The sequence below is a fragment of the Lathamus discolor genome, chromosome 6 (assembly GCF_037157495.1).
Source record: "Lathamus discolor isolate bLatDis1 chromosome 6, bLatDis1.hap1, whole genome shotgun sequence".
NCBI lineage: Eukaryota > Metazoa > Chordata > Aves > Psittaciformes > Psittacidae > Lathamus > Lathamus discolor.
In genome coordinates, this window is record NC_088889.1 from 24340012 (window position 1) to 24410423 (window position 70412).

Below are 70412 nucleotides of genomic sequence, written 5' to 3' on the forward strand. Positions count from 1 at the left end.
ACTTCTCAAAATCCCCTGACATTAGGCGCTATCTCTGTTATTGTGGCTACAGAAGAGCTATTTTGTATTTCCAGGATATCAGTGTGGGTGGAGTGGCTGCATCCTCTTTTAAGTCATTCAGGAAGGCAGTAATTATTCTTACGGGTTTCAATCTACAGTATGGCAAGGCAAAGCACGATTTTGCCCATGTGACACCCAAGCTTATCGGCCTCTAGCCTGTTCCTGAAATATCCTCCCTCTCCAACACTCAGTGATGCTGACTCCTGCCCACTTGATCCCCAGCACCAGCTTTTGGCCCCAGATGTGCAAAGCAGAGGAACTGATGGGGCAGCACGCGAAACTGGACTGAGAGATGCAGGACCTACAGCCTGTGTGCCCCAATTACAGTAGGGGAGGGGGCTTTGCCATTCCTACTCACTGCAGGTGTACCTTCCCTTTGGGATTCTCCATGCATTGCTCTCATGGTCTTTTCCTACTGGGTTGGAGTTTCCAGGTTTTCTCCTATTAGAGTTCATAGAGCTGAACTAAACACAAGATTTGCAAATGGAGGTCGGCACGTTGCTCTCACACTCTTTGCACATACTCCTCCTGCTTTACATTACCTAGTAGATGAGGGGCTGTGACACCTGTCTCATGTGCATGTCACTGTGCTTGTCAGTGAAGCCAGGGCTATCCATTGTCATGGGTGTAATGGCCTCTCTCAACAGGATGTCCCTCCAGACTGCAGCTAGGTGTGGGCTGAATTTGGAAAGCCCTGATTGCCAAAGTGCTTTGGTCTAGTGTGCCTTTCTTACCATCAGCACATCAGTAAATCCTATGGCCTTTAGTCCAGTGCTGTCGTCTCTCAGGTGAGAAGATCTTGCCTCAAATAGGAGAAATTGCAGGCGTTCTGGTTTCTTAATGCTTCATTTCTGGGTCTGCAGACCCCAGAGCTTCTCAGCAGGCTCTATCAGAAGGTTTCTGCTGTTTAAAACCATGCTCACACCTCAGAGGAGCCCAGGAACTCTCTGGCTGCTTTTGGCTTTCCCTGCAGCAAGGGCAGAGGTTCCCCAGGTGTCTCTGGGGACTTGGTGTGCAGCAGATGGCTCCTTCAGGAGGTGAGCAGGCAAGTAATGCCTCAGTCCACCCTCTGGTACACTGTGCTCTGTGTCCCTGCATCTTTTGCACTGTAAACTGCGAGCGTTCTGCCAAGTGATGGAAGTGCCTGGTGGGATGGATGGGTATGGAGCCAGGAGTATGTGTGCATGCATGTGAGAGCTAGGTTTGTGTCCAGTGCAGCGGCTGTTGCAGGCTGATGTCCTGCTGGCACTGACGGCAGGCGAGAGTAAGAGCTGGAAATGCCACAGCAACTGTGGCTGGCTTGGTCAGTTGTTTCTGAAGCTGAATTTATGTTTTCATCTTGCCTACCTTCTCTGCCTCCAAGGAGAGGCAGACATCAGCATCAGCATAAGCAGAGGTAAAGAACATCCAGACACAGTGAGCTCAGGGAATTGGATATAGTAAGTTCATAGGAGCGCTATTCATCAGTCATAGTTTAACCACAGCTGGCAACTAAGTATCAGGCAGCTTCTTGCTCACTCTTCCCGTGCCATGGGATGGGGGAGAATCAGAAAAAAGTAAACCCCATGGTCTGAGATAAGAACCGTTTAATAATTGAAATAAAGTACAATATAATAATGACAACAATAACAATGGTAGGAAAAACAGAGAGAGAGATAAAACCCAATAAACACAAGTGGTGCACAATACAACTGCTCACCTTCCACTGGCTGATACCCAGCCTGACCCAAGCAGACCTGGCCAACCCCTCCAGTTTATATAGTGTGCATGATGTGCTGTGGTATGGAATACCCCTTTGGCTAGCTTGGGTCAGGCATCCTGTCTCTGCTTCCTCCCAGCTTCCCATGCCCCTCCTCACTGACAGAGCATGGGGAAAATGAGAAGTCCTTGACTTAGGGTAAGCACTACCTAGCAACAACCGGAATATCAGTGTCGTATCAGCGTTGTTCTCATCCTGAATCCAAAGCACAGCTCTGCACAAGAGACTAAGATTAACTCTACCCCTGCTGAAACCATGACACACTGTTATTAGAAGAGAGTTGTGCGAAATTTTGAAAGTACCTGTCTATGTGTAATATGTCAAATACAAATAAATGCCATTGTAAATGTCGAGTCATACAAGAAGCTAAATAAGTCAGTTTCCTGGGCTCGTTAGAGCTGAAAGCTGGGGGTTTATAGCAGGATGAAGAGAATTGCACAATGCAGTTCCATATGGCTTATGAAATTTGTATGAAAACCACTTTCTCCTACCCACCGTAATTATGATGTATAAATAGATACACTGTTTTCCTTAGAGCACTTACTTAGCTGGATTTGTTTTTTTATTTGAAGACCAGTGCAATCACTTGTATCATGCATTTCTGTAGGCCTTTAACAGATCAAAACACAATTATTTATAGCAATAAAATGACCTTTCACTAATTGGGAAAGAAAATGTTCCACAACAGGTGACAGTTTCATGAGTGCTCAGCACTGTCTGAATTCAGTTTGGCATTTGCCTTCAACTTGTAGCTGGGATAAGTGTTTAAATGGAGTACGTAAGTTTCTAAATTATGTGTATATCTGAGTTTTGTGTGAACGTAAGTGTGCTGATGGGGGGAGACAGTGTCTGTGGTACCCGTGGCCAGGCAGCAGGCTGAAAGCAAAGCACTGTTTTTTACCCAGGGTACAGTTTTGCCACATAACCTGTCAGCAGAGGACTCCTTCTCCTGCTGTGCACCACCAGCCACTGCCAGTGAGCAGCCTGGAGTGCTCAGCATCCACCTCACAGGGGTAGCAGCAATAACACAGGGTTATCAGCAGCTGCCAGGAGCATAAAAGCGGACCAGGAGGACCAGCTGGGGCCAAATTCTGTCAGGCTGCATCCCCTAAAGGCGTGTATGAATAGGATGAGACAACAGAGACGGAGGAAGGGGGATGCCAGCTCAGTAAGGATGCGATGCATGTCAAATACATTGCTTTTTATTATTTAACATTGAGACTGCGGTAGTGCTTAGAGGCTGATGTTTTGGACTTTGTTGTACCAGGTACCATAAGCACTATACACATGGCAGTTTTGCTCCAGGCAGTGGAGAAAGCCAGGCTGTGAGACCCAGCTCAGCACAGAGGGTGCCTCTGCTTTTCCAGCTTGTCTGCAGCCCAGCAAAACCCTCCTCACACCTGGAACCAGTGGGTGACATTCACCAGAGCAGGCTGGGAGTAGAGGGAGAATTGGTCCTCTGAAGGAGTACATAGGACTACATACAGCAGTGCAGGAAACAACAGCCAGAGACAGAATAAATGAGTCACTTTTCTAGCATATTTGAATACTGTTTAAATATAAATATTGCAAATGAGTATCTTTGAGAAAAAATAAAATTGGATGCAAAAATACACCAGTGGTACACTGCATACGCATATAAATAGATTACATGGCTTGCACAGTCATTATATGTCTTCCTTCCGGACCAAGTTTTCACAGAGTGCTTCAGAAGTTGAAATAGAGACAAACAGAAGGGAAAGGTCATTAACTAAGCACATTGCTGTTTTGGCAAGCGATTCGCCTCCCAGAAAACTGCACTGTAAAAACAAAACAGTTTCACAACAGACCCATTTGCGTTTTCACATCGTATCTACCTCACAGCACGATGGGAAAGAGCGAGCAGGGAAACAGTGATGCATACGGGGTGTTCACTATGTTTTAATGGCGTTTGAGACCAGTTCCTCCACCCATTCGAAGCCTATGATGTTCATGGGGTCTGGGAAAGTCCGCTCCATGATAAAGAGGGCTTATGTAGTAGTATTCCAAAGTGTTTTACTAAATGGTGGGGCTAAGCCCACATTATCCATGGCAATAGGCAGCTTGCTCCCAGTCCTCTGCTAGTAGGGAATCGCTCCAATACAGACGCAGTGGACGGGGTCACTACAGAGGGGCTGGTGGCTGCCAGGGGGTCAGGGACTCCCACCTCACAAAGGTGAAGCAAACACACTCCAGCTTGGAAACTCCAGTGCCCCTGGACAGTGGGGCAGAGTGTGCAGCCGGGGCCACTCCAAACCACAGGTCTGGAGGTCTGGGGTCCTACAGCACAATGGGACAGCAGGAGTCCTGCTGTAGCTAAGCAACAGCTCCTCCTGATCGGAAAGCTGGTGCCTGATGAGACATCACCCTAATGCAGCTGCCCCTGCCCAGCTCAGAGGAAGGCAGATGGGGTACAAGCATGCTCACATGGGACTTCTCCAACATCTCTAAATTTGGCTTCTGTTTCTGTTTCCCTCTGTTCCCTTCAAATACAAAAAAGCTGCGCAGGAGTTGCCTGCTCGGTCTGGGTTAGCTGAGGAGGCAGCAACATGGCCTTCACAGACACTGTGAGGTAGACAGAGGTCAGAGCACCAGAGCAGTGTCCAGACAGAGAACATGGTTGCACCAAGGAGTCCTTGGGGGAGTCCATGACTGGTGCAAGGGGCAGCCCTGGTCCTTGTGGGCACTGCTCCTCCTGCAGGAGCATCCTCTTCTGGGCCCTGCACGAGGACTGTGATTCCCATGCAAGCACTGAGCAGCAGATAAGGACATGGCACTTTCTGTAGGAAAAGGTGGCAGTGTGCCCTGTGCACCACTCCGGGGGACGGTCTCCATCCTTGGCTCAGCCGACAGTCCAGCACAAGGGGTGCCAAAGAGTGCCTTGGTCTAGGACACGTTTATGTCGGAGAAGAGAGGGCCCTTGGGCAGCAGGGATGCCGTGCTGTCTGCCAAGTAGCCCAGGATGCTTTTGAGTTCACTGCGAGACAAGTTGGCTTTGATGTACAGGAACGCTTCCAGGTGCCTTTTGCTGTGGAAAAGAAACAGGCGGGTGTTATCTCGTCCTGCAGATCTCTGCATGATGGGATCCTTGTACCAGGATGTGGCCCCCACCCCACCCCACCCCACCCCATGGTGGGTGCTAAAGTCCCTGATGGATGCCAGCTCAGCACCTGGCAGTCCTACATGGGACACAGCACTGTCCAGGGAAGTTTGGGGTAGGGTAGGGAATCTCCAAGGCAAAGCACAAAATCAGGCCAGAATTTGGAATATGTAATTTGGCTTTTTAAAATGGATTATTTTGTTGTCCGATGGCACTGGGATTGCCACAGCCTGACAGGCAGCCCCCACCCACTTTTATAGACTCAGGCTACATGAACCTCACCTAATCTCGTATTCCACAGCTTCCCAGCTCAACTAAAATTCCATCAGTGTGCTTGCAAATCTGCTCCAGTGTCTCTTACCGGATATCTGGGTACGTGGTGGCGAGTGTTGCAACTTCAATTTTAATGGCACCCAAATCCTGAAGTCGGATTATTTCAGCCAGTTTGGGGAGCACAGAATTCAGCCACGTGGCTTGAGACCCCTGCCAGAAGAGAAAGAGGTCAGTAGGGCACCACGGAGGTACAAACCTCCACCCAGCCCAGGAGCTGGCTTCTGAAGCTGTTTCCTGGGGTCTGTTCCAGCCCCTGCCAGACCTAAAAGCAGTAGAACGAGGAATATCAAGAGTGATGGGGAAGAGTCAAAACCCAGGCCCCATGCAAACTGTACTGAAACCAGAGATTAGCTAAATCATCTGACCCTATTATAATATCAGCCTTTGAAAGGAAACCACTGCCTACGGGACAAAGGAGAATGAAATCACGGCTCTTCATCTGGGGAGGGGCAGCCTGGTGGCAGGGGAGCCTTCCTGCCTGCAGGCACTTGGACACCTCTTTCTGCCTTCCAGGAAATGAAGCTGATTTGGAAAGGTTAACAAGAAGCCCCAGAAAATTTGTTTTCCTGTTTTTCAGTGTACCATGCTCCGTGCCATTGTGTTCGCAGTACACTCACGTACATTGCTGGTGCAGAAGGCTTCCAGGTCAGCAGCATTCTTGGAGATGTGTTGGGCCAAGTTTTGCTGTTGTGCTGCGCCTTTCAGGCTGACTTTCCTCTTCAGCAGCCTCACAATGTATGCTTTAACCAAGTGGGCATGGACCTTCTCGATGATAGCCTGTTGGGAAGGAGAAGGGGGATCATCCATTTACTTTTGCTTGTGGAAAAACAGTGTGGATGGAGGACAGAAATGTTTTGGGTGCTGTAAGACTTGCGCCACCAAAATGCCTGCTGCTAATCATGGAATCATGCTGGTTGCCAACCTCCCCATTACTGGTATGCAATATCCTAGATGCCGAGAATTTCTTTGTACTCAAACTAATGAAGTGTGGGAATTTCCAAATCTTGCTTCCTTCTGGGAAGCATTTAAAGCATAGATCTTCATGTGTTGGAGAAATAACAGTACACCAGAGAAACGGGAATTCATGCTGCTCCTCCTGTTCCTTTCACTAATACACAAAACATCGTATTTTTGTTTCAGCTACTAAAAAGACAAAGGCAGGAAATCAAGGAGTTTTTTCATATGGTGATGTTTCATATATACTGCAGCACCACTGAAGAGGTGGTTGTGAATCAGCTAGGTGGGATTTTTCCCAGTTGTATCCATCTTCTCCAGTCCTTCGGGCAATCAAAGGAGCCATGAGACAGAACCATGCAATTGCATCTGTCTTTCAACATGGATAACCAAACCCATACATAAATAAAGCTGTATTTTGGGTGGTCCCTGCAGCACTTTCTCTACAGCAGGGGTGGTTTTCTCTGCAAACACAACAGCAGAGCTATAGGAGTCTGCCTCTGTTGAAGAGTAAGATTTATATGGCTAATCTAGATAAACTTCGTGCTGATGGGAATCTTGCCTGAGAGGGCTCTCTGATGCCAGGCCAGTTCATCAGCTAATGTGGGTCAAGGCAACTCGAGCCCCAGAGGATCAGAGCTGAATATGCAGCCTCAGCATCCCAGAATCCCTCCAGTATTTCTCTTGGACTTACATGGTAGAAAGGGTCCTTCAGGGTCTTGAAGTCTGAAATATGTTTGCTGGTGGTTTTAATGATCTCGTTCGTAATTTCATTGCTGGAGTCCCACTTATTTTCTGTAAACTTCTTATAAATTGGCTGAAAAGAGGAAAATCTGCTTAGTTCCCTCAAAACAAATTCTACGCATGTGTACATCTAGCATTTCTCTGTGTACAATATCCTACACAGTGACAGTTCAGTGTGCAGCCCTGTGCAGGGATGTGTGTGACGATGACCTAGGGGGGCAGGGGAAGAGGGGGCTGTGTTGGGTTTCTGCCTCTTTCTTTGTTCCTCAGAATGAAAATGACTGAGAGCTTGAAGGGCTCCTATTGAAGATGCTTTGTTTTCCCCCCACATTTTCCATGTTTTGTGCACACTACCTTGCCTGGTTAGAGAATTATGGAACTGTCAGGGGAAAAAAAAAAAAAGAAAGAATCATTCTGAGGTGTTTTCAATCACAATTTTTCTGGGGCACAGTAAATAAATATGAAAATGATAAAAAAAGCACCACTGCTTTGTCATGCCTTCCAAAAGGCCCTACAGAAAAAGCAGGAGAGATTGTGGCTGAACATTCCTGACTCCTACGCCTTCCCCTCCACCACACTTGCTTAACTTACAAAGCTTGTGTTATATACAAAAAAAACAGAAAAGAAAAAAGAAAGATTTTTTTTTTTCCTTTAAAGAAAGAAACCAGAAGTGCCTTTCAGGCCACCTTGATGAAGAAGCCAAAAGCTGCATAATTGCAGTTCATGTCATTTGTGATTGCTTCCAACAGATTGGAATGTAAACACATGCAGGTTGAGACTCTCCCTCCTGCAGCACTTCTCTTAGATGTGATCAGCATGTTTTATGTTGGTCTGTACTGTCACCCCTACGTAGCTGTGCCTGTTTTGCCTGCAGGCTTGAGGACCAGCTCAAGAAGAAGTGAGTCTGAGTTTTCTGGCAGCAATGTGAGTTAGGACTGATGCTGAGAGGTGATCTGGCCCTGAGCCCTTCTGAAATTTTCTGCATTTGAATCAGAGATTTTGGGCATAGCAGAAGAACATGCCTAAAACCAGCACAGGCTGAGCCATGGGGCAGCAGGGTATGGGGCATGGATAAGGTACCTTCAGCTGGACAAACAGCTGCTGAAGCAGCACGTCAAAGCCACTGTTTTCAATGTCACTGAGCGTGCTGAGGATACTGGCTCTATTGTCATCCTTTTCTGACACGTTTTTCTCCGTGTAGTCTCTGCAAGGAAATATCAGCAAGGTCAAAATGATCTGTCCTCGAGAGAGAGAGAGGGAAATTCAGAGGTATCCAAACCTTCCTCTGCAGGCAGATGGATATTCCTCTGCCTGCCCTGGAGTACCTCCCCTCTATCACACTATCTGGTGGATAGGAGAATAAGGAGGAAGGAGCAAAGCCTTTTGTTTTGGATCCTTACCTAAAATTCCAGCAGTTGTTAACACTTGCAATCAGTATAGGCTTGTAGTATCTGTGCTTCTTGCTTTTCTCCTTAAAATCTTCAAAAGCATCCTTGTAGCTGGAGGGGAGATGGGAAGGGGAGAAGCAGATGAGTGCGTGCCCTGGGTGGCTCTGCCAGCCCTGTGGCCCTATGCTGCCTTACCGCACCTTTTCAGGAAGGCAGGCAGCTCCTTCCACAGGCGATGCGACAGCTCCTCTCCCACTGCCGTGCTGATCTCCTTGGCTCGCTTCTGGCCACTGTAGATACTCTAACAAAGAAAAGAGATCTATTTTGAATGCTGTTTGCTCCAAAAAGGCTAGGTTCACTGTTTAAAAAGGCATAGATCCTTAAGTGCGATAACTGCACCCAGCTCTCCTGCACCACCCTGCAACTGAGCCAAGGACCGTGCAGAGCAGCTATACTTCTATAATTATTTGGTTAGCTCAAGCCAATTTTGAACCCCATTTTCAGACTGGGAGAGAGGTGAAGAAGAAAGATGCACTAAAGAAAGTCTATAAAGTAGCTGAGAAAGTGGGGAAAGTGACACTTGGGGGTTTTGCCTTTGTTTTTCCAAATGCCATCTCTTTGCACTAAAAAAATCAATTTAATCACAACCACCTCGAAATATGAAATGTTTATTTAAAACAATAAACTCTACTAATCTTCTGCAGCCAGAGGAGAGTGCTGGGTGTGGGGAAAGGGCATGAGCATTCAGAGCAGCTCTGCCAGTGGCAGTCTCCCCAGGAGCAAGCAGGGCAACAGCATCGTGCTACTTCCTCGCTTGGCTAAACCTGGCTCTTTCTCTGCTGCTACATTACCTAGTGCCTAATGGCTTGGCATCGTCTGATGGTGCAGAAGAGACTGCACAGGAAGAAATGAAGGCAGATCTCCTGATCATTTTGCTTATACAGGAGTTTGTCTCCGGCATGTGGTGGACCAGGATCATGCCACACCATGGGCTTGGGCTGCCCTGTAGCACCCGCCTCTGCTACTGCCCTACACATGTGACTTGGCCTTTTGCTTTTTTGCATTGATCACGGCTGTTCTCAAATCCTAAAGACGTGCAGGATGAAACTGTTTATTTCTAATATATATCTGTATTACCTGGATAACAAATATTCCTAGTAGTTCACTCTGAAAATGCCCATTAAATTTCTCTGGTTCTTCTTCTTCTTTCCATCTTTGGATTTCTTTATCTAAACATCTGCTCAGCAAATTTTTTATAGTAGCCTTTAAGGAAGAAAGAACAACAGCATTTACCACAAAGTAGATGTAGCAGCTCCTCCCTTAGCAGGTTTTACTTGCCCACCCACTGTTTGTCTGGCTGAGCATACTTTTTTCTCTATCCTGGATGAGAAATAAAGGCTCCTTGTTGCAAGACGCCTTACTGACCATTTCACATCAGCAAAGACAACCCCCTCACAATACCCACCTACGCAACAGTGATTTGAGTATTTCAGGATAGAAATGCAGGTCAAGATGTACACCCCTGCCTGCCACATCAGTGGCGATCTGGAGGGCAGGGGAAGGGAGCTGTGCGTTGGAAGGTTGCAGGCAGATACGTATGCCAGAGCCCAAATTCCCCCAGCCACGCATTGCCTGTGTGTCACACACAGTGCTATCTGCAGACCTGGTTTTGCAATGCTTTTTCATGAGCAATTCTGACATCTTGTGAGTGCTGGAGAGTGAAACAAAATGTTCTCAGATTTTCTCCTCTCTGACCCCTCTTGTGTGCACGCAGCACAGCTTTGGAAAGATCTGTATGGTGGCTGGCATATATTCCTGATCTCCAAGTTTGTTCATGTGCTTTGCAGCCCTCACCCCCCCCCCCCCCATATGCAAACCGTCACTGGCTACAGCTAAACCTGGAACTTATCTCTTCATTTTCTGGGAGTTCCAGCCCAAAATAACAGAAGCACTAAGCTGTGGGAATACCGTGACAGTTGCTTGTTTCCATTAATGCAAGAGTGATCCAAAAAGCAAAGCAACTCTTATTTTCCGCAGACCAGGCCTCCCTCCATCAAACAGATTTTTCGAAACCAGACCTGCATTCATCAGCTGAATCCTGAATTCATCAGCTGCAAGAGGGAACATTAATCCCTCTGGGAATTCAACAGAAAAGGGAAAGTTACCCTTTTTGTTGTATTTCCCCCCAATTTGGAGCACAAGGTTTGCCAGAACAGAGCAGTTCTTTTCTGATGGCTGCCAGGGCTAAGCAGAAGTTTGCTCTGCAAGTCCCATCTAGCAGAAAACTGACCTGACCCCCAAAAAGAAACAAAAGCATTCTTGCTTTTGCTGCTTCTCTCTGGAAGAGTGTACGGCCCACAGGTGAGGAGTGTGTGTGCAGGACAAGTCAGAGCTCGTCTGAGGAGTCTCATGGGAGAAGCTAAGGGAAGAGGAGGGACTGAGCAGATGCTCACCTCTTCTCTGTCAAGGTATTTCTTTTCAAGCTCTTTGCTCAGACTTGACGGTAAGAGGCTTCCAAGCTGAACTTTTTCCAACTCCTCGGCTAAAACATGATCTTTTCTCATATCTCTGGAATGAAAAAGCCAAACAATTGCATTTTCCAAGGGCAGTGTAATTCAAGACAGCTGCTGATGCAAATCACTAACACTTTTAGAGGCCATCAGTGAAAAAACAGATGGAAATGTACATTGTCCTTAGTCCAGGCAGAACTCAGAGGAGCTCAATCTGTGCTGTGGGTGGGACCCTGAGCAGCCCTGGGTAACAGTCGTGTTCTGCCCAGCTCCTGAGCACCAGCTGCTGTGCACTAGTGGGGATGGGGGAGCTGAAGCAAGCTGGCTGTGGAGAGAGGTGGTCTCTCAGCAGATACCTCTGGGAGCACCATACAACACAGTGGCTGTTCAGGCCAGCACTGTCCCCAGCACTGCGCTGTGCTGCTCGGGCTCAGCCCTGCCCCTCACTGCCACTGATTTCCAAACACACACTGGTTCAGGCCTGAGTATCTTGACCTAGAGCACACTATTGGCTCTGGCTCTGGAAAACTTCCAGGATCAACACTGACTCATTATATTCCATCAGTGAAACACAAGAAGAAAAGTGGAGGTGAAGGTTGAATGGCTTTAGAACAGCAGAAGAAAGATCGCTGGTGTATTTACTGTTTGTCACCTAAGAATGAGAGCCCTCAGTTCTCCATCCAGTACTGTGAGCCACAACAAGGAATATTTTCAGTTTGATAGCTGACAGGGATTGTGAGGATGAAGGGCAACCTTTGGCTGAAGACGTCCTCTCACAGGGGTACACTCTTTGGTCTCCTAACCAGGAGGAGAGCATAGACAGCAGGTAATGTTTAAGCAACATCCTCCAAGCCCAGGATAACTGGATCTCAGGTTGTTCAATTTATTGGCTGCCCTCTGGTCCAGAGGGCTGAAATGTTCAAATTTTCTAAGAATGAGTGCAGGTCTGCAGCAGAAATAGAGCTGAGGGCAACAAACCTGCCCAATTTACCCAGCAAATGAAGCCCTAAACATCCATGTGTCTGTCTGTTGCTCAGAGCCCTGACTGGTGAGATCAGCCCTTAGTTTACAGGCTAGCGGCCTTGAGTGTGTCCCTTCTGGCTGTCCTGGCCAGCTAGTGTACATCAGCATAACAGCACTAAAACCTAGCCAGGTGCCAGATTGCATTGCCGTGATACCAGCTCATAAATCAAGAAAATGCCTGGTTTTGCAGCCAGTGAACCTGCTCTGATCACCAAGGATAAGCATGTGTAAAAGCTTTACTTACTTTGGATAAAAATTGTGCACCCATGACAGGAGAAGATAAACGTCCTTGTCTTCCAGATGAGACTCAGCACTTTTTCTTGTCTGGGAGGCAAAATAACTGTGGTAGAGTTCTGCATATATGCTGAACACATTAAACTCAGGAGGATAAAGCTGTTTAATGTACTTCACAACCACTGTCAAATCTTCTTTCATTGTCTTTCCCATATGCAGGAGATTCTGGCCAACTGCAGAGAGGTTCTCAGTTCTAGGAGTACGGCTTGTGTCTTTCATCCGAGTCTCTACTGACTCCTTTACTGCAGCCATCCAAAGCTCTTTCCATTTCCTAGGTCTAAATGGCATGTTTTGGTCAGGTGGATTCTCTGATGTGTAGTTCTGATCTTCTTTCTCCTGCTCTTTCAGTGCCTCTACTGCCTGCTGCAGCAGTTCTGGGTTTGTTTTTGCTAGCAGTATGGAGTCTTTCAAGATGCTAAAGACTTTGTAATTCAGAATTTCATAGATGCACTCGACGTCTTGCTGGCTGGTGCTCAGTCCCTCCTCACTTTTGCTAGAGAGGCTCTTCTGCAGCACAATTAGATGCTGAGTGGCTTCACAAAACTTCTGCTCTTCAAGGAGATCCATGATTTTTTTGACTGGTGAAAAAAGAACAGCCTTTCTTTACCCAATAGTGAAGATTTACATTTCTGCTTTATCAAAAACTATGGCTCTGGAATGCTTTTTTGAAAAAACGATTATATTTCTCTAACATTGGATCTTAGGCTCCTTCACCAGATAGAACCTTTCCGGTTATTTAAAGATGAGTTTTTTTCTAGATTGTCTCTAACCGGGGCAATGGGAATTTGAATACCCATCACTAGTATGTTACATATGGACAGCTATTCATGAGCTACCTATAACTGTTCCCAAAATTTAGATTTGTGAAGTCCTATTTATTTATTTATTTATTTATTTGTTATCACCTTTCCCATTAATATGAGCTCCAGTCGGAAGCATGGCTTTAGAAAAAACGTGAATGGCAAGATGTAGCGAAATGAGATGTGCTAGAGGAAATATCACATGGGTTTTCCAGAAACAGGCTGGCACAGTCTGACTTGTGAAATGGTTTTGGAGGATGCATTTAGCAGGCGGTATAAATACAATTGAACTGTCTTATCTGAGCTGCAGCCTCTCAATACTGAGAAGTTATTAGTTAAACTGGAGAAGTTATATCCCAAAATAAGTTTTGTTGGGTGTGTAAGGTTTTTATGAAAAACTCTGGGTGGAGAAAGCTTATTATTCATTAAACAAATCTTATATTCTCCTCAGAGACTGTGGCACAAAAGCTGGGAGTGCCCTACTTGCATCTGTTAATTACACAAAGTTCAGAGACATCATCGAAACTGAGGGCTTAGTATTATATAGTTCCTGTATTATACAGGAACAGCAAGATAACTTGAATAGTAAATGGGCTGAAATTTAATAGCACAAAATATAAGATACAAAGTCAACAGAACAAAAGGTACTTGGCAACAAATAGGATTTTTGCTGCAAGCTGGATGTGAATCATCTTGAGATGGAGGAAGAAGAGAAATGCCTGGAGAATTAGTAAATCATTATTGAGAGATGATGGTGAAAATGTCATATATGACCCCAGGATGTGCACAGTGAGCAACGTCCAGCTGAGACAGGAAAACGGTAACATATTGTACCAGGCAGTGGCGGTATCTCATCTGGAATATTTTCTGCAATTCTGGTTGCTTTATTTCAAAAAAGACATTGGGAATGGGGCAGTGCATCAGTAAGAAGAAAGGCACAAAGGGCCTGTTTTCAGTAGACTTGGTTCTTCAGTTGAGCAAATTCAAGGTACAGCTCAGTAAGCTTATGAACCAGATAATGACATATGATGTCATCTGAGGTGGTAGGTGAGCCTTGGAAGTGCCAAGGGGCACTTTCCTCTGCAGTTCTGGGTTTCTCTGAGCAGGTATTGTGACTGCAGGAACTGTATGTTCATATGTCAGCCCTGAGAAAGACCTATGCATGCTGCTCACTGCTGCCTTGGGGAAAAAGGAGATTTCACAGGGTGGTGGTCTCATGGAGGCCCAGAGCAGAGAGGTATGTTCTGGTTTCTTGCCCACCCATAGATCCCTGTGCCACCATGAGAGGTAGAACTGAGTTCAGTTTTGGACAGAAACCACACAAACTGGCAGTTCATCAAGGAGTATGCCCTTGGTAGCAAAAAACTAGGACCTGAGGTCTCCCTCAGCCCGTGTTTCCCAAGGCTCCTTGGCCAAGTCACTTCGATCTGTCGGTGCCCTTGTTTCTCAAGGGGACAATTTTCCACCTTGTGCAGTCCCTGTCGAAGTAACTATGGCCTATGAGGTGGTGTAAGGAAGATGAAGGAGCACTCACCACTGGGTGTCTTGATCTTTTTAATTTTCTTAAATGCATTTGTGAAGATTTCCTTTATTCCTTTCTTCCCCTTTTCAGGACTGTCACCAGCAGAGGTGCAGCTCCCATTGCTCGCAATGGAAGATGCACGTGAGGCTCTGTAGGCTCTCTCTGGCCTTTCGCTCATCTTCTCCTGGTTCCTGGACCAGATCTCATCTCCAGAAGGTTCGGGACAGGCAGGGATTTGCTCAGCTACTGATGTCGAAGGGTTTTCAAGCTGCTTGTTTGCACCAATGCAACCCTCTGATCCATTGCACATTCCAATGGGACCATTTTGGAAAAAAGGTAACATTTTCATCATTTTCCTTTTAGCCTGTAAATTTCAGAAAGAACACATTATAACAGTTGGCATGAAAAATACCATGACACAATGTGGCAAAGTGTATTCCCATTAATAAGATTAATTCTGGAATGAGGTGTCCATGTGCGGGCAGTGCTACACACATCTGATATGAACACAGCTCAGCAGGAGAGCCTCTGAGCAACACCACCTCGGGTAACTGAGAGGATGGAAGCAGCTCTCTGGTCTAATAAATAACTTAGAGAAAATCAATGAGTGATTTTCAGGATGACTCAGATGGCCTGATTTGGGACCTTGAGATTGTCTGGGTACAGAAGAGCAGGGTTCTCCCATGGGATGCTGTGGGAATATAGACATGAGTATGAATGCTGCACATGAATGATGTGGGAGGGTGGGACAAGCATCCTGTGCCTATTCAAAGCAACCATAAAACTCTCTTTATATGCTTTATATGGCATTGGGATCAATTCCCACCTTCCTCAGGGCCTGTTTTTTTCTGGTCTCTGCTCATCTGGCTGCTGCTGTTTCTGGAAGCATCCATGTAGCTTATTGCACACTGAGTTTGCAAGTACAGCATGACTATGAGATGGGCCTAACAAGCCAGTTATGCATCAGACCTTGCTGAGCAAAAGTCCTGGTTTAACTGTTTCCCCATTTAAGTCACTGATAAAATTCTTAGCTTTATTGAGGAGAGCTCACAGGGAAGGAGACTGAGAGCTCGGAAACACTGGGGATGTGAACAACGTGGTTGAAAGGATGGGAGTGTGGGAAGCACAGCAGCATCTCCTGATATGAGCATTAGGAGACTTATCACTTTAGGCCCCAAAATCCCAGTTTCAATGCTCTACATGCTCCCCGCATCACTAAAGTGGCAAAGGCTCAGGGACGCATTCAGACCCTTCAAATCCACTCACATTCTACGCTATCTCATTGTCAGAATGGTCCCAGGGTGACTATGGCTTCCCAAGACAAGGCAACTTCAGCGGGACTTGATGAGTGTTTTCAAATACCCAGGAGCAATTATTGCCCTGTCTCTTTATGCTGAAACGTGGGGCTTGTGCAGAGAGAAATGCTAGTGCAGCGGGGTAAAGGAGGGGGAAGGTTCTGATAAGCAGGTACTAACCCGACTGGACTTTTCCCAGAGCTGCTAAATGAAACTGGTGCTAGTGACCAGGGCTGCTGCACGCGTGTTCAGAGCAGTCCTTGCCTGGCTGAGGGGGAAATAGATCAGGGAGAGGGACATAGATCAGGATCAATGAAGATCAGGGTGGTTTAGCCTTGTTTAAACAGACATTATCCTGCTAGAGTCCTGCTCTACCGCTAATGCTCCTGTGCTACAAATAATTACTGGTGGCAATTTGTTATTGTAAAAACACATTGTTGGAGTTTGTATTTAGGATTATTCATGTACTTGTAGAATTTAATATATTGCTATAGATTTATTTGCATAATTATATTAATCTATGTAATAATTATATAAGTATTTTAAATAAATAAATGGACTCATAGTTTCCAATCCTTGTTCTAACAACACTCTTTTTTAATTGACTTTCTAGGAGAGCAGTGCACTTTTGTATGAAGAACTCTCAGGCAAGTTTTGGCCTGCCTGCATTGCATAAGGCAGAGGAATTAGGTTTTAAATAAAGGAAGAATTTCACTTCACTTACTAGGCCACAACGTGGTGATCTTCAAATACCCTTGTTAGGTTTACCCTGTTGATAGGTATCATGCTGATACAAACTCTGATACTTATTTCTGAGCAAAGTTGCTGGAAGACTGTGGGGGTTTTGTTTTAATTGTAATTTCTCCTGCTGGCTCCTAGCAGCTTTGAGAGAGACCTTTAGAGCACCAAGTTAGTGGTAGCAGCAGGGTGGTATACAGAGCCTGGCACTGCTGAAAGCTTTCCTTCTCTGTGTTTTGGCTGCCACGTCATGCTCAGGATTAGTAATGCTACAGCTTTTAAAACACAGCGAAGATTAAAACTCATTCAGGCAGGAGAAGAATGGGTGTGGGTGTGTGTACGACCTGGCTGGCTCTCAGCTAAATGTGTGATCTGAGGCAAAGTGTGAAGCTAAACCTAAGGTGCTCCCACTGCTGAGTGTGACAGTGGTGGCTGTCAGAGCACTGCACTCCAGGGCTGTGGGGCCGGTGACGTGGGTGAGCAAAGCGGGGCCGAGGACCAGAGCTGCCCGGTGGCACTGAGCCAGGGCTGAAGCTATGCTCCTACTTCTTCCCCTAGCACACTTACTGGAGAGGGAGGGAAGGAGAGACGAAACATCACATTTCACTCTGGCTATTCTAGTCAGCATGCCCCACTATAATCCTAAAAATGGTGGAAAAGAGATTCTTTTTCTTACATTTCCATTACAAAAAATATCACAGCAACAGGGATGTTCTCTAAGTGTTTGGGACTTTCCTAATTTTTGTAGGGCTATTTTCCTTGTTTGTATTTCCCAATATGATGGTGTGTTTAGATTCATTCTGCCAAATCCCTTCCTTCCTGTTTGTTCAGGCACAGACTCAGCTGAGTCCTTTCTCTCTCTCCTATTATTCTAGACAAAGCATTTGTTGTTCTTCTTTTTTTTCCTCATCAAAGTACCTCTCCCTTTCTTATACCCAAAGACGACTTCCAAAGTCTTTTGTTTTGAAGAATGATGATCAGAAAGGTGAATTTCAAAATGGTTTTGCTGCTTCTTCAATACAAAGATGAATATCAAGTATCTTTGAAAACCATTGAAATGACATTACAAATAAAATAGTAAAGGAACGATTAAGTTGGTTAGAAATCTATTTTTTAATGGCTGACAGAACTTTGTCCAGATCAGCAGCATAGGAACTGTTGGCAATTTTGGTGTGTCAGGGTGTGATTTTCATCTTGAACTAAGAAACACTGAAGGAATTAAGCATCTGAGTAAGGCTGTCAACGCAGTATCTGCCATTGGTGCAGTGGCCATGCTCACTCACATTTGGCCAGCTTGAACACTTGCCCAGCATTTATGGGTGTGCCACTGCTGGTTTCTATATGTTTGTATCTACATCAGGAAGTATCTGCAGCAGGAAATACCAGCAAACCCCAGCTCTGCCTTGAAATGCAGCCTCTGTCCCTTATGGCAAGTAGTACCAAAAACTCCGCCTCTATCTCTTCTCTTTATCATTAGATGGCCAAGCACTCACTGTAAGAAACGCCTAATAGAAACTGCCTATAAGAAACTTTCTTAACAAAACCTCCCCACTTTCTACAAGAAACACCCAGCGAAAAGGAAGTGGCGCTGGTTATGGCTGGAGGCCACAGGCAGGAGATGCTGTGCCAGCACTGCTCCTTGTACCCCCATCAGCACCCGCTCCTGCCTGCTGCAGCAGATGGGACACGCCAGGAGCTTGGCTTTGGCTTGCATGGCCACAGCCTGCTCCTGTACACCTGTGCTCTGCTCACACATCAAAGCTTGCTGAAACTTCAGCAGGCTCCTAATTGTTTTATCAGCTAACACTTTGGGAAATGCCAAATAATTTCTCAGGCACACAGTTCAAGCTCAAATCTTGGGAAATTCAGTGGTTTAAGGTCAAGACTTGACATAGATCCCAACTCACTATTATTACTAATTTGCTGTTAATTACTGTTATCATCATCATACTCATTATTATGTGGCACTATAGTCTATGCCAGGGGAATCTTTAGCTCAAATTATATTTGACGTAGTATATTCAGCTTGTGGTTTCCAAGCAGAAGAGGAGCACAGCATGCATAACATCTATCCAGAGCTCCGTACCATTTGGACAGCAGTGCTGCTGACTGATGGTGTGTTTGCAGAGGGATGCAGCAAGCTCTCCACACAGCGCTGACTACAGTGTGTATCCCCAGGATGGAGCTTTTCCAGGGTGGGCTGCAAGGGTGAGGGAAATCCCTGGAGCAGAGCCACGTTACAGGACACAACCCAGACTCTGGCCACAGCGGCTTCCCTTTTCTCCTTTTCCTCCTCAAAGGAAACATCTTTCATGCCGCACACCTAGGGGATGAGCTCAGTTGCGAGAGGTGGCTCATACAGTGGCAGAGAGCACTCAGGGGAAGAGATTTACTAATTACCCCTATTTTGAAATGTTTTGCTGATCTTTTTCCTGAGATGCTGCCAGCATTAATAAGCATTTGTTTGGATTCTTAGTCCTCTCCAGCCTGCTGACATACCACACCACAAGGATTTATGTCTCATTTTAGTGGAAATCCCCCACTCTCCCACAGACTCGCAGATATCCAGATAGCTAAGTTTATCTCTGCATCAGCCTTTTCTCCCCCACTTTCCTGTGGAAACAGGGTTACCCCTTCCCACACATGAAAATCGCACCAGGTCGAAACATCTTTGGAGGCAGTAAAGCAGCACGGCCAGTCTGAGTTTAGTGTACCTTGGAGTAGGCTCGGACACCTAAAAAAAATCTCCTAATCAAAGCAAATTGTCCATGGAGATGCCATCACCAGCCTCTACAAGCTGTTTTTTTCCTATGAATTTTCATCAGCTGGATTGGGTACTGAAAGGAGACACTGTGAAGATGGGGGCTCCCACTTGGCTCTGCCTGAGAAAACACATTCCATAGACAAGCTCCATCGACACCCTCGCCTTGAAATTTTACTGTGCTGCTCAAATCCAGGCTCTTGTCCACACACCCTTATGGACACCCACGACCCTGTGTGGTCCAGCACCATCCTGATGGTGACCAAGCTCTGCTCCTAATGGGGTCAGAAACTGAGGGGAAACAAAACCTGTGTCTCCAGTAAAGAAGTCAGGGCAGGAGTAGAGCCTTCCATGTGCCAGGGACTCCCATGGGGCTGGGGATGATGGGGGACCGAAGGGATTTACGGGAATGGCAGTAGTAGACCAGGCAGAGGATCCCAGGGCATCTAACTTGGTGCGAGACACTTTAAACCAGCATTAAACCATGTTACCACCTTACATGATAAGGTGCCTCAGTCATTTTTAAATGGGAATTTGTTTTCCCATAACATAACTGGAAACAGTCTTGTAAACCAGTGTCTCCTGTTGTTAGAGAGAAGTTTTCAAACAGCAAAAGAGAAAGTTACACATATATGTATTGTAATTGGGGAAAAGCAGAGAAAATGCAGCTCATTATGTTCATTTTTCTTCTTGCTTCAAATCCGAGCAACGCTATTGTAAACTTCAGCTACAAAACGAGAACCCAGCTGTGGCCGTCTAGGATTTTGTTTTCATAACAAAATAAGCCAAATCCTGCACTCAGGCCTGGAGTTTGCAAAGTTCACTGTTAGAGCTAGCAGTGGCTGAGGAGATGCACAAACTCCCTGGAAGCCTCTGCCAGCATCTTCAGACTCTTTGGCTTTCCAGGCCTCTTTTTACAGAGAGGGTGACAGAAGCAAGCCCAAACCTGAGTTTTCTGAGCTCTCTGCTCCGGTTTGATTGGCTTTTTAGGAACTGGCAAGCCTCAAAGTCCCTCAGCAGGGGCAAGCGATTGAACGCTTTGGAGAATGACTGTTCCTTCAGGTTTTCTGCTCTGAACTTGGGTGTGCTGGCGAGGCACCGTGGTGTCTTCTAGAGGAGCCACATGCTCCAGTCACAGTAAGTTCCTTCCTTACTTTGCAGCAGCCTCAAGAAGAAATCCTACTTCAAACACACCAAGGATTCTAACCTGAGGTTGAACTTTCCAACTTGCGCCTGAGGAGCTGCTGCAGTGGATGTGGGGTGGCTGCTCAAGGATAGGAGGGAATTTCAACGGGCTCTTTAGTGCTCTGGGAAAAGGCAGGTCCTAGAGGCAGTGGGGCTTCCCTGACTTGGCAAAGAAAAAACTCACAACATGGTAAATATGGCAATGCAGAACTGTGCCAGCTCAACACACTGACCCTGGCAGGACGTAGGGCACAGGGTCTGCATGGGGCCATAGAGGGTCCGAGCACTTAAATGGTGTTTTTCGGGTGCAATCATGCTGAGTGAACATAATCCAATTGTTTTCCTGCGATTTGGGAAGAAAACCACTGCCTTCTTGAACAGAGACAAAGAGGAGGGGGCAGGAAGTGCCACGCTGGATCTGGATCCCAGTGCCTGATACGGGTTTAGGATGCTTTGGCGATCAAGACCTATGTCGGGATTTTGGGGAAGAGGATGGGGGTAACAGGAGTTACTGCTCACAGCCTGTGTTTCATGCCCTGAAATCTGGGGGATGAGCAACAGAAATCCGACCCAGCCATCACAATGCAGACAAATATCCTAGCAGTCCCCAGCCCCGGGGTGTCTCTGGAGCTGCTGTCCTTCTTGCGGCAGTTTCATTTACTCTCTATTCTGGTTATTACGAAGTGGGGCTGAAATCCGCCACTTTGTGCATGAATGCACCCCTTAGCGCCCGCCACCGACTTGTCCCCTCCCTTGGAGACAGCCGAGAACCTTCAACAAGCCTTGCGACAAGCGGGCTGGGAGGGCGGCAGGGGCACGGGAGGAGCGGGACAGACCCCAGCGTTACAGGGAGGGGGAAAGCGCCGAGCCCCCAGCGCTGGCAGGCGGCGCGAAGGACTTACTGCGCGGCGGCTCCCGGGCGGGCGGCGGGCACTGGGCGTCTGCGCGGCGGCTGCGCCGGCAGTCCCGGGCGGCCCCTATAAGGGAGGGCTCGGAGGCGGAGATCGGGGACCCGGTGCAGGGGGAACTCCGGTGCGCCTCCCCTCTCCTCCCCTCCCCTCCCCTCCGAGAGCGGCGAGAGCCGGAGGGGAGCGAGAAATCCCCTCCGATGGGGAAGAGTCACGGAGAGGGGGGCCGCTGGCCGCGGCGTGGCGGCGGGTCCCTGCAGGGGTCTGAGCCGCAGCGTGGTGTGCTGAGGGATCGGTGGATAAGGCACCCTGGCCTCACTGCCCCGAAGGGTTGTATGCGCGATGAGTGCCACTGCAGGCGTGGAAACCCACCATTAGGGATGGAGGGAGCAGGTGCCTCCAAGAGCTCTGCTCCCTGAGCAGGGCAATGCTATGAGCTGGCAGACGTGAGGTGTGTGCCTGAAAGCACAGCCTTGGGGTCCCATATCGTGCCCAAGGTGAAGCGCTTTCCCCAGCGCAATGCTCCCAGGAGACACCAATATCATCAAACACATTCAGTGTAGCGGGTTGAGTCCCTGCCTAGGGAGATACAGGCCTCCTTCCTCACCTCAAAGATGCTGACCCTCTAGTTTCCACTTGCAGAAGGAGCATTTGTCTTCCTGACTTCTGTCCCTGATTTTGTAGGCATCTGTATCCCTGGCTGTGAAGGTGTGGAGAGACCATTATACTGGGGAAGCGTGTGTGCTGCATGGCAGGGTATGATTGAAGGACGGCCAGTGGATGTCTGGGTGACAGCAATGGCTATTGAGGGCCATTGCAGAGGGTCTGTGAAGGCTGCCAGGGCTGTGCTGTGCCTTGCTTAGATAGCCTCAATGTGGAGCAACTTCTGCACCCACTTGGGTGAGATCTGGACTGGAGCAGCAAAAATACTGTGGTCCTGCAAACCTTACCTCTTCTCTCCTGGGGAGACGTTCTGGGGCAGGAGTGGGGCAGGCAGCAGGTCTCAGTGCCTGGCTACTATGCTACTACAATACTATTAGGACAATTTCTGGTTTATAGCTCATAGCTGTGGCCTAAAGCAAAATGCAGAAAAAAAGGGCCCATAGACTTAAAGCTGACTGTGAACCATAAGCTTTTATGGTGCTGCTGCTGCCCACACTCAAGGCCTGTGTGGCTGCACAGGGGGCTATGCAGACCCAGTGTGGGGGCATGCTCCAGCAGTAGACGTGGTCTGGGAACAGCGACTGTACTGGAAGAACTGCCTGGCTGAGTGGGCATGGCACTGGAGAGCTGATGCTTCTCCTGCCCTGTGCCTTGTGGCAGTCGTCCTGCCTGCTGGGACTGGTGCTTTTCTCTATGGGACTCTCTCCCCCAAAAGACCATGGTAGCAGATTAAAAAAACCACCCCCGAAACAATGTGTGCCAAAACAGGAAGCAGGAGCAGAGGGGCCGCCCTGATGGGCAAACCCATGATCTCCTGTCTCTGGAGAACACTGATTCATCTCAGGCCAGCCTGCGACTGGGTGGAGGGTGATCCTCTGGAATTGTCCTAGGGTTGGATCCTCTCGCTGCTTGACAACCAGTGGCCAGAAACAGCCATCATCATGGAACAGAAATGCTGGGTGCCACATCAGTTTGAAAATCACTGGAAACATGAGATGATGTGAGACTTGGCCCTGAAGCGCAGTAACTTTCTCAGCGCTTCATCGCCCTCTCCAATGGCAATGTGAAGAAGACAGAGGGCAAGGTTTGCCATCTGCAGTTACAGCTGGTTTTGGGGCAGTGCAGTGCAGCTGGAGGCAAGCTTGATGCTGTATCCAATGACCCTTTCATACAGAAGGCAAAAGGAAGTAGTTCCTGGGAGGCACCAGTGAGGCTGGTGTGGCTTGGGGGTTACACGCTCACATAGCTCTGGGCATGGCAGTGTTCGTGGCTGTCTGAAAGCAGAGGATGCTGTTCTGAATGCAGGGAGGACCCTGGGGCTGGTTTGCTTCTCACGTCCTCTGCTATATACCATGAGTTGTATGGGATCCAAAGTGGATTCACACAGTGGGATCTCATCTTTAGCTACTCCAAGTTAACATCAGTGGGATCAGGGCACTGAATTCTGCCAGCAGACGGGAACTTATTGAAATTGGGTCTTAATAACCTAGAGCTTAGGTGTCATCCATCAGGTACCCTTATTTACCTGAAAAAAAACCTACCACTGCACTTCGAGCTTCTCCTGATATACCAGCACGGCATTGCTTGTCTGTGTAGCCTGATTTCCAGACAGGCATCTTGTATTTACTGACATGATATTGGGTAGTGGATAACCGAGTTATACCTGGCTGCACACCTTCTAGAGGGAATTTTTCTGTATCCTGTAACTACTCAGAATGTGTTGCATAGGGCTACACTGATATTCAGTGTTTAGGCTAAGAAGCTATCTTAAGTCTGTGATTTTGAGAAATCCAGGGTTTTACACTTAACTTCCATAATACACACTTAAAAGCAAGATATGCTTCAGAGACTTGTGACATAATTTTGCAGATGCTTCTTTAATTTTGAACAGTGAACTTGCATGGGTTCGTTCACCTCTTCTATATTGAACATCAAAGACTTTCTCACTAGCAGTCCTAATATCTAAATTTAGCTGGGCAGGAGCCTACAAAAGGGATATGTCTCTACTGAAAACAGTTGTGAATCCTTTGCACTGGACAATGAAAGATTTGTCTTGCCTGTAAAAGAGCCTGTAAACAGGAGGTGTTGATAAGAATATTATTTTGGAAGTGTAGTTTTCTTCTTTTTTTGAAGCGAAATTTTAATTTCTCCTTTCAGCATGCCAAAGAGCTGTTATCCTGCATTGCCAGCTGAAGGTGTGTCAAGAAGCAGAGTGTTGTGAGGGTAAAGGTTTTCTTCCTGGGATCCATTATTTCAATATGCTTATTCATTGAATGGAATTTGAGAATCTTTGTCCAAGCTTGTTTTAATTACCTTTGTTCCAGACAGTGGAACTATTCATTTTTCATGGGATTTTCCATGAGCTTAACTCATTTGTCCTAAGTAATTACAGCTGTACATGTTTCAGTGCTAGAAAAGCAGCAGGTCTGGGTGCAGGTGGCTGGTAGGAGTTTTCTGGGTGAGCAGGCACCACTGTCATCTTCTGCTTGGGATCTGGGATTATCATCTGGATCTGCTGGGACACAAAAGCCCAAATAGAGTTTGAGAGTCAGAAAATGCTCTCAGTGTGGGGTTGGACTGGAAAACCAGGGTCAGGTAGTGCCAAACAGCTTATCCATGTGTAGTGGGGGACAAGGAAGGATGCTGCTGTGGTGGCTGACTTCCCTGCAGTGCTAGGAGAGGCCCATGAAGAAGCATGTAACGGGGACTGCATCTGCTGTACCCTGAACAGCTTGTAGCTGGTTGCTTTGCTGTTCCTGTGCACAGAAACACCTCTTTTACTTCTGCTTATTGTGAGATAATTTTATAGAAGCAGGGGCATGTGCAAGCAGGGGTAACAGAGTAGAATTTGGAGTCCTCATTAAGATGCGGGGTAAATGACCAAGAGGTCACACCAGCCATGCTTACCTGCCTCTGTCCGGAAGTTTGTAAAGTTTGGGGTCAGTGAAAGGGCTGAAAGTTTGAATTCTGAAGACTGACTCAAGATCTGCAGGCCAGAGCAATGGCAGCTGGGTCATGAGGAGCCTCGCTTCCCCTCCCTGAGTGGAGGGATGTGGCTGGTCAGTAAGCTGTGGAGGAACTTGCTGGCTCTGAAGGCATTGTCACTGCTCAACAGCTGAGGCAATGCAGCTAGTAACTGGTGGAAAGTCTAGAGGAGATATATTCAGCTCTCAGGACTGTTGAGCATTCCAACTCAGACCACTCAGGTCATAAAAAGATTGCTTGGATGATGTGCTCATCGAAATGTTACTTCTGACTGAGGTATTTTCCTCTCCAGTGTGATAATGACTGCAAGTAATGGAAAAAAGAGCTCTTTTTCTCCATAAGCAGCCAGGCTCAGAAGAGGTGTCATGATATGCCCATATATTGGCCTTACAGCATAGAAACAGGGTAGTTGTGAGCTGCAGGAACAGAGCATGCAAAAGGGAGGTGAGGGGACCCGAGTTCACTGTGCAGATTGCATCACACAGTACTAACCACTTTGGGAAAATTCCTGTGGTAGATGATGACTGTGCCATGTAAAAGATAAGTAAGTAGTGGTGAGCAAAGATGGAGGACCCAGGGCTTCTTCCAGACAACATGTGAAACTGCTAGGGTGCTTCCTCTTGCAGTTTCTTTATGTGTCAGTGAAGTGAAAAACTCCAGTTAGCTGCAATCTAGGACTTCTCCTAGATGTCCTTCCTACGGCCCGGCTTCAACAGGTGAGTGGAGAGTACCTCCTGGGACACAAGCTTGAAACTTTTCAGGCTGATGGGACTGTTGTTCCTGGCCAGTCTGAGATACCTGCTGTAAGATGACAGAATATAGCCTCTTGGTTTTCCACTTCTTTCATTATCTACTCCCCAGGCCCAACTTTGTTTTCATTTGCGCCACACAAGCCTTGATAATTACACATTGGCAATGAATTCTTTGTCTGTAGACATGTGTTAAGTTTAACTACATCATTCGCTGGCTTTCAAAATGGTCACAGCAACACACTAAGGAGCAGGTTTCTGCTGTCTTTGCAGCTTACTTGTGGCCTTCTCTAAAGAACTTGTGAAAGTCATATTTTGTGGTAGGTGAGAAGCAGATTCTTCCCTCGCATCTGTGATAACTCAGTCTGAGCTTCAAGGGAACAGACAAGTTGGCCAATTTTAGTAATATCTTACTGGTCAAAAACGAGACCTAACCTCAACACTTTAATGCCAAATGATATGGAATATTTTTTAAGTATTGAAGGACTCGCCCAAAATGATGTTCTCTGATCCAAACAGTTCCCCTCCTCCTGCAAAATCCTTTGTCCTTTCCGATATGGACCCCATCGCAGCAGGCAAAAGCCTGGTTTTGTGCTGAGGAGATTGATCTGCTCAGGCTTCACTATACCTGGATGTGAAAGCCAAGCAGGATGATCTTAACCAACCATGTTCAGCAACAACAGCCACTGCAGCATTGTGTCTTCCTCCTTCCCTCATAGCTGTGGCTCCCTTCTCTTCCTCCCCAAATGGTGAATGCGTATGTTTTTACCCAGGTCTATTTGAGGGAGGTTGGTGTTGGAGGTTTGACCTGCAGCAAAGTTGTAGTTCTGTAGCTTCAAAAGCATAAACCCCTTTTGAGAACTTTGCTACCAGTCATACAAGCCTCACATGCTGGTAGTTTTGCCCTCTTCAGCCACATCTGAACTGCACTAACCATACAGAGCTTTCCTGATTTTATTTCTACTGGGATCAAAAATCCAACATGTCTGAGTAATGAACCAGGAATTTGAATCTGTCAGGAATGTCCTAAAACTTCTTCAAAGGAAGGGCTTGTATGCAAGCGTGGTCTGCATCCCCACCCTGATAGTTCTGCTTGAGGAGTGGTCCGTAGCTGAGGTTGATGACACCTTTGCCATGATATTTCTGGTGGAGGAATCACCTGTCTCTGAGGCTGCGCCGGCACCCTACCCCCAATATTTGTGTGAGGGAGGTGTGCATTTTTGAGGTTGCCCTGCCACCCTCCTCGTGACATGGAGAAGGGAGGAAGGGTCCATATCAGAGGTTTCTGGCTGGGCGCAGCTGTCCCTGACATGTTTACAGCAGTAGGAGACATCACATACTGAAGGGAGGTCCCCGTGTCCGGATGGCCCTGGAAGCCAGAAGTTCCCAGTTTGCTATCCCTGGACCTTCAGCTGAGCAGCTTTGTAGCCTGGACAAATTGCCCTGCCCCATTAAATGGAAGTAGTGGTGTTCCTGTGTTTGGAGCTGTTGCAGACTGACGGGTGTCCATCAGTCTCAGCTATCAACATCTGATGTGTGGTGACCTGGGGAGGAATGGCAGATGCTAAGGAGAGAGTGTGGCTTTTTCCTCCTCACCTGAAGGAAAATGGAAGTGTTTTTTCCCTGGCGTGGAAGTCCAGTCATCTCAGGACAACTCACCTCAGAGGAGTGGGAACTTATGGTTCTTGCCATCCTGCTCCTGTTGGAAATGGTGGGCATATTGTGGGGTCACAGCACCAGGCTGAGGTCTGGGATGGGGCTGAATGAGGCCCTTGGAGCGGATCTGCAAGAGCTCTGCACTTGGGCAATTCAGGAGTGTCACATCTGCCTGTACAACAGATGTTTTGGGAAACATTGCTGCTTTGGAGAAACCCCAGGGATCCTCTGACAGAAAGGCACCGTTGTTTCTGTCACCCTGTGCTCCAGCACTTGCTACCCCATAGTTCTTTATTTTTTCCAGCTTACTCTTGCTTCTTTACATAACACTGTTTTTCAGTTTGCAGCTTCTTAATGCCCTTGGGGAGGGGGAAGACAGCATGAGCACACAAGGACCAGCTCTTTATAAAGCTAGACAAGTGTGTGTGTGCTTATAAGATGTGTGCTGTTTTTCACAGTACTACATTGAAAAGGGGATCACTAAGATGGGTCACTTTGGACTCAGATGCCCTCAGAGCTCAGCACAGCCAGGGGCTGAGGGAAGACAAGTGAGGGCTGCCTCACCAGTTAAGCTACAAGGAATGGTGCAAGAAGCCACATCCTGGGCTGCATTGGATGTCCGGGCTCTCTGTGGTGTGGCTTGGTGCTCCCAGATGCGATAGCACAGCACAGGGCTGGGCTGCCCATCTGGTCCTGACACACCAGCTCTGCAGTGTCAGGTCTTGAATACAAAACCCAGCCTAACACTTGCACTGTGCTGCCTGAAAGTCAAGTGATCCTCTACAGTTGCCGCAAAGCAGACCTTGCCAGCTGATCCCTGGCACTGCCAAGCCACCCTGCTGCAGCCAGAGCTGCATTGGTGGCATTGGTGGAGCTGCTCAAATACCTGCTGCCCATGGGAGCAGAGGAAATGTCCTCATCCATGTTTAGAAGCTGGGGCTGGGGCATGTGTGTCCTCACTAGCCCTCAGCCTGTGGTTCCTCCCGAGACACTGAAGGCTGTGCTTGGGCTGGCACACAGCACAGGGGACTGGGGGCCTAATTTTAGATCAGGGAATGAAACACTCAAAGGTCACTGCATGGGACACAATCCCAGCTGGCCTTCACAGTGACAGCCACATTGTGTTTAGACCTGGTGAGACTAATCAGGGCGTCTTTTCTTGTCCAATTGCAGTTGTTTTCGCCCAGCTACGGCACCTTCCCTGCCGCAGGATTCGCTGCCTTCTGGCATCTATTTTTGCCCAGTAGGAAAGGCTGTCGGTAAACTTTGGTGAAAGTACTGGGGGGAAAACGTGTGTGAAACTGCAAAAGCAGTACTTCTTTTTGAGGTCTTGAAAGCAAGACACCAAGAAGTTCTTGTTTTGAACATCCTTTTGGGTCCTCAAGGTCTGCCCATTGCTCTTCTTGGGCTTTCTCCTGCTGTTGTTGTCTATCTTTGATTGTCTAAGCAAATTCAGGCCTGGTGAGTGGCACAGAGGGAATTTTCCGGGGGAAATCCAAGTGGCCATGAAGACTTAATAGCCTGTGTTTCAAACTGTCTGACTCAGAAACTCATTGCTTATCCTGCACTGTTGAAATCAACAGAGCTGTTGTTAGCAAATTTACTGGCAGTACAGAGAGACTCTTCATCTCTTCATAAAGAGTGGCATATTCCTGAATGAGATTTACAGGTCTCCCGGGAACTGAAATTCCCGCTGACCTTCCAATAGAAAATTCCTCTTTTCTCAACAAATATCTGAGGAATCCTGCTGGCTCTTCAGGACGATAACCTTTTTCCTTGCCTCCCCCTGCCCTGGTAGAGCCTGCACTGCTGGGCTGGGTAAGGTGCTTTGTACATATTTACTCTCCTGGAGTAATATGTACAAATCCTCGGATCCATGCATCCAAGCATTGGATGAGGTTGTCTTGGTATTTCTAACATCACCTTCATAGAACAGAAGAAAAGCTCTAAAGTAAGTAAAAATGGGTGATGGATATGAAACCTAACATTGCAATGCCTATGTAAAGGCAGTGTTTTGGATGCTGTATTTAAAGGTAAGCCCTATGTGTGCACTTTTAACTCCTTCAGGCTTCTATTCACCTGCATTAGGAAAAAGCATCTTCACTTATGAGAGTTGGAAGGGCTGTCACATATAACATTAAAGCTTGGGGGGGTTTAACTGTGGAAAATAACATTCCTTTGAGGATTCTGTTAGGTACAGCCCATGCAGAATTTTCCCAGAAATAGAATTGTAACAGCAACAATGCAATTCATTTTTCATGTTGAAACTAGAACAATGGTATCTAAATCCACACATGGAGACCAAAGGTTCACTGATTGTGGAGAAGTAGCAGTTGCTCTTTGCAATGGATTGTGAATAACTCTGGGAAATTGAACAATATTGCTGTGAGTTTTGCTCCCTGCCTGTAGGCAGTTTTACTAACTGAAGATTTTCTCCTACACTGGATGTTTAATAGAGCAAAACTAGGCATCCAGTCAAGTATTCCTGCCCTATTGCAAGCCAAACAAATCCTTTTAGTCTTTTATTTTTTATTAATTCACTCAGAAGAGACAACCTAGAGCTGTTCCAGTGTTTAATCCCTTGCAAAAGGCTTTTTGGTGGAAATGAGAAATCTCAGGCCCAAAAGCAGAGGAAATAGCATGTTCAGGTTCTGGCCCCTGCCAGTGGGCAGCACTGACATGTCACATATGGGACTCTACCATGAGGGCTCCTGGCAGGTGCTTTCTTGCCATGGTGTACATAGCCTTTGCTGCAACACTAAATGCCACCATGCCGAGGGCATGCCCAGCCTGGGAGGGTGCCACAGCTGCAACAACATCCTGGCCAGCACTGCAAGTGCAGGATCCGCTCAAGGGTAGCGTAAAATATATTAGAATGATGTCCTAGTTTTGGCTGTGATAGAGTTATTTTTCTAGTAGCTGGTGCAGTGCTGTTTTTGACTTTAGACTGAGAAAAATGCTGATAAAACCAATGTTTTAGTTGTTTCTAAGTAGCCCTTACCTTAATCATGGACTTCTCAATTTCTCCGGCTCTGCCAGTGAGGAGTGGCACAAGGAGCTGGGAAGAAGCAAAGACAGGACACCTGACCCAAACTAGGCAAAGGGGTATTCCATACCACAGCACGTCATGCCCAGTATATAAACTGGGGGAGTTACCTGGAAGGCCCAGATCACTGCTCTGGTTGGGCTGGGTATCGATCAGTGAGTGGTGAGCAATTGTATTGCGTATCACTTGTGTGCATTGTTGTTTTTTCCCTTTACCCCTTTCGGGTTTATATGTTCTTTCCTTGTTATTTCCCTTATCATTATTATTATTATCATTAGTATAGCGTACCTTAGTTATTAAACTCTTCTTGTCTCAACTCGTGAGTTTTGCATTCTTTTGATTCTCCTCTCCATCCCGCTCGGGGTTGAGTGAGTGGCTGAGTGGTAGTAAGTTACCAGCTGGGGTTAAACCACAACAAATGACTTGTTAGGAATTTACAGATATAAATGGGGAGTGTTACATTGTAAGATTATTAGAGCTGTGCATGACAGGGATAAATACACGAAGGCAAAGTTCTCATTTGCTCGGTGTCCTCAGGCACATAGTTATGTGGCCGTGGCCTAGAGGAAGTTCTTGTAGTTCTTTAAGAGCTATTCCACATTTGGCAGACATTAATTTATATCAGTCTGTACCTTTCCCAAATACTGTCTTATTATGTAATAGTAAATAGTTTAAAAATACTATGTCCAATATATGTCCAGCAATCTGACTGATCTCTTGATGGCAGAGGTGGGCCAATCCCAGTGCTGATGTTGTGTCATCAGTAGCAGTATTACATAAAAACACCCTTGAGGGATGGAAGTGCACAATGATGCTGAACAGAGCATTCTTGTATCTGCCCCATGGCCAGAGAACCAAATTGACTTTGGAGCAGTAAATCCAACCACAAGATTTCATGAACAAATATGCAGAATACAAAAGATAAAGTTTTGCTAAACATCCGTACTTGGAGAACTGTTTGCTGGACGGCGTCAGGCCGCATTGTCCAGCTCATAAAGTGGATGTAACACTGCAAGCCACTTCTCACTGAGTATCCTTAATATTTTAACCCAGTTGAGAGCTCTTTGCTGAAAGGTGCCACATGGCAGGGAGCTAAACATTACAGTGCTGCTGCACTAGAACATTTTTTCTGGAATATTTTGCCTGACTGATTAGGATCCTCAGCTCAGGTACAGACTCCTGGGCTTTCACTGCACTGTCTTGGTATTGTTCCTGCCTTGCTTGGAGCAAGCCTATTTTCCATATCTTCCAGGAAAGGAGAACTTCACAGAGTGAAGTTGCTGAAATAATAGCACCCGGAGGCTGGTCTCAGATGGCAAACCGCAGCCCAAGGGCTATCCTAGCTGCAGGCACTGTTCCCTTGGACAGAGAGTACTGGAAACACTGCCTTTCACCCCAAACCAAGAACAAATGCTGTTGTGAAAGAGCGGAGACCTTTAAAACAGGAATAGTATCTGTCACCACCCACACAGTGCTGTGAGCTGAGCCAGATCACCCCCCGCCCCAGCTCTGAAACGCAGCGTTCACCCCTGAGAAGCTAAATCTGGAGAGAGTTTGGCTCTTCAACTTGGTTGTAAACTTTTGAGAAAGACTTACTCACCAGAGATGTATCCGCACTTGGAGGCTTGGGCCCTCCATATAAGCAAACTCTGTCTCCTAGTGGGGGATGTAACTGTGTGCTGGTTTGGGAATAGGGCTGATTGTGCAAAACAAACAGAGGGAGTTAACAGGGTAATAAGTGAGTTCCTTGGCACTCTCCTACAAGAGCCACATATTCCACAGTAAAAGCCCTGAGAAGCCTCTCCTCTCTTTTATTGGAATGCGAAAAATGGTCCTAATGAACACCGGGTGTTTCAACAAAGACAGCTGGACAGCAACACTCATTGCAGAGAGCACAACTCTTCCTCTGCCTTGCTTGGGTGTCCCCAGGGTCTGCTCCGTGGCCTCGGACAAGCATCCTGCTGCCAGGGAGGGATCCCTGCTCCTCACCACCCTGCAGCTTACTCTCCGCCTGCATGGCTGTAGGGGCAGGAGAGGGACTGAACAGTAGTCTTGCTCTGATGGGGTTAACCTTAAACTGATTTGCTCAAGAGCAAGCAGCAGGAGAGCAGCAGTTCCCAGAGGATGCAGGCTGTGCTCCTGCCACTGGCTCACAGGATGCCAGGCTGCAGGAGATCTGGGTGCCCCAGGAGAGGTTGTGACAAAAGGCAGATCATTGTGCCCAGCTTTCTGCCGTCACTTCAGGGTAGCAACTTTCTTTTATTAGAAAACGGAAGCCGAGTGCCTTATCTAATCCCAGGGCTAGGCAGCTGGAGCCTGAGGAAAGGCAGCTGCTTTGTGGAGAGGCTGCCAGTAAAACAACAAGGTTGAAACCCATTGTACCATATACATTTAAAGCATTTGGGAAAATTCCTGTGTTGCAGATGCCTAGCATGAGGTGCTTGGATCAGACGTGTACACAGGGCAGGGGGAAATTTCTTATGCACAAAACTCGCTGAGGCTTCAGTGCCTCAAAATCTGAGCTCCTCTGAAAATTCAGTGATGTCTCAGACTGTGGGTGCAAAAGTTGGAATTCCCTTTTTATCTCCCCAACTTAGTGCTTTTGATAAAATGTAAATTTCTTAGCGCTGACGCCCTTCCCCTCTGTTAGGATGGGGCTGTAGCTCTAACACCCATGGGGGTGTAATCCGGGGGTCTCTGCTTGCACCATATCCCCAGGACAGGGAAGGGGAGCTCAAAAGTACTCCTGAGCTCTGCACATCTGACAGGAGATGCAGATGAGATTTTACTTTTCCTTCCCCATAGCAAATATGGAAAGTCACCAAGCTGAGGATTCACAGAGCTGTATTAAAGAAAAAATATCATGAGCTGTATTAAAGAAAGATGAAGGACAGAAAAATCCTCCTAAGATTTCCTGCCTCAAGCTCTCAATTTATACCTCATATTTCAAAGCCATCTTTAAAAAAACACCTTGTCTTGACTGTGGAGGCAGCAAGTCTACGTCAGAAAAAATTTTCATATGATGACTGTGAATTAAAGGTGCACTCTGTATTCCTTATCCATCAGAACAGCTCCCTTGGCCTGTCACCAGTTCCTGTTGCTCACCTGGGCTGAAATTTATACTGGTGCAAACTGGAGCAAAGAAAATGGAAGAGGCTCACTACTGATGCTCTAAACTCTGCAGCAAACAAATTAGTTTTCAAGGTTATGCCATGTCCACATTTATCACATTGATTGATAGACCATAACCATGTCTCTACGCAGAGTCTTGGATTAACTGTGGAGGACAACTTACAAGATAAATTGGATTAACTAAGATCAGTTTTGTATGGCTGTAGGCTGCTGGAGGTCTCTTTTACTGCAGTCAGATTGTACCAGATTTGTTAAAATACTTTTGAACATAGTGGTGGCATGGTGGCCCTTTTCCCTGGGGCAAGGAGGATTTGGAGCTTCCCTCCACATCCAGTCCAGACATGTCTGCCCACACAAAGGCTGTGATAGCATGAACAGGTCTTTGGTCCAACAGGAGTTTTTCAAGGCAGCTCACATATGAGGAAAATCTGCTGAAAAATCAGAAGGGCCATAGGGTCTGTCCTGGAGCGCCAAGTGGTCCATGTGCTTCACATCCCAGCTGTGGGGTTTGGGTGCCCTCCAAGGGTTTCCTCCTCAGGCCAGTAGCGGTTTGTGGCATCAGGTCACAGCATCACTGACCTTGTGTTATGCCAGCTCAGCCAGCCAGTTCACAGAGGAGGAAATAGGACTTGGGTGCTACATCCCTGCCCAAGCTCTGCCCTTCAGTTCAGGGACACTAATCATGAAGGAGGTTCTTGTTCTGCTGCTGTATAATTGTCCAACGCACAGTGCAGGCCTTGATATAACTCTGAGCGAATTCCTTTTGGTTTTCACCTGTTCTCTGGAAAGAGATTCAATCTTGAACCAAACAACAGAGCATTCTCCTAGCAATAAAATCTGTATTGAACACAGGGTGAAGGCAGTGCTTGGGCTGGAGTTGCTCCCCAGGAGCTCTTGCAGGAGGTCAGTGACTTGGTGCATCTGTTGCCTTTGGTTTCTGAACTCAGGGTAGCAAATTCAGAAAACTACTCCTTTTCCTACAACAGTTAAAAAGTTGTGTTTGCAGAGGAATGAGGCAGGGAGCGGGGTTTGGATCATGCCATAGAGGCAGCATAGGAGGAGGGAAGACGCTGATTTCTTGTCATGGTTGTTTTAGAAGCAGCTGGTGATCACTGGGACATCAATTTCAGCGAAGAGTGTGCTGCCCTCCCCACCATCGGGGCTCTCCGGCACATGGTAGCCCTGCCGAAAAATCGCTGCTCTCCTGGTGCGCCCCAGCCCCCGGAGCGCGAGGATCGCCAGGACATGCTCCTTCCTGCAGAAACCAAACGAGACTTCGCTCAGTCCTGTCAAGCAAAACCATCTGGAGACAGCACAAAATGCCTGGGAGCGTCCCCTCACTGCACTGGATGGGGGTCCGCAGCATCCGGAGGTACTGAGCCAGCGAGCATCAGCTCCTACCACCCGGTGCTGCTGGGACACCACCGCTCCTGCTGCTGGTGCTTCGGGGAATTCCTCCTCTGTCTCCACACACATATGATGTCATTTGGAAGTTCTCCTGAGAGGCTGCAGACCTTTTATTTGATGATTATTTTGAGTTGAGAAATGGAAGTGCTAATGTTTAGGAAGCTGATAGACACTAATTAGAGTAGAGCTAGGAAAGCCCATTTGGAAACATATCCTGTTCCAGTAATCCCAGTATATACAAATTCAGCAACATCTCCAGGAGCTCAGGGGAAGAATTACCAGAGACCTGAACAGGAAACAATGCAGGTCCAGCAGGTTCCTCCCCAGTTTACAGACTTAATGGTTAAAATAATATTACTCAATAATGGAAATAAAATAATATTACTCAATAAAGGAAATAGATCAACAAAGAGGACGAACCTTAAAACCTGGCTTGGGTAGAAAGCTAATGATGAAAAAGTACCACGATCACAGCCTTGTAAATGGCTTTTCTGCCTGGAAAATTGTTTTCAAATAGCTAAGCCTGACTAGCCACCATTTACTTCCCCCATTCTTCCCAAAAGAGGCACTGCCTCCTTCATCAGCTTAGTCTGGCCACTGGGATTCAGGCTTTTTTGTTGTTGTTGCTGGATAGGTGTGTTCATGTAGAAAATTACTCAGGAAAAATTATTCCTTTTCAAGTCCATGTCTTGAATTTCCCCACGCAGATAAGCCTGACACATACCTGACTCGCTCATGTTAAATAGGGCTATGAAAAATTTTGAGCCTCAGTTTTGGGGAAAAAAAAATGTATATTTAATATTGGGGTTTTTTTCTCAATATTTGTGGGTCCACTTCAGTGTTCTGGACAAGTTGTTAGATCTATGGTATTTTGACTGTATAAATGTTATCCAGCAGGAGCTGTGTAACCAACACAGTGCAAAAACCTTTGGTCTTCTTCTGAAATGGCTCTGATGAAAAGGAATATTTTGCAAGCTGTACCACTGATGTTCCTTCTCAATGGGTGGCAGGAAGCTGCAGAAGACGAGTTGACTTCTGATGTGCCGCTGCTTAGCTATGCACAGAGCTAGTCACTCTGTTTACTTTTTCCAGGAGCCTTAAATTTTGCAGATGCTGCTTTGGAACAGCAAATGGAAAATACAGAAGAAAGAATTTGTAACTTAATCCAAAACTTAGTGGTTGTGCTGAAGCCCTTTCAGGAACTGCAGCTGAACTGTGTCAATGTCTGCTGCACTTTGAGGTCTGAGCTTGGGAACAGGAGACAAACTATTTGCTCCGAAGCTGGAGCCTGCAAGTTGACAAGCTGGGCTGATACTGGTGATGCACTGAAAAGCAGCCTCAAGCTTTGCAACAAAACAAGATTGATCTGGAGGAATAAAAAAGTATCCTGCAATAGGAGGCATGGGAATGGTTCAAAGCTGTGCAAAGAGAGCTTTAGACCTGACATTAGGCAGCTTTTCTTTACCCAGAGGTTGGTCACACACTAGAACAGGCTTCCTAGAGTGGTGGTCAATTCCCCAAGCCTGTCAGTAATTAAGAGGCATTTTGGCAATGCCCTTAGCACCATGCGTTAACTTTTGTACAGCCCTGAAGTGGTCAGGCAGTTGGACAAGATGATCCTTGTAGGCCTTTCCAAACAGGAACATTCTAGTCTATTCTGTTCTGTTCTATAAATGCTTTTGAGGTAATTTGTGTGCAATATAAGATCCAGCAGATGGGGAAAAGAGAAAAATGATACAGCTATAAATAAAGAAAAGTAAGGTAGGATTCCCTCTGTTGCTGGCATCTTGACCTCTGATGTGTGGCTACCAGCAGAGAAGCTGAAGAGCTTGGTGAAGGCATGGGGCAAGCTGGTGCTTTTTGGGATGGAGCCCAGCTGTTTTGGCATCTACTGTCTCACGTACCTGATATCTGGATAATCCTGACACAGCTCCTTGACGTTCTCCTTGATTTTGTCTTTTTTCTTCTCCCCAATGATATTGGCAATGTGGTGCATGGCAGGAATGAGCCAGTCAGCGTCAGAGCCCTGCAAATAAAGAGGCACAGGGGACCATCGGGAAGAGCTGTACTGCCCTTGGGTGGGCAGGGTGCTGCTGAGGGACAGCAGGGTGCTGGATGAGGCAGCTCAGGGCGGCAATGACAAGGCACCCCCGGAAGCTCTGCTGGGGCCTCCTTGATGCTCATGAGCACCCCAGTGACCCAGGCCCTGGGCTGGGCGTTGTGGCTGTGGTCTGGCACAGCAGTGAATGCCAGAGATTTCACCTCCTGCTGCCTAACATTTTCATGTGCCTCACCTCTGAGAGGGATCTGCCTCCATGGGGTTTAGTGCCCTGGACACGTGACTTTCTGCAGAATCCAAGGAATTCAACTGTGGTTTTCCTGAAAATCCCAGACTGAGGCTGCCCAGTCACAAAACATGAAAACAGCCACAGTTTTCTCCCCATCGCTTTCCTGTGCAGACTGTGTGCCTGGATGGACCTTCCATATGGACTCATCCCCATGAGCTGTACCAAGGGCAGAGATCCTTTTGAGACAAGTTGCATCCCATGGGCCAAGGGAATAGACCCAGGAAGAAGTTGCCATGGGATGAATGTGATCCTACAGCACACGAACCACACTACACAAAGCACCCATGCACCTGGGAGTGTTAAAACACCAGACACTGCAATCAGAGAGCTGCCAGCTGAGCATGCACAAGCCCCTACTACAAGAGTAGCCACTGTGCTGGAAGTCCACACCATGAACCAGCAGTAACCACCTTGCTTTCTCTCTTTTAAGCACTTTCACATTTCTTGAGGTTTGCTCTCCTCAAAAGCCTGCCTCCTGGGTCCCCTGGAAGCCAAGCGGGGACATTTCACCTCTGGAAATGGGGAAGCTAAGGGATGCCAGGAGGGAACTCACATACCTGATCAATGAGCATATTATGAATGATTCTGGCTTCCTGGTTCATCTTGTTGCTCACTTGCTGCCGAGTCTCCCTGTTCATTTTCCATCTGGGTTTGATGACCAGCGTGATGTATTCCCTCACCACGTACTTATGAACATCACGCAGAAGCTCCTGGTTAAAAAAGAGCAAGCTTCACATTTTCAACTTGGTTCCCATGCAAGACCATGGCAATGGGAGAGGACAGGGGAAGGCCTCGGGTCTTTAGCAGCAGCCAAGGGTATAGAGGAGGTACACAAATGCAGCAAATGGTCAGCACACGCTGAAAGGAGCTGACTGCTCACGGCACTCACTCAGGCACAGAGTTATGGCCATGGAAATGTGCCTACCCTGAAACAGCCCATGAGAGTCAGTTTGGACCCTCAGTATCGAAGGGAGATATTTAGGATTGCTTTAAAAGTAGGGTTTGGTAGTGCTTGCCGATTTTAAACATAGAGCTGTTGTCAGCCACCTGTTTATTTTACAACTGCGCAGATGTGAAAGGAGCTGATAAGCCTGCAACTCACAGAACTGTAATGCTCAGAGATGAAGTTCACCAGGGCTTTTTGCTCCTCTTTAAAAAAAGAAGATCCCATATTTAAACTACAGAAAGGAAAGACGTTGCTTATTCTCACGTGGAAGTACAGCAAGAGCTGACCTCCCCTGCATCAGCAGTGCCCACAGTTATATAAACAGCCCCCGCCGCAGGTCTGACCACAGCCTGCAAATGACACTGGTACCCCCCAACATCACTGTGCCCAGGCATGGGACCAGCTGCCTACCTGCCCCATGGGCTCCCTCATGTGCTGCAGGTGCTCAGAGAACTGTGAGACTGCAGATGCCAGCGAGTCCGGCCTTTCCATCGACAAAATCCAGTCCTTGGTTAGGATTTTCTTAAGGAGTGGCTGCAAAAGAACCAACTCACTGATGGCACTGGTAATATTCAGACTAGTGGATGTGCTAGCCAAAGGCACCCAGCTATATGCCTTCTCGGGGTGGTTGAACCAAAAAGCACAGAGCACTGATGGCACACCAGCTCTCTGTGAGGCACACCAGGAGTTAGGCACCACGTTTTTTTCTTTCTGTCCTGTGAATTTAGAGCCACATCTCCCCTTTCTGGGTAGGTGCCACAGTGCAGACAGAAGCATCACTCCCTGAACAGGAGATGCTTTGGCATTAAAGGCTTACTTGGGACACCCCATTTCCTTGCTTTGTGCTGCTTTCTAACCTATGAGCTATATTTCTTTAGGTAAATATTTGTATTCCTACCATAGGGATGAAGAAACAGGTGTGAATGTTAATCAGGCATGGCTAGAACAGGCTGTGGTGTGCAACCATGTATGCTAGCATTACACAGGTTTGCACTAGCTATGGCCATGACAAGTCAGTTGGTAGCAAATCTGTTGGAAATTATCCCAGTAATCCATCACCCCTCCAGCCTTCCCCACAAGGAAATCAAAATCTCTTGCTCGAAGCTCTTACAGGGGGCTGTCTGCACTCCCTGTAGACCCATGTGTCTGCACAAAGTCTCACTGTGATTTTACTTCTGCTCATTGCTCTGATGGGGGAGGGAAATAGCAGCTGGAAGCATCCCCAAATTGATGCCTTGTGGTCAGTGCTGATGTGGGAACAATGGCACTGTTTCCCATCTGCCTCGGGTACAAGGTGCTCTGATCAAAAGTCCCCAGTGGGTTACTTCCCTTGCTGAGTCCCTGGAGCTAATATGCCTCCACGTAGAAACACGGCAATATCTACTAAAGGCTTCTGGGGACACCAGGAAGAGACTGGAAATATCCCTAAGGGATCTTAAGGCTAAAGCAACCCTTCTCCACCACATTCCCTGTGTACCTTTCTTCTCTTAGCTCTAAGGATTCTGTCTTTATATTCCTGGCAATCTCCTTCCCAATGATTTTCCCAACTTCTGCCCTCCTGCTGTGCTCCCTCCTGCTGGAGGGCTGTTTAGAAATGCTTTCTCTGCTCCCAGCTCTCATGGTATTTTGTCTCTCTTTCGCAATGCCTTGGCTTGACTCCTTCCTTGCCTGTCCCTTAGGCTCCAAGACAAACTCTACAGTTACTGGAAAGTCCCATTGGCCAGGCAGGTTTGGCTTAGATAGGAGCAGTTGCAGTACTGTCTTGCTTTCTGCAATGACCTCTTATGCTTGGTGATTTGGAATGGGAGTTAGGGTAGGTCAAAAGAGATGGGACCAAAGGCTTAGTTTCTTTCATCTCTCATACCAGCTAGGGCTAGTGGACCTCATACGGCTGAAAGCAGAAAATGCTGTCTACATCACCCAGGAAGCACAAACTTCATAGCAGCAAGTTTCCTTTTAGGCCTCTTAACACAAGTTAAGCCGACATCAGAGCTTTATCAACTGATATCAGAGCTTTAGCATCCTCACGCTGAAAGAGTCAGTCTTTCTTCACCAGGGAAACAGCTCGGAAAAATCACAGAATTCTGTCCTGTCTGAAGAGACAGATAACTCCATGATCTTAAAGGTCTTTTCCAACCTAAATGATTCTATGATTCTGTAATAGACCATGATGACAGATCTATAAATAAGTGTAAATCAAAGTCCTTAAAAATCCAAATGTTTTGATAGATGGAAAAATGTCTTACTGGTGGTGTCCGGCTGACTTCCCAGTGCTTCCTGATGGGTGAAGTTTCCCCCTACTGCTTTGCCTGAGATGCTGGAAGCCTCTAAATACTCTTTTCTTTTTGATTGCCATTGTGCCAAAGTAAACAACTTGACAAATGTATCATTGCTCATAGCAAAAAACTCACAGGATGCTTTGGATTAAGGAGGATTTCTACACATGTTAGGCACAATGCATTATGGAGGGACCATAATGCCATGCACTGAAAAACAAGGTCTACTTGGCAAAACAAAGGAAGGGAGGTAGTCCTCAGCTGCTGCACTGTCCTGCACGTACCTGTTACAGTGTGCCCAAGATGCACTTACCTGTGCTTTTTTTCTTAATTTGTTTAAAAAAATACTCGTGAAGTTCCTTGTCAGAGCTGCCACAATCTTCTGCAGTTCCTCAGTGTTGACTCTAAACATTGCTTCTAACCCTGACCTAGAGAGAGAGACACACACACCACCGATGCGTTAATGTTAAAAGGTAAACCATTACACTGCCACTTTATCCAAATTGGCATCTTGGGTGTTAGTTTAAGTAAATTTGCGTAGCTAGTACTTCCGCTTGGGAACACCGACTGGGTCAAAGTAATGACTCTTTTACACAATCCTGAACACTGAAAATTAATCACAACTGAATAACTGTGCTTAAAAACCATCTATTTCCTCATCAGGTGGGATGGTTCAACCATGCGGAGCAGTTGCGTAGGCTGGTTACATTTTCACTTGAGCAACATTTCTGCTAAATGATCTCCAGGTACCTGAGAGAGCACTGGGGCATTATGGGATAAGGGAGAAGTAAATCATAAAGCCGAAGAAGAGAAAGCTGCTGACCCTGTGTCCCCCAGAGCCTGGCTGACTCACTCCACGCATTATCTATTGGCAGCAGTGGGGATGGTGAACGACCAAGGTGGAAACCTGTGGAATTTCCAAGGGACAGTGCACATTCTCACGCTAATGAGGAAGAAAACACAACTTCAGAGAGATTAATGAAATCCCCAGCTGTATGTGTGGGCTTTGGGGTACGTTGCAAGTTCCTGGCTTTCTTCTCACTTTCAATAGTTTCCTCATTGTAACATGCTCTAGGGGGAACCAAGGCAGCATCACCAAAAAATGCTAGTGGTGCCTGAGCTTCCCGGGATGTGACACATCCACTGCTGTGACCAGAGTGTGACGGGTTCCTGCCACTTCCCAGTAGCTATTTTGTATGCCTGAAGCTGGACTACAAAATACCTCACAGCATCCCTCTTACGCCAGGTTGGGGCTCAGGTACATAGCTCCTGCTGAGCACCTCAAGTCTGGGTCTAGCATCCACAAAATCATGCTATTAGGTCACCTACCTCAGCCTTGCAACTCAACACCTTAGGCTGACAAATATTTCACTCGGCTCAGGAATAAATCACCCAAACACCTTCCAACTCCCTGCCTGAGGCTGGCTTCTCCTTTCACCACCTTACAGTCCCCAGCAGGGAAGGGAGAGCAACTTTCCGCAAGGGCAGGAGGAGGCAGAGAAAGCCAGCGCGTCGGCCAGGTTAGCATTGCTGGGGAGACCCTGCCATCTAGAGACTTCAGGCGGTAGTGTTCACTGCGGCTGGAGCCGTCGGCCGCTGTGAGCATCGCAGTACGAAATCCTCTGTATGACCTGAATGCCGTTTGGCAGACAGCACCCCTGGGGCAGGCCGTGCCTGGCAGCAGCACAGCGGCACGGGCTGGAGATAACATCCCAAGGTGGCCAGAAGCCAGGCATTAGCCCAGTGCCGCTTGGCTGAATCGGCCTCTGATGAAGCACCACATCTGCATGGCAGAGATGACCCCAGATGCTGAAAAGCCCCTGAGCCTCCTTGGGCTGTGTCCTTGCATGGCTGCAGAACAACCCCCTCAGGGGAGTCTTTGATAGACAGAGCTGGTGGGCATACCTGCTTATCACAGGCCTTTTCAATGCATGGCTTCAAATAACTAATTCATAACACATGCAAAGCTCTAGAAGTTCCTGCTGCCAGCAGTGATGGCAGGGGTTTATTCTCAAGTTGAGTGCTTTCACAGACCTTCCTCCAGCCCAGTACCAAAACCAGCCTTTGTGCTGGGTTTATGGTGCTAATCTACAGAACCACAAATGAAATAAACCCACCTCTGAGGCTGAAAAGGGTGGGCTGAAAATTAGCTTAAAGCTTTCATGCACGCATCACATCCATCCCTGCTTCTGACTCTTCACCCTTGTGACTTTAATCGGCATCTCTTGGGGAGCATCCCATCATGAGGTGAGGAAGGGCTGTAGGCTGAGCACCCAGTGGGGCACCCCAAGGAGACCTTGATCTTTCCTCCCTGGATGCTGCCACCCTACCAGACCCCAGCAAAGCAGCAGCTCAGTCTGGGGGGAGCAGACTTACAGCAGGTCATGAAAGTTGTTGATGTAGGCAACAAAATAGGGTGCAAAGATGGGGCTGTCCCGGGCAGTGCTCCACAGCACAAACTCCTCCTCGAACCTGTGGGAGAAGACACACAGGTAACGCTAGTGGTGGGGGAGCCACGGATTGCTCATCTTCTGTGTACACAGTGGTGTCAGGAGACACTGGCGGCTGGCCCAACCTGTCCCCTCTGTATAAGGATATGTTTTTTCCAGCTGTCGTAACATGCGTGTGCACTGGAGGGGAATAGATGGCAGATAATTATGGGTTTAGGGTGTGCTTGCCTGAGCGGGTACGCAACACTTTTGGAGGGTTGCCAGGGATCTCAGCACAAGAAATCTCTGCCTTTTCCTCACACTGAGGGATTAATTGCAGCTATGGTACTCAGGCTCATCAGTCTGGTTCTTCATTGCTCTGGCTTTTGGGGCAATGTAATTTGTGCCCTCTTAAGCACACAAGGAAAGGGTTTATGTCAGGGCTGATTTTCCAGCAGAAAAGGAATAGGAATGGGGAGGCACACCTACCTTTCCCCCCGTAACCTCAGCTGCTGTGTTAGGTAGCTGTTTCTGTGTAGCACAGCAGCCACAATTTTGACAGCTGTTTTACAGTCAGGTCCGCGCTGCTGGCAGGAGGCTCTGTGCTCAGGCAGGCTTTGCCTGGTGATCCCATTCTTTGCCATGGTAAAGGAACCTGCTTGGGCTAACCTCAGCCTAAGCATCTTGGGTTAGCCTCAGCCCAAGTATCTTGGGTTGGTTTAAGAAAAAGCTGAAGTTTCAGTGGTCCTTTCATATGGGACCCCTTTATGTTGCAGCTTGCATTTTATGCCAACTTGCTGGGTTTTTTAAAAAAAGGAAAAAGAAAGAGAAGGAAAAAAGAAAAAATATTTTGAAAGATGACAAAGAAAAAGGAAAAAAGGAACGGAAGAGAGGAGAGAAGAGGAAAAAAGCAAATAAATGGGGGTGTGGGGGCTGTGGGAGAAGAAGAAGTAATGGATGGAATATCAGTACTATGTTTCTCCTCTAAAACCCAGACAGACTTCAAAGCCAAATAGTTGGTTTGAACTGCGCTGCTCGTTCAGGGTGTGGGAGACAAATGTAGATCACCAGGCTACTAGATATGGGAGGGGTATATAGATAGGCATATAGATATAAACAGGGAAAGCGCTGCCTTTAGTGCTCTTTGGACTCCTGGCATGCCCTGAGTTGATGATCTGAGAAAGCAGCTCTCTGGCTTGCTGTCCTCACTCCTGCAAAACGTCTATTAGCAAACTCCCTGGTCAGCACCCGCAGGAGGTGAGAAACTTTAAAGGTTAATGACAAAGTCATTTTAGTCTCGCTTGGAGCTGGTTCATCATGAACAGCCTTTCTCATCTACAGATAACTGCACCGGAAAGTGGCTGCAAGCCCCCCAGAACACAGCCCCACTGGAGGAGCTGGACAATGCGTTGCTGTGCTGGGACCCTCTGAGCCAAAACCCTTCTCTAGAGCATCCCCAAACCACGTTGCAAGGGGTAAGATCTGAGGCCACAACCTGGGGACTACCAAGCAGAACAACATTTCAGCAGAGATGCGGGATCCTGTGTCTTTTGGCCAATGGGTAAATTTTCAAAAGACTCAGCCTTAAGTTTTGCATGGGTGCAACACAGAGGGTCCCATCTGCAAGAGACAAACCCTCTCAACAGGACTCTCCCCAGGACACCCAGGTAATGTTTTGGGCAAGCAGGGTCTGGATCTGAAGATTCATAACTGCTACTTGCTCATGGCTGCAACTGCAAGAGACCAGCATCCAACACCAACAAGATCCCAGAGCAGCTAGCAGGCACTTCCTGGAGCTCTGACCTCAGATTTTGGGGCTCCCAAGAGTCCTATCTGGGTCTGTTTATGACTCCCAATGAGTTGTTCTGCAGCTTGCTTATTGTTGGGCTCATTGTCATCTCTAATTCTCCCAGGAGCAGGCCCATGCCTGCTTGGTGCCAGCATCTGGCCCAGTGCACGGACCTTTTCCCTGCTTTTTTACCAATGTGGGACTCATTTGAAAGGAATGTGCTGCCCGCAGCAGTGATGACCTTGGTATGAATTCGCGCAGCTCTGCCAGACACAGGTCAAGCATTTTTGTTTCCAGGCTTCTGCTGATTGTTTTAGATATCTTCATGTGCTCACAGATGATCTAGAGAAGGTCACAAAGAAAACCCTCTAGTGAATGGGACAAGCAAGGGCAAAACATCCTTCACAAGGGTATCACAGAGCCTTGGTTAAGAAAAGTGACTTGCCTAGCAAAGGGCCAAATGGCCCACTTGGTGTCAGGCGTTTGTCATTATTCTCTGGCAGTTCTAAAAATAATAATCCAGGATGGGCCAAGAGGCACAAAGTGATCTGTGGCATAATCATTGATCATTGATTCCTAGGGTCAGGCATCACCCAGAAACCTTGCTTGCACTTGGGTTCCTCCCTAACTCCCATTCCCACAACCCTGCTGCCTCTCTAGAGTGAGGCAGCCTGCTCTAGCGCTTCTTGAGGCATCCTACCCATCTGCTAATCCAATTCAGACGTGCCTTCCCAGTGATCACACAATGTGTAATATTCCTCTATGGGAAAAGAGTCACGGCAGCAGGTAAAACTCTTTGATTTTCTTTCTTTTTCTCTCTCATTTAATTGAAATGACTCAACCTTTTGAGTGAGGAGAATGAATCAAAACCTCTCCTGGATTTATTACCCTGTAGTCTCTAAAGCTAGTAGGAGCTTTTGTTTTTGTACTGTTTAAATTGGAGTGGCTGTCACTGCCTACGGCCTTTCTGTGGCTGCCACAGCCCCGGGACAAAGACGCTCTTTCAGCCAAGGGGTTTTTCTAACAAACCTTTTCTTTCCACCTCTTTTTTCCTTTCTCCTTCTTCTTTCTAATCAAAGAGATTTAAGGGCTTTAAAATCAGTTGCCTATTATGTTGCTGACACAATTGACAGCAGGTTTAATTTGCAGCTAGAAGGCAAGCGGGAGAGCTAAAAGTTGTAATAAACAGCATTTGCTGCTCTAATGTATTCTGCCAGTGCGTGACTAACATAAATTATCGCAGGAGGCGGTACCTCCACCCCAGAAGGTAATGATCCCGTTTCCCTGGAGCCACAGAGCCCCCCGCACTTTGCCCCAGTTCATTAAATACCGTTTGGATATCTAAGGAGAGTGAGGACTGGTAGAGGTTTTCCTTCACTTCTGGGTGAACTTCCTTCTCCCACTTCTCCGTGACCTCCAGTCTCAGGATGTTTCCAAAATAGCTTTTGATTTTTCCCTAAATGTTTAACATAGGAAGGAAACATCCAGCTCAGGATAATGAAGCAAACATGAGAAAACTGCATCAATGCATTTTGCTCTCCTGGCATATACACAAGGCTCACGTGTGTGGTGCAGAAAGGCAAGCAAAGTCAAAGGTCTTGCTCCAGACCCTGTCGGTCTACACAAGATTTCAGGAAAAATCAGGAGCTGTGGTTTGTGGGGACAAGGTACAAATTAAGGGAGAACAGATCTCCTGACAGGGGAACGTTTTGTCAGCTGCTTGACTGCTTGATTGCAAAGTTCTCCAGCAAATGTAAGACACAAGGTCAGGATTAAATATCAAACTGGTCCTTTCTGGCAGCACAGCCACTTGAGTAAGTGGCAGCATGGTTCAGTCCTGGCTGATAGATCAGTCTTGTTGCCAGTAAAACAAAATGATCCTTCACCAGCACGATAGAGCAATACTAATTGCTGAATAAGCTGGGTACCTTGAGCTCACCTTGAGCAGTGCCCTGCTTCAGAAATGGTTTGCAAGAAAATGCCTGCGCCCAGCAAAGAGCGAGGAAAGCACAGTCTACACAGACTCCCAGCCAAGGATGGCAGAAAGGCAACGGAAGAAGGGGCTTCCTAGCGGGAGTGAACCATGGGGAGATCCTCTGGCAGCGCCATGTCCAGAATTTTCTGCTTATAGCAAACCTCAGATGTGCTGGAGGAGATCATGTGCTGTGAAAGTAGCAGCTCAAATGCCTTTACATCTGGCTTTGAAGTGTGTTCAACCTGCTGAAGCCCAGCTATGATCTTTCGGTAAGCCTCTGTATGGGTCTGGTACAGTCCCTTTGGCTCTATGATTATCCAGGTTCAGGCTCACGGCCTGTTTTGCTCCCTGCGTTGGTGTTCAGGACATTGTGCTTTTTATTAAAGGCCATTCTGCATGGTCTTGGCAGGACTCGGCACCTGGTGGAGCTAGAAACCACGATGCAGCCATCTGAGACCTTTACTGAGACAATGGGGCTCCCACACGTTCCCTGGGGGCATGTGGGGACAAGGTCAATGCTCTTACCTTTGCAGAAGTGATGTAGTCGGTTTTCAGTTTATCCCAAACAGCTGGCGTTAACAGCAGGGACAGGTTTTCTGTCTTAATTTCTGGTTTGAGATCGGGGTTACCCAGAAAGAGTTCACTGGAAAGATTCAAAAGAACAAATTGTGTGGCCTCAGAATGTGAGTAAACCGATGGAATATTCATGTGGCATGAGCTACATAATTATTAAGCTGTGAGGAATATACTTCAAGCTAAAATTGCGGTGCTTGTTTTCAAGCTTTAACAAGAAAATCTTTTCTCCCTATTCAAAATCCTAATTATTCAAACCCAAAATGATTTAAGGTTCCAGCCCACCTTAGAAATCATGAGACTTCTGAGTTGTTTGGACATGAAAAGTGCCATGCGAATTTACTTTTTAAAATAAACAACCTGAAGCTGATTCATTTGCCTCTGAGCCTGCAAAATGTCTTTCAGGGTAATTCCTGTAGCAGTGGGCTGCTTTGGAATTAGCTGATCTCCCTGGCTCCCTTCCAGCGTCACATCATGGCTGCTGTCAGGCTGCTAGTTTCCCCTGTGCATTATCCCTTGCAATGGACGGTCGCAAAGCAGGTCCTGCTCTGTGCAGGGCAGCCTCTGGTAGGCACTCCCATGCCTGGAACATGGACCAGGGCAGCATCATGGCTTCTCCACAGATGGAAGCAGTCGGTGCATGTGCCGTTACAGAGCCCGACTCCGAAGTCGCTCAGCTGATGCATGACTTTACCACTCACTTTCCTCTGCATTGCCCATGTAATCAGGCCAGCTGATTAGCAGGGAGGCAGGGAAAGGGAGGGAGCGCTTGTGCTTCTCCTTCTAGGGTAAGAAACCCATTATTAGCCTGTACAATTGAATGTGCTACCCTTGCAATCTGCCATGGACCGTGGAAGCATTATGTCTTTCAGGGTGATAGAGATGGAGAGGAGAAAGAAGAAAATATTTGTGCCCTTGCTGAATGTGGGACTTGCATAGCAAGCAGTAACCTGGTTAACAGGGAACACAGCTGCAGTGTCCTACAAAAAAAGGACACCAATGGATTTAAATACAAACTCTCCACCATGACTGAAAGGACTGTTTCAAACATATGCTGAAGGGGCTTATTCCCTGCTTTCTTTTTTTTTCTATTTGTTCAAATTGTAGCATCAATAATGAGTTTGTGTCGGACAATTTCTTATTTTTTGGGATGGGTCCCAAGAGGGGATGAAGTTCTTATAGAATGGGAAAATCAAATGGAAACAGCCCAACACAGCAAGGTGATTGCAAGCAGTGCCCTAAAGAGAGCAGGCTCTCAGTAAGTTCTTTCACAGCAAGGTAGAGAAGTACAGAGGGGGTACTTGTCTTTGGTGCAGAACCTGGCTGCTGAAGCTTGTTTCTTCCCCCTTTCCTGCAATACTGGGGTACTGTACAGTTCCTGGGGCTGAGGATATGCACAAATTTCCCTCCAGAGGAGACTGGCAGGCGACACGTGAGGGAGAAGGACAATGGGATGGAGTGTCATTCCCACGGCAGTCCTGCCATAACACTTGTCAGCCAGTGCTACAATGCTGAGGGAGTCACACATGTGCCGTCACAGTCAGCACACCATAAATGGGGTTTTAGGAGCAACTGACAAGTTTACAGAAGAAATCTGTCGAGGGCTTCTCAAGACAAAGACCATCTGCAGCACAAATGCTCCTGACCCAAAAGCTACCCCAGGCTAGGAATGATCTGAGCAAGTGCTGCTGCTGCTTGCTCTGCTCCACCACCCTCCTCCCGGTCTATTTTTGCCCACTGTTTGACTCAGTATTGCTACTTCTGCCTTCCCTCCCTCTTTTGTTTGTTTAAGGGGTGCCAGCTGGTTTGTGCTGTCCCACCACTGATCAGCTGGTCCAGGCCTGCAGACCAGCTACCGGGACTGACATGATTTTGCTTTGGCGTAGCTATTTTTACATGCTTATTACCAGACCCATCTCCTGTGGACATTGCCTCTCTTTTCCTTCCCACCCCACTGTGTGTATCTGTTAGGTTTTAGCCTGGTAGGCCTTTGAGGCTGGTGTGATGGGTGGTAGTCAAAGCGGGTGAATAACTGGGGACACTGACACTCGGTGCCTGGCCCTACTACAGGTGTCTTAGATGTCTCCTTTGGCTGCAAAAGGAGGCAATGTCCAGCAGCACAGTTTTTACTGCTGTTGCAAAGAATTCCTGCCTTTACTCCAACACCCAGAGTGCCCTGAGGATGGTATTAGATATGTCCATACAGCTCCTAGAATACTTTAGGCACCCCTGGATTGCAGGGAGCTTTTAAAGGTCCTAAAACCTATGGCCCCCCTATTCAACCAGTAGACATGTCTGAGCCAGAGCCTTTGTTTTAGTGTGGCCAATTCCACATGGTGATGTCTTGGCGCCTCCTCAAGATGCCTGACCTGTGAGCACGGGGGGTAACATGGCCTCTTTCCAAACACATCAGAGTTTTAATTAAACAGGAAGAAGGCAGGGCTCCCCCACAGGTCCCTCCCTGTGCCTGGAAAAGTCACCAAGCAGCTGCAGGACCTTGCAAAATATTTGCAGAAAGGGAGTGGGTTTATCAGAGCTGCAAGGAGGAGCTTCCTGGAAATGGCCTCAAGCTGCGCCAGGGGAGGGTTAGATTGGATATGAGGGGAAAATTCTTCACCAAAATGATTATCAAGCATTAGAACAGGCTGCCTAGGGAAGTGCTGGAGTCACCATCCCTGGAGGTATTTAAAAGACGTGTAGATGTGGCACTTAGGGACATGGTTTAGTGGTGGACTTGGCGGTGTTGGGTTAACAGTCACACTCAATGTGATCTTAAAGGTCTTTTCCAACCTAAACGATTCTATTATTCTACGTGAGAACGACAAGTGGGAGAGGGAGGGGAAAACAGGGTAATTTAGATCTGGGGAAAGCAGCAAGTGCTTTATCCACAAACCTTTGTCCCCACCTATTAATAGATTAGCTATCTGGCTCTGCTGTAGAAGTGACTCTGTCTCTCCCCCTCGCTTAAAAAGCTGAAAATAGCTCAGTGCTCTTGAAGTGCCCTGTGGCCCTGCCGCGCTCTGGAGGAGGCTGAGGTGGTGTGGCAAGTGCAGCAGCTTACCTGCAGTAAGTGTTGGCCACCCAGTTGAGCAAGGTGTAGAGCTCGTTGAATTCCAGCGGTCTCTGGGAGAGATCTTGCAAATGTGAGGCAATGGCCTTGTGAAAAGCCTCCACATACGTGTCACACACCTGGTACTCCTCCGGATAGCACTTTTGTACTGATAGCTTGATTTTTAGTAAGTCTTTGCTCAGGTGTTTCTGGAGGGAACCTAAATGAAGATTAAGCCAAGAACTGTCTTCTTCCTTCAATGCCATGGGTACCCTCAGGACCCTTTTTCTAGCACTCTCATTGATAGCTTCCCTCCACACCTCCTTCCACTTTCTGGGCATGCCAAGCAAGTCTGACCCAGGACCATCAGCACTGCCTGTGTTAGGATGAGCTGCTTCCTCATAAGCAATTAAAGTCACCAGGGAGGTCAGCATGGTATCCTCTACAGTGGGATGCTCCAGTGTTCCCACCACGATGCCCTGGATCACATTTGTGATGGAGTTATAAAGCAAATCCACATCCTTGGATTTCCGTACAAACTCCTGGGGGTTATCTTTGTATTTCTCAGCATCCCGTTCAGTGATAGTCTCATCTTCCAAGTACTTGATGCATGCAAATGCTTCTAAAAGCTCCCTTTTCTGAATAAGTTCATTGATTTCCATTACTGCAGAAAAAAGGGGGAGGGGTTGGGACAAAGCAGGCATTAGGTGATTGACAGGTTGGTAACAGGACAAGATGCCTCACAGGGAGGCTGCAGGGCTGCTCTGAGTTTCCAGGTCTCAGCAGTGCCCCTAAGACTGAGCCCCCCAAATCTCCAGCTCCTGTTTGACACAGGAGACAAAGCAGTGGAAACGCAGTTACCGCAGACTGAGCCACATCTCTAAACTGCTGCTTTCAGAGGTAGGAAATATCAAATAAAATGATTATAGGCCTGCAGGAAAACCTCAAGCGATGGCTAACGAGTCTGCAGAGAGGGACACTGGCATCTCAAGCTGCATAAAACCACCTTTGGCTCTGCCTGTCTTTAAGTGCGGAGATGAAGTGGGACTGGCAGCAGGAACAGTTCGGGATATACCCTACCAGTAGGATTTCCTTTAGCACGGATCCCCTTGTTTCCCAGCACACCAACATGCTCAGCACAGCCCTGCTGCTGGACTGGCCACAGCCGTGCAGCCCAGCTCTGGTATCTCTGGCTAAAAAGGTGCTTTAGTGTGCTGTCTGAGAAATCAGGGAGAGTGCCCAGGGTCTGGCTGGAGCGAGCACAGCAGGACAGACCCCTTTGGGCCTTCTGAGCTCCTGGTCAGACACTAGATGGTCATGTCTGCCCCCCTCCACCCCCAGCATGTCCTTCAGAGATACCAAGGCCCTGGGGGAGTGGGATACTGGCTCGGGCATACTGTCCATACATTTTGGTGAACATTCTCAGTTCAGACGTAACCTTGGGCAAACCCTGGGCTCCCCTTCTGGCTTGATTATGAGCATTATCAAGTTTTCCTAAGACACATACACAACTAATACCACAGCTAAAGTAGCTCCTGCTTTTCTGAGGGCTGAGCAAAATGCTAATGCAAACTGCAGAGGTGGTCCCTGGTGATTTGCGTTATGAGGACTCCTTGAGATGTAGGGATCAAGGTAGCAAGCCAGAGACTAGCCCATCCATGGCCTGCCACCCGTTCCAAGCCTGTGCCTACCATAGCAAATGCCCTCTTAAAGATGCCTCTTACCTGTTCCAGACACTCAGATGTTCTGTGAATGCTCAGACTCCTCTCAGACAAAAAGAGGGACTTGTGGAGGACTAGAAGCCACAGCTTCTCAGCTCTGCAGTTACTGCAGTCTGCACTAACCCTTTGGCTGGGGAATGAGGAGAGTCTCTGGGATGGTGATCCCAGGGTCCCAGCAGGAGGAAGTGAGAAACAGCAAAATATGTGAAGTTCATCCTCCCGGGGTGTTTCAGGGTTGGGTGACCTGGCTGTTCATCGCCTGCATATAAACCTACAGTCAGATGCCAAGCACTGCCTCTAGACAGAGACATTTGTTTTCCAAGTGGTGACCACTGCCTATTTGCCAGTAATGTAAGAAGTATTTGTCATGTGTTGAGAAGATCCAAGAGCACTGTTAGCTTTTGAGACGCCCTGGGAAGATCTCACCATCTCCAGCATTGTAACAGGTGCTCTGAACAGGAGATCCCACTGTGATACTGGGCATAAAGAAATATTAAAGAGGAGAAGGGAAAAGGTATTATATAGGCATGTGTGACTACTGCTTCTGGGACTCAGATATATAAAATGATGCAGGAAAAATGGAGAGCACTCAAAAAATATATGGTTTGTAGCACATAATTGATACGCTTGGGCTTGTCTGCAAACAGGTTTTATACCATATGCACCAAATCTATGCAGCAGAAAATATCTGTATGAAGATGGAAATATGCCAAATAACCCAACTATTGATGAAGCATAGAAGGCATAGAGCTTTGAGTGCCTGTATGGAGCTACAGTTACTTCTGCACTCAGAGGGGAGGGAGACTGTGACAAATAACTTAGTCTCTTCTAGATAAATTATATAAAACCTGTGTTTGCACAAGTACTTTCAGTGAGAGACTAAGGGAATACATTCTGATCTGTTTATCAAAGTGAGAAAATACCATTTAATTACTATCTAGGATAATTATTCAGGGAGGTGATACTGGGTGCTAAATGGATCTTTAATTTAGCAATAGGAGACCAGACAGCTGGTAGTTGAAGGAAGACAATTGAAAGGCAATTAACCATTATGCAGCTTAATGGTGCACATGGTGGAGTCTCCATTGCTTGCCATATTTATCTCAGGATGGGATGTGTTTCTGACAGAGCTGCTTCAGTCTAGGCCAAGCACGAGTTATTGTGCACAGTATGGGCCTTATTCATTCAATTCCTCAGCTTGTTTATTAGGAGGAGATGAGAAGAGCTTACGGTAACATTTCCTGTCACTCCTCATCTATGACCCTTTGAGAACAGACTTTCAAAGTTTATGAGGTGGGCTCAGATCCAGCTTACCAACCTCACAGACTACCAGTGCAAAGCAGTAAATAACTTTATGGCACAGTAGAGCATATTACAGCAGTGAGACAATGCCAGCCCTTCTATCCGATCCCCATGACATCCTATGCAGTAGACCAAGAATTTCTTTCTAGAAATTTAGGCTGAGGAAAGGTCAAGCATGTTGACCCACCTCAGTCTACCTCCTGGTGGATGCACTGTAGTGCCTCTGCCTTAAGAAGGTAGAGGAGAGTGGTGCTTAAACCAAGATCAAAGTCATTGTAGTTTGCCACACTTGGGGAAAAGCGAGAGCTATGCTGAAGGTCGTTATTATAATTTGACAAAGACCTATCTATATAATGCTGACAAAACACATGGGAGTAGCCAGCTGGAGTAAAACAAATCATGTAAGTACTTGCAGCACAGCTGGTGTGAGAAAAATAGATGGAAAGTCAGTGTAAGAGAGCAAAGTACCTGTGGACGTCTCTTTGCAAGGCAGTTTCTAAGGTTAGGAACCAAGTGGAGGTTCCAAAACAGATCACATCCAGACCACCTTTTTCCCCATCAAGACCTTGCAGCAAGACACAGAGTACATACTCCAGACTATCAGTCTGAGAGCTGGAGAGCAGAAATTTCCCAGAAGCACAATGCAGACAATAGTGTAGGAACAGCCCATATTGCACTTCTAGGTATTGTCAGACCAGCAGCTCCCAAACTGTGCTCAGCACACTGGTGACTGATAATGTATGGTGGGCGATATGTCCACTGGTACACTAGCCGACAGGTTGATAGTTAGGCTGTTGATATGCGTAAACTAATGCAGTGGAGGCCACAAAGCAGCATGTTTAGTGGTAGGCGACCTGCCCAGGCTGGACCAGGTAACAGCCCAATGAGTTTGTGCGAGGGGTGACAGCTGTCTCTACCCCATAATGAGATGCCTGTTCTTTAGCACCTCTGTTGGGCCCAAGATTTGCAGAGTGAACTACTTGAAGGTTACATGTATTACACTGGTAGTTTTGCTTCTTACCTGAAAGAGGCTTTCCTTGAATGGGCTTGGCTTCTATCTTCTCACTAACCTCCTGCACGCCATTACAGATCGTGGTTTTGTTCTCATAGCTCTTGGGGAATCGCAAAGAAAGTCGTTTTCCTTTCCATGTGCCAGTACCTTCCTTTTCTTTCTCTTTGTTCAGACTTCGTTTTGATTTCCGGATACTTAACATTGTTTTAATACCTCTTTCAAAGAACCCACTGTCCATGCTATGCAAACTTGGGCTGCTCAGCTCGGAAGCAACCTCCCTCTTTTCCTTCCCTGCACTGTTTGTTGGTTCTGAGGTCACGCTCCTTGGGTCTAACTCCGTACTTCTATTCATCTTGTCTTTCAACAAGGGCGTTTTTCCAAATCACTGAAATGCATAAAACAGCAGAATTAGGCTGTCTCCAAAATACAGTGTCTCCAAAGTCAGTCCTGAACTGAAAATGTGGCACATCCCTTTCCTATGCCTAATACAAGGACAGAGCAAGTTTTTGCTGGCTGTAGCTACTAAAACTATCTCTCTACCCACAGACGCCAGGTGCTGGCCTGCTTTTAGCTCTGGAAAGCTCTATTTAACTCTATAAATCAGGCAAGTGGCAGCTGTTTCTCCAGCACCAAAGAACCACGGAACACCAGAGACACTGATACGTGTGTAAACATGCCATTTTGTTTTGTAACAAGGTATGTTTTTGCTTTCTGTTCTTCTAGGTGGATTTCCAGCCATGTAGGAATGATAACCTTCCCTGGGTCTCACTGACGTATTGTCACTTTCTCTTGTGGATGCAGCAGCTTTGGGTTGTGCTGCTGTTTCTGCCCTGCTCAAGCCCTGACCTGACACTCCTGGAAGGTGGCCTGTGGTTGAGCAGTTTCTGGTGTGGGGCTGAGCTCTTCTCTACTCCCTTCAAACACAGAGCAATCTCTGCTCTCCAAAACATCATGGTTACAGCACGGGAGGCTATATATGGTGCGGTAATGGTTTACATCAGCTGCATTTCCCCATAGCAGGCTCAAGGCAGCTCAGTGATTGATAGGTTTAAATCATCAGAAACAGCTATTGTTTGAGGTCACCCAGGAACTGCCTGTCTCGGGTCTGTGCAGCTCACAGGAGCCAGAGATTGAAATATGATTACAGTGAGCAGGCATGTTGGGACTCTGGACATAGATCTCATGCTTCTTTGATCTGAGTTTGGCCTGAGTTTTCTCCCTGGTACAAGATTTTTTCACAGGCTATAAACTGCAGGGATTGCATCTTCCCATGGGTTTGCTGAGCTGCTCACACAGTGGGGCTCAGACCGTGCGTCACACCCTCTCAGAGGAATATTCAATCATTCACTGTCTTGCTCAGGAGCTCAGCCCACCGCAGCCTATTCGGAGGGTGGGAGGGAGAGGAGGGGACCCTATTTTCCAGAGATTTCAGTAGGAAGCGGGGTGAGTCCCTAACTCGAACCCCACATGGGGCTTCTGCGGCCAGAGTGGAGCAGTAGCAACGATCAAAGGGGTGAGCCAGGGAAGTGAGTGGAGGCAGCCGGGGAGGGAGGGCCATAAGATGTGAGCCCATGGGCAAGGAAAGAGAAGGGATACGCACCCCGGTACTGACCACACCGATCCTCTCCACAGCGAGCTGGGATAGCACAGGCGTGATCCCCAGAAACTGAAAGCAACTCTGTGCCACAGGAGATCCCAGGGAGATGTGGTGGTGGGTAGGCAGCTCCGTGGGGCAGAGGTCCACGTGAGCTCACGCACCTCAACTAACTGGAGCAGTGTCCTGCACACCCGCGCTGGCCGAGGAGCTTCTTCCAGGAATAGCGCTGCACTCCATCCTCCTTTGCCCTCTGGAAAAGGGCTGTCGGAAGTGGGAACGACAGGCCTGTCCCCAGACACACAAGACCTCCAGCACCTTCACCTGTTGTCTCCTCCGGAGAGACTCTGGCACTGTTTCACTTTCATTCTGCCTAGGCATTTAAAAGAAAGGGAGAGGTGTGCGTGTGGGGAGGAGCGCTGAGCGAGTTCCAAGGTTAATTATTCACCTTGCAAGTGAGACCACAGGCTCAACAATGGGGTGAGCTGCTCTGCTGAGCTGGTGGGAAAAGGATTTTGGCACCTGGTCCTGCCCTGGTGGCGTGAAGCCCCGTGGTGTCAGGGTGTGGGAGTACAAAAGCAGTCCTGGACCTGCCATGTGGGAATGGGTGAATTTCACCCCCTTCTGTCTTGTTTCCAGAGGTCACGGGTGGCTTGGTCCCAGTAATGATTGCCAGGTGTGAGTGAGGGACTGGGAGCACTGTGTCCCATGTTATGTATTTATATATTCACCTCCCCGCTCCTCACTTTGCCTCAGGGACACTTATTTCCATGGGGCTGGATGCTGGCCCTGGGTTCTTCCACCCCTCAGAGCTTTTGGGCACCGTGGAGGTAACTCGGATCAAAGGAGCAAAAGAAGGGTTCAGAAGGTTTAAATGACATTGAACAGTCACTTGGCTTGTCACTGAGTGGTGTGAGTGATTTAACCCTGGGGAGCCTGAGGTGCCTGGCTGGACACACTGGGCAGTCCCAGGTTGCCAAGGCACTGGTGGTAAAGCAGGAGGAGAGCACAAAGGAATTCCTGCCACTCCAGCCAGTAAATCAGCTTCATCAGGGGCCCAAATTAAATGCCTCTATGCAAATTCATATGGCATGGGAATAAACAAGAAATGTGTGCATGCCTGCAGGGCTATGATCTTACTGACATCACAGAGAAGTGGTGGGATGGTTCCTATGACTGGAGTGTCGGAATGGAGATACAGGCTCTTTAGGAAGGACAGGCTGAGGAGAGGAGGAGGGGGTGCTGTCCTTTACGTCAATGACCAGCTGGGGTGCATGGAGCTCTGCCTGGGGATGGATGAGAAGCTGACCAAGAACTTCTGGGCCAGGAATAAAGGGAGGGCAGGGACAGGAGACATTATAGTGGGTGTCTGCTACAGGCCACCCAACCAGGAAGACTGAGCAGATGAGGCCCTCTTTAGACAGAGAGGAGCAGCCTCATGTTCACAGCCCTGGTCCTCTTGGGGGAATTCAACTACTTAGATATGGAATCATAGAATAGTTAGGGTTGGAAAGGACCTTAAGATCATCTAGTTCCAACCCCCCTGCCATGGGCAGGGACACTAAGCCATGTCACCCAAGGCTCTGTCCAACCTGGCCTTGAACACTGCCAGGGATGGAGCATTCACAACCTCCCTGGGCAACCCATTCCAGTGCCTCACCACCCTCACAGTAAAGAACTTCTTCCTTACATCTAATCAAAAATTCCCCTGTTTAAGTTTTAACCCATTACCCCTTGTCCTATCACTACAGTCCCTAATGAAGAGTCCCTCCCCAGTATCCTTATAAGCCCCCTTCAGATACTGGAAGGCTGCTATGAGATCTCTATGCAGCCTTCTCTTCTCCAGGCTGAACAGCCCCAAGTTTCTCAGCCTGTCTTCATATGGGAGGTGCTCCAGTCCCCTGATCATCCTCGTGGCCCTCCTCTGGACTTGTTCCAGCAGTTCCATGTCCTTTTTATGTTGAGGACACCAGAACTGCACACAATACTCCAGGTGAGATCTCACAAGATCAGAGTAGAGGGGCAGGATCACCTCCTTCGACCTGCTGGTCATGCTCCTTTTGATGCAGCCCAGGATACGGTTGGCTTTCTGGGCTGCGAGCGCACACTACCGCCTCATGTTCATTTTCTCATCGACCAGCACCCCCAAGTCCTTCTCTGCAGGGCTGCTCTGAATCTCTTCTCTGGCCAACCTGTTGCTGTGCCTGGGATTGCTCCAACCCAGGTGTAGGACCTTGCACTTGTCGTGGTTGAACTTCATAAGGTTGGCATCAGCCCACCTCACAAGCGTGTCAAGGTCCCTCTGGATGGCATCCCTTCCCTCCGAAGTACCAACCAAACCACACAGCTTGGTGTCGTTGGCAAACTTGCTGAGGGCGCACTCAATCCCACTGTCCATGTCAGCGATGAAGACGCTAAACAAGACCGGTCCCATCACTGATCCCTGAGGGACACCATTTGTTACTGGTCTCCAGCTGGACATTGAGCCATTGACTACAACTCTTTGTGTGCGGCCATCCAGCCAGTTCTTTATCCACCGAGTGGTCCATCTGTCAAACTGATGTCTCTCCAATTTAGAGACAAGGATGTGGTGTGGGACAGTGTCAAACACTTTGCACAAGTCCAGGTAGATGACATCAACTGCTCTACCCCTGGCCATCAGTTCCGTAGCCCTTCCATAGAAGGCCACCAAATTGGTGAGGCAGGATTTCCCCTTAGTGAAGCCATGCTGGCTGTCACCAAGCACCTTGCTGTTTTTCATGTGCCTTAGCATGCCTTCCAGGAGAATGTGCTCCCAAGACTTTGCCAGGCACACAGGTGAGACTGACTGGTCTGTAATTCCCCAGGTCATCCATTTTCCTCTTCTTGAAAATGGGGGTTATATTCCCTTTTTTCCAGTTGTTGGGAACTTCACCTGGCTGCCATGATTTTTCAAATATGATGACCAGTGGCTTAGCAACTTCATTTGCCAGCTCCTTCAGGACCCACGGATGGATTTCATCAAGTCCCACGGACTTATGCACATTCAGGTTTTTAAGATGGTCTCGAACCAGATCCTCTCCTACAGTGGGCCCAAGCTGTTCATTCTCATAGTCCCTGCACCTGCCTTCCAAGACTTGGGTGGTGCGGTCAGAGCCTTTGCCAGTGAAGACCGAGGCAAAGAAGTCATTAAGAACCTCAGCCTTCTCCAAATCCAGGGTAGCCAGTTCTCCTGATAGCTTCTGGAGGGGGCCTAGGTTGTCCCTAGTCTGTCTTTTATTCACTATGTACCTATAGAATCCCTTCTTGTTATCCTTAACATCCCTAGCTAAGTTTAATTCTAACTGGGCCTTAGCTTTCCTAACCTGGTCCCTAGCTTCCCAGACAACATCCCTGTACTCTACCCAGGCCCCCTGTCCTTGCTTGCACCTTTTAAAAGCCTCTTTTTTCCTTTGAATTTTCCTCAGCAGCTCCTTATCCATCCAAGGAGGTCTCCTGGCCCTCCTGCTGCACTTCCTTCTAGTTGGGATGCAGCACCCCTGAGCTTGTAGTAGGTGATCCTTGAATAACAACCAACAGTCTTGGTTCCCCCTGCCCTCCAGGGCTATATCCCATGGAACCTTACTAAGCAGGTTCCTGAAGAGGCCAAATCTGCCCTCTTGAAGTCCAGGGCAGTGAGCTTGCTACACGCTCTTCTCACTGTCCTGAGGATCTCAAATTCGACCATCTCATGATTGCTGCAACCAAGGCTGCCCTGGAGCATCACATTTCCAACCAGCCCTTCCCTGTTGGTGAGCACAAGGTCAAGCATGGCTCCTCTCCTTGTCGGCTCCTCTATTACTTGCAGAAGGAAGTTGTCTTCCACACAATCAAGGAACCTCCTGGATTGCTTGTGCCGGGCCATACCATTGCTCCAACAGGTATCAGGGTGGTTGAAGTCCCCCACGAGAACAAGGGCCTGCGAGCGTGAGGCTGTTCCTATCTGTCTGTAGAGTGCTTCATCCACAGGTTCCTCTTGACCAGGCGGTCTGCAACAGATCCCCACAGTAATGTCTCCCATCACTGTTCTCCCTTTAACCCTGACCCACAAACTCTCTGTTGACTGCTCACCTGCCCCCAGACAGAGTTCCATACTCTCCAGCCTATCGCTAACATAAATAGCAGCTCCCCCTCCCTGCCTGCCGGGCCCGTCTTTTCTAAAGAGCCTGTAACCTTCCATTCCAACACTGCAGTCATAGGAGCCATCCCACCATGTTTCTGTGATACCTGTTCTATCATACTCCCGCAGACGTGCACACATCTCTTGGAGGGATTACACAGCAGGACACAAGCAATCCAGGAGGTTCCTGGAATGCACTGATGATGACTTCCTCCTCCAAGCAGTAGGGGAGCCAACAAAGAGAGGGGCTATGCTGGACCTTGTTCCACAGAAAAGGAGGGGCTGTTGGGGAACGTGAAGCTCAAGGGGAGCCTTCCCCACAGTGATCGTGAAATGGTGGAGTTAGAGATCCTTAGGATGGTGAAGAGTGTGCACAGCAAGCTTGTTATCCTGGACTTCAGAGAGCAGACTGGCATCTTTAGGGATCTGCTCCCTAGAGATAAAGCTCTGGAGGGAAGAGGGGCCCAAGAAAGCTGGATTATATTCAAGAATCACCTCCTCCAAGTTCAGGAGTGATGCATCCTGACAAAGAGGAAGTCAGACAAAAACACCAGGAGGCCTGCATGGATGAACAAGGAGCTCCTGGACAAACTCCAACACAAAAAGGAAGCCTACAGAGGGTGGAAGGAAGGACAGGTAGCCGGCGAGGGATACAGCGAAACTGTTCGAGCAGCCAGGGGTCAGGTTAGGAAAGCTAAAGCCCCAGTAGAGTTAAATACGTCCAGAGACATCAAGGGCAACACAAAACCCCTTCTATAGCAACACATGAGCTGGCTTCAGTGTGTGCTTGCAGCTCAGAAAGCCAACCGTATCCTGGGCTGCATCTAAACGGGTGTGACCAGCAGGTCGAGGGAGGTGATCCTGCCCCTCTGCTCTGCTTTCACGAGACGCACCCCCCTGCAGTTCTGCGTTCAACTCTGGGGCCCTCAGCACAAGAAGGATGTGGACCTGTTGGAGTGAGTCCAGATGAGGGCTACCAAGATGCCCAGAGGCCTGGAGCACCTCTCCTATGAAGACAGGCTGAGATCTGGGCTTGTTTAGGCTGGGGAAGAGAAGACTTTTACCCTTGGGCTCTTCAGAGACTACCCTGCCACACTAGGGGAAGCTGCAATGGGTAACGCTTCTGCCCCTCTGGCAGGGTGACAACAGGTCAAAGGGAAGGATCTGTTTACTCAGGCACATGCCAAGGTTTGGAAATCCCCTTTGGACACAAAGTCCAACTAAACCTCTTTCCATCCCGGTTGGTAATTACATCCTCCACCAGGTATTCATGGGGTGTTGATTTGAACAGACAGGCTTGCTACAGCTGGAGTGCAGCCAGAACAGGCAGCAGGTCTGACCTCGATGGCGTCTGATCTGGACCTCCCTCGGACTTGTCAACTACCCCAACACATGAGGACCTGCTGGGGTGCTAATAAACACTACCCTGGGGGATCTCTGCAACCCACAGGTTAGGTCAGCTCTCTGCCCACAGCTCTTTCCAGTGCTCTCCCGCAGCACCAGCTCTCAAGGAGCATGCCTGCTCCTGGGGATGCCATTAGGGCAATGCTGATTCCAAGAGTCTGGCCCCAGAAGGTCATGAGAATTTAAAATTGTGCATTTTTTACCATTTTGCTTCAACTTTGCTAAAAGGTCAAAACCTTCAAGCTAGTGGTGAGGGTTAATTGTGTTTAAAAAGGAAACCTAAGTGTCTCCTTACTCCAGGAGTCAGTTTCAACTAAAAAACCCCACTGATTGTGGTGAAGTTCAATAAAATGGTGAAGCTGGGTGATGCTATAGTACATCTATCAACTTCTACCCTCTGTAGCCTCTGGAGGCAAAAGTCTTGAAGAAGTCCTGGTTCCTCACACGCCACCATTAACAGCCCTGCAGTATCAAGTGTGTGTGTTCTCAGCAGTGCCATAGTGGAGGTGGTAAGCATCCAGAGAACTCCGCACTAAAAAAAAGTTCTCTGAACTTTGAGCTAAAAAGCTCATGGTCCTCCTTAGTGCTGTGGGCACCACCCTGTCCCCAGAGAGCCATGGGGCACCCAAGCCAGCCCTCCCAGGTGTTGCAGGCTCACGGAGCTCATCCATCCTTCACAGTCATCAGTAAGGCACAGCACTCTGATGCTAAACTCACAACCATGCTCTCCATTTGAAGCAGATGAGTGAGCTGGAGAGAAAAGCCAATCCTTGCAGTGGGTGGCCTCCAACTGTTTTTCCCCAGCAAGGCTTCAGATTGTCTCCCGCTCAGCCTTTGCTCATCCACCCACTGACGTGGCAACAGCCACACAGCATCCCGGCTGCACTGTATGGTTGGTTGTTCATGTGGTGCTCCATACGGTTGTTCAGCCTTGCCATCAATGGGAACACGTGTTCCTGAAAAGATCTGGCCATCTGGAGGAAGCACCATGAAATTACCTTCCACCCATCAGCACCAGTTTTAATTGCCTTTTAGGTCTCTGGGCACAGTCATGAGAACAGATTGATCACTGTCTGAGTGTTTGAATATCGATGGTCTCAGCTGGAGCTAGCAGCAGGTTGGTGGACCAAGCTAAGCTTGGATCTTCCCACCAGGACAACTCAACCAGGCAGAAGATGACAAGCTACATTCAATGAGAAATTTGCAGCCTGGCTTTAATGGAGAACAAGGCTTGTTGTCAGCTACTTGGCTGTGACCTTAGCTCCTTTCTCTAGACATTCTTCATCATGCAGCAGTGTCAAAATGTTTTCACTCTATGTTTTCTATGTTAGCCCAGTTATTGATAGATGCTAATGGCAAGGAGTTGTTGATGTCCAAATGCCAGGCTAATGGGGACGCAGAGGTGCTGAGTGAGATCCAGGCACGAGGTAAGGATTATGAGAGAGAACAATGTACAAGCTCCGTGTCCCTAAATCTTTCTGGCTATTTCTGGAAATGCTGGCAGAAGGTGAGAGCCAGGCCAGGCTGGGGCAGAACGGAGGCTTCCACCTCACAGGCTTTCAAACACATATGGCTTTACCAGCACTATGGCAAAAAGTGACAACTTTGGGGGTTTCCATGGCGACTAGAGCCCCATTCCCCAACCATTATGCTCAGTTTGCAAGGAAAGGGATTCTTCTTTTTTCCTTTAGCAGCAATTTTATCCTCAAGTCCAGCATGTTTCTTCCTGGTTCCCATGGCTCTGGTACATGGTTTCACACCATTGCCATCCCAGCCCCCAGGATGGGATGCTCCTAGCCTGCTTGCCCTCAAGGCCCAGCCCAAGGCAGAGGAGATATACCTGGAGATGTCCCCACTGGATTCTGCTGCAGAACCACTCACCATGGCCCTCATGGAGCATGTTGCTATGCCCTCTGCCTCAGTTTCCCCATCTGTGAAATGCAGATATTTAGTTTACCCTCCTTGGGAAGGTCATAGAGATGAGATGTGTTTGTTGATCTCTTGTTATGAGAATATTTCAAGGGGTTTCTGATTTCCATGGCCACTGTGTGAAGGACATGCACAGCCCAAATCTGCAGGGATGTTCCTGGCCAACAACTCCCTAATGCCCTGCACTCAGTAACCTCTGTGAGTCTTTCATATTGTAGTTTTGCCTCCTGACCCTTCTGAATATGTGGTGTGGGGTTTATTTGCTCCCCTTCTCTGTGTTTATTGCTCATATTTATTATCTTCCGGTTTATTAATTTTTTGTATTAATATCCATGGAGCATGGTGAAACTCTCCAGATGTGCAGTGCTCCTTGGTGGGGGTGAGGTGCAGGGAGAGCTGCAATCCGCTCCACAGCCCTGGGCTTTTCATTGCCAGAAGAAAAACACACTGCTGTGTGATGCTGCAGGCGAATACTGCTCCGATGCCCTGGATGAAAGCCCTGCTGGATCCCCTCTTCCAGCCAACCGGCACAGCCTCGGCAGGGTGTGCTGTGACCTGCTCCCTTTGTGCAAGTTTCATTCACCCTGTGGAGGGATTTCTGGGGCCAAAATCTCAGCCCCTGTGAGTGGAGGCGACCCAGGTGCTGCAGTGATTTCTTGCAGCAGAGAAGTCGGCCTGATATTTTTAACAGCATTAGCAGTGACGGATGAGGCAAAGGCACACTCAGAGGCTGCATGTGCCTATGCAGTCAGTGCCTCCTGGGGGTGGTTTGCAGTCAAATGAAATATATGGCTTCACCTGCAATGTCTGTCTTCCTCATTTTAGGGGTTACGGGATAGGTGGGGAGGGTTGAACCTTAAGCTAAAATGCCCATTAACAAGGAAGACACAGGTAGTGATTTAGAGATTGGATTTTGCAAGGGGGATGCTAGGCCCCAGGCTTTAGTAGCATTTGGAAGCATGCATTTCTGCAAAGCACAAGAGCATTGCCTGGGAGAGGAGGGTGTTCCATACCCAGGGATGGGTGTGTGATGGCCTCCTACGCTGTTTCTGTGTCGCCATGTGTCCTGCTTTAAGATGAGATAGAGTTAATTTTCTTCTTAGTCGCTGGTACAGTGCTGTGTTTTGGATTTCGGATGAGATAATGTTAATAACACACTGATGTTTTAGTTGTTGTGAACAAGTAGTGCTTACTTCACGTCAAGGGCTTTTCGGTCTCTCATGCTCTGCCAGGGAGGAGAGGCACAGGAAGCTAGGAGGTAGCACAGCCAGGGCAGCTGACCCAAACAATGCAAAGGTATATTCCATCATGGTTAGTATAGAAACTGGGGAGATGGCCAGGTGCTATCAAGTGCTATCAAAAGTCGGTGGGTGGTGAGCAGTTGTTTATCACTTGTGCTTATTGGGTTTTATTCCCCTCCCTTTCTTTTCGTATCTCCCTTTTCTTTACAATAATCCTATTATGATTGTGGCTATATTTTATTTCAATTATTAAACTGTACTTAGCCTATGTGCTAAATATTTTTTCTGATTCTCCTCCCCATCCCACTGGGGGTGCGGGTGAGCAAGCAGCTGTGTGGTACTTACTTGCCAGCTGGGGTCAAACCACAACACCATGGAAGGAAACCACTGGGATTATTAAAAATTACACTGTAGAACAAACCCGTAAGTGCTTATTTTGTTGCAGAAAGTTGGGCTAGGAGGATTTTCCATGAGAACTGCTGCTGCTGCAAAAGCCCATCCTAGGTTCCTTTGGAGGAATCATCAAAGTTTTCCTTCTCCTCCTCCCAGAAAAGGTCTGAAAAAGGCCTGTGTGAGCAGGATCTCTCACACTGATTTTCTTCTTTTTTTGGTATAATGAAAATATTCAATACTTTCAAGCAAGCCACCAGCCCTGTGCGCTATGACAGGAGCTATGCCAGGAGCTACGCTGAAATGTGCTGGACCTGGTTCTGGCCTTTTGATCTGCAAATCCTGTGCTCACCACTGACTCCAACAGCTCTGCAATCACGTTTTACCAGCACAGCACAGCACAGATGAATCCCCACCAGCTCCAGTGCTGCATGGTGCAGCCAGGGCGCAGTATCCATGTGCTCCCCAGCCCGAGCAGCAGCTCTGCTCCCAGGAGGGCTCAGCTGGTGTATCAGGAACATGCTGTGGTGCTGTCTGCTGAGCATTTCCTTCTGCTTGGTTTTCATTAGCGGTGAACCAATGAGTAGATGGATGGTACTTGTTCTTCACACAAAAACTAGCTGTACAAGTTGTGCGCTTAGTAGCCCACTAGTTTGCAGCGAACATCAGCAAGTCTGGGGTAGAGTCCATCACCCCAGCCCTTGTAGCAGCCTCAAGACTGAAATGTCACAGTTCATTGAATTAAGGAAGAAGCTGCTGTATACTGAGCAGAGTGCCCACATCCCATTCGTCACAGGAGATGCCAAATCAGGCCTTGAAGAACAGAAGTGCTTTGTGCATGACGGTGACTGTGGGCTACCTATGTGATTGTACTTCTGCTCTTAATTCACCCAGTGCTTTGCCAAAACACCATCCTGATGCTGCAGCTTTTCACCATGGTGCAGCTCCATGGGCTTCAGCACTGAGATCCATCAGTGCTGGGGAGATAACCAGCCCCATTACCTGGAGATGGGGCATGGCATTGGAAGGGAGAGCTTCCCCTTGGAGGTGGCCCAGGGATGATCGCTCCCCTAAGCAGGGTTAGGCCCCACTGAGCAATTCACAAAAAGTTGGATTACTCTGTCACTGAAATTAGCTAAAAGCAACCCACTTCTGGAGCAAAAGCACCTGCTGCTGTGCGTGTCACCACAGCTGATGTCTGCTGTTGAAAACTTGCCATCGAGGCCAAGGACTGAGCTGGGAGCTCAGCACCGCCTCTCCTGCAGAGGATGTGGAGATCATGGTTGCCAGGAGCTTGTCATTCTCTATTGCAGTGGTTTGCTTTACTGCACCAAAATTTTCAGTCTATGGCTCTCAAAATCTTTACCAAAGCCAGACTAACATTTGCCACATTGCTGCAGGATAGTTTCAAGCACAAAAACTGGGAGAGCCTTGTAAGAAACCTCTTTGGCCTCTTCTTCCTGCCTAAACTTTCTCCAGCTTAATCCCAGACTTGGTTTGACATAGGGGGAAAGGTGCAGGCTGGTTCTTATGTGTGTAACGCTATGAGCCATGGCTTTCTCCCAACACCAGAGGATGCATGACCCGCACCTTTGCATTGCCCATACCAGTGTGAGCTGTGATCCCAGCAGCAACGCCCCAGGGAAAGGGGAAGCAGCTTTTACTGAACATCTCAGCAGATGAAGCCTGAATATCTGACCTCTGGAAAGCTGAATTTTCCTTACCTTTTGGTGGCTGGGGAAAACTGAGAACTAGAGCTTTATTTAAATATATATTTCTGTACCTTTTTTTTTTTTAATGAGTGTTTTTGAAGTTTCATTGAAGATGTTGTCACGGGAATCATTACATTTCTATAGAGATTATAATGACTCCTTTTGAAGAGTTAGTCTCAATCAGTCAGTGCTTAATTCACGTATCAATGACTCCATAAACCCTATATCATAAATCTGCTGAAACTGCTCTAATCCACTGTGCCAATGAATGCCTGCAGGGGTTCATTGGTGTGAAGATAATTCTCTTAATGAGACGCTGTCATGAGGGTGAGTGGTCGGCAATGGCAGAGGGGCCTTGTCCATGCAAGGAAGCTGAAGCTTTCATAACCAAGCCATGCCCAGGGTGAGCATCAGAGCCTGGTCAAGCTCTTCAGTTGATGTGTCCCAAATATTTCATGTGCAAAGCATCAGGCTTACTCTTGTATTCTTTCCTGTCCTTTGCAGTGAGCTGTGCGTCATTTCTGTGTGTCAATGGTGGTACGCCCATATCCAGCTGGTATGGAAACCGTGATGCTGCCTTATTAAGAGCGAAATGGTTAAGCCGTAGCTGGCTACTAAGCCGCTGAAGGCAGTAGCTCCTAACCAGTTATTAGAGTGTTTGCAAACTGTTGCTGCTGCTGCAGAACACTGGGTATCTCTTCTTTCTGACCGGAGTCTGTTCAATGACATTATTGTAAGCTAGTCCTAGGAGTTTGACCTTTATTTTATTTAAAGTGTTATCCCTTAGAAAACTGGAGATCAGTAGAAAATGGTGCCAGACCCCCCTCTGAGCAGAGGGAACATGGGCAGCTGCTGAGGGGGTTGATGGGAATGGCTCTTACTCACACCCTGGCTGAACATCACTCATGCAGTCGAGTGGCTCTGGTGTACAGTTTGAGTATTCCTAAAGCATTCAGCCCTAAGAGGTGTCTGTCAGCACAGTTTGTCTGCAGCCCTTTCCAAACAGACCTGTTCACTGGCCACTATTCTTGTTTTCAGTTCCACAGGACTTATACAGCTGTGTTTTGAAACCTTTTAGTGTGGGGGGCGATAATGGAACCCTAATTGCAGTAGCATAACAGGTGCTGTTGTAAAAACGCCATTCTCTTTTTTCTGGCGTTTAATTTGATTTATAGTGGTGACAGGAACACAATGAATTGCTCACATGTGCTGGCAGACTTTGCCCCTCCTCCTCGTGGCTCCTGCAGAAATGGGTGCAAAAGCAGTGTATGGCAGCACATGTGCCTGCCAGAGAGGCTGGCAACCCCAGCCAGCCACCGTGGCACCAGTCAGCCCCAACTGCAGGAGCACAGGCGAAGCCCACTCCTGTACAGGCACCCCCACGGGGAATGACTTTTTGGAGCCATGGGCCACCCTGTTAACAAAAGAGAGTGCTTGGGAGAGTGTGACTGCTTGTGTTGCCCTCCATGGCCTCACTCCATGGCCACCCTTCACACATGGGCTCTCACACATCTCCTCCCACTGGGCGGCAGCAGCCCAGCTCCTTTGGCATCGCTCTATCGGCGAACAATGAAAACCACTCAGCCATCACCTGCCTCTGCATCCCTGTCCCTGCCTTCCTCCAGCATGTAAGGGCTGCCACCAGCACAAGGAGCTGGTGTGGCGCAGCAGCAGCGATTTCCCCCGTCCGTACACACCACAGGTATTTTGTGGCTGTCACACAAAATCAGGTTCCCGCGCACACCCCGATGGGTGGTATCTGCCTGTGCTGTGTGGCCCTTTAAGAAAGCCTGTATGTCGCATTTCCCCAGGGATAAAAACCCAAGGAGGCAAGTGGAGCGGATGTAATTCTGCTGTGCCGGGCTGGCTGCGTGTGTGTGTCAGTGGGAAGCTGTGATTGATGCGGGTGAAACAAGGAGATGATGCCCGGCAGTGTGCTCCTCTCCGCTGTGGAGTCTGAGCCGCTGTGGGGGCAGCGCTGCTGGTGGGTTCTGGGTGTCCCAGGCTTCCAAAATGTCCTTTCAAAAGCCTTGCTCTCCCAGAGCCTAAACCAGAAAGTAAACAATCTGCTTAATTGTCTCTATCTGCCCCATCATCAAACATCAGTAAGGCATCGCTGGACCTGGGGACACAAACTGACCTTCTTCCAACTTGGGAAAAAAAGGCTTCAGATTTACCAAGTTATTTACTTACCTTCACATGCCACTACGTCATTCCCGTGCATGCTGCAACTATAACCTGTCTACATGTGTTTATGTAGACAGATGGTTGCATTCACGCATGTGCATGAGTGTAGGGGACCGCAAAGAGTCACAGGCTATCACATCTCCTTTCATGCAAACTCTTGCAGTGAACATTTCACCCTCCTGTAGTGTTTCTGCTTCTTTCCTTCTGTGACACTGTAGCACAGGCAGGGTGAGGATTAAAACACAAAATAATTTTACTCTCTGAACCATGTTGGTGAGAAATCTACTCCTGGGACTGAAAGTCAGCCTGTCTCTGACCATCAGACCTTGAAGGAGTGGAAGTAAACCATGATAACAGGACACAACATTTCTCTCTGCCCTTCTGGAAGGGGATGGAATCCAGCACTTGCAGGATGATCTCAGAGGGCCATGTTCATCAGGGTCACTGTGTCCTGCCATCCCAGATCTTGCTGCTGTCCTGGTCCTCGCATGACTGCCAAGAGCAAAGCCCAGCAGCCTGCCTTGGACCACTTTGTCCTCCTCTCTGCCAAGACAAGGCCAGGTATCGCGGCAGCCCAGCCATGACTCCAGCCCTGAGTCCATAGAAAACTCCTCCAAGTGATGTCTGTGTGGTTTGCGCAGCACCAAACACGCCATGGCACAGCTGAGGTTGAACAATCTGCATCTGCCTGCATTATCTTCTAGCTGGGCGAAGCTTGCCAACCTTTCTCCTTTTTCACCAACAAATACAGTTTAACCTAATGCTACTGACAGTTTTGAGGACACAACATGCCCTACAAGCCACAGCATTGCATAGGTATGTAGTAAACTGTGGTTCACATCCTTCCTAGGATGGAGCCACACTTGTCTCTGCAGAGGTGAGGATGTGCTGGGATGCGTTGGAAACACATCCAACTAATGCCAGGATGCGCTGGCATTAGTTGAAAAGCTGGAAGTTGGATGAAACTCTCAGTGCTGCGAATATGCAGCCCTCTCCAGCTGTGCCTGGGCTCTCCAGGGAGTATTGCTGCCTCTGCCTGGGAGCTGTGTGCTGCAGCCAGCCCCCCAGTTTGCAGTGGTGCCCATGCCTCTGCTGAGCACATTGCTGTGGGCACAGCATCCGTATTAGCCCCAGGGACAGGGTCCTGCCTGGGATCCCTTGGCCCTTGCTGCTTCTCAGTGCTGCCCATGCTGGATGGGCTTCCCCCTGCAGCTGCAGGAAATAAAGAAAGGAAGGAAGAAAAACAAACAGTCCTGAAATCAGCAGGTGGAAGCAAGCTGAGCTTTCTGCCTGTTTCTGTGGAGTCCTACCAGGGGCCGTCAGCGCCGTCCCATCAGAGGGGGAGACTTTTTCCTTTGTCCCTGCAG

General features: G+C 47.9%; 2 protein-coding genes across 6 annotated transcripts; both read right to left on the reverse strand.

Moving 5' to 3' along the window:
* Positions 1 to 3005: 3005 nt before the first annotated feature.
* TNFAIP2 (TNF alpha induced protein 2) lies at positions 3006 to 21459 on the reverse strand. Its single transcript, XM_065685093.1, has 12 exons — positions 21387 to 21459; positions 14518 to 14869; positions 12134 to 12761; positions 10810 to 10924; positions 9494 to 9619; positions 8557 to 8657; positions 8369 to 8467; positions 8049 to 8172; positions 6919 to 7041; positions 5892 to 6047; positions 5299 to 5420; positions 3006 to 4865 (listed from the first exon to the last, which is right to left on the reverse strand). Exons 2-12 carry the CDS (start codon positions 14855 to 14857, stop codon positions 4724 to 4726), a joined length of 2076 nt encoding a protein of 691 aa, XP_065541165.1. The 5' UTR covers positions 14858 to 14869; positions 21387 to 21459; the 3' UTR covers positions 3006 to 4723.
* A 2454-nt stretch (positions 21460 to 23913) lies between these two features.
* EXOC3L4 (exocyst complex component 3 like 4) lies at positions 23914 to 56387 on the reverse strand. 5 transcript variants are annotated; one of them, XM_065685097.1, is made up of 12 exons: positions 56051 to 56387; positions 54460 to 54835; positions 50428 to 51079; positions 47319 to 47436; positions 46149 to 46274; positions 45060 to 45160; positions 42977 to 43072; positions 40914 to 41028; positions 38736 to 38858; positions 37936 to 38088; positions 36935 to 37056; positions 23914 to 24567 (listed from the first exon to the last, which is right to left on the reverse strand). In XM_065685097.1, exons 2-12 carry the CDS (start codon positions 54800 to 54802, stop codon positions 24558 to 24560), a joined length of 1959 nt encoding a protein of 652 aa, XP_065541169.1. In that variant the 5' UTR covers positions 54803 to 54835; positions 56051 to 56387; the 3' UTR covers positions 23914 to 24557. The 5 variants fall into 5 exon arrangements, with proteins under 5 accessions (XP_065541169.1, XP_065541167.1, XP_065541166.1 ...); XM_065685095.1 differs by lacking the exon at positions 23914 to 24567 and adding an exon at positions 32718 to 34878 and having other exon boundaries at positions 56209 to 56387; XM_065685094.1 differs by lacking the exon at positions 23914 to 24567 and adding an exon at positions 32718 to 34878.
* Between the last annotated feature and the right edge of the window lie 14025 nt (positions 56388 to 70412).

Bases quoted from the DNA above. Each gene is read 5' to 3' on its own strand.
- TNFAIP2 (XM_065685093.1), bottom strand. From the start codon at position 14,857: ATGATGAAAATGTTACCTTTTTTCCAAAATGGTCCCATTGGAATGTGC. The intron at 8,658-9,493 runs GTAATACAGATA...TTTCTTTGTTAG, and splicing joins TAGGAATATTTGTTATCCAG to AGTATCTACAGTGGCCAGAA. The intron at 6,048-6,918 runs GTAAGTCCAAGA...CCTTCCCAACAG, and splicing joins TGAAGGACCCTTTCTACCAT to GCTATCATCGAGAAGGTCCA.
- EXOC3L4 (XM_065685095.1), bottom strand. From the start codon at position 54,802: ATGAATAGAAGTACGGAGTTAGACCCAAGGAGCGTGACCTCAGAACCA. The intron at 37,057-37,935 runs GTATGTGAGTTC...CTTTATTTGCAG, and splicing joins ATAATATGCTCATTGATCAG to GGCTCTGACGCTGACTGGCT. The intron at 34,879-36,934 runs GTACGTGAGACA...TGGTTTCTGCAG, and splicing joins CAGGATTATCCAGATATCAG to GAAGGAGCATGTCCTGGCGA.